Source organism: Myodes glareolus, chromosome X (genome assembly GCF_982192425.1).
Source record: "Myodes glareolus chromosome X, mMyoGla1.1, whole genome shotgun sequence".
NCBI classification, from domain to species: Eukaryota; Metazoa; Chordata; class Mammalia; order Rodentia; family Cricetidae; genus Myodes; species Myodes glareolus.
The window spans coordinates 122,291,160-122,363,248 of NC_142053.1; the positions used below are offsets into that span (position 1 = coordinate 122,291,160).

At 38.1% G+C, this 72,089-nt stretch overlaps 1 pseudogene across 1 annotated transcript; it reads left to right on the plus strand.

The window, feature by feature from the left end:
• The first annotated feature begins 16,766 nt into the window (after positions 1–16,766).
• On the plus strand, positions 16,767–39,801 carry LOC125407709 (claudin-34 pseudogene; annotated as a pseudogene). The gene is made up of 3 exons (XR_015000387.2): positions 16,767–16,876; positions 38,295–38,374; positions 38,991–39,801. The product of XR_015000387.2 is annotated as a claudin-34 pseudogene (transcript).
• The last annotated feature ends 32,288 nt before the right edge of the window (positions 39,802–72,089 follow it).

Consider the following 72,089-nt stretch of genomic DNA (forward strand, 5'->3'; position numbering starts at 1 on the left):
ATGAAAGAGTCTGCGAGACATTCTGCAGGACACAGCAGATAGTGACTAAACTGCCTTTGAAATTTCCTGCTTCATGGAAATGTCTCTGGATACTATGGGCCTATAGGCTGAAGATGGATGCCTCAACGGTACAGAGGAACTTTGGGTGACTGTCCAGGCAGCAAGATGTCTCTGTCATTTCTAGAGTTTTGGAAGTTGCTTACTTCTTGTTTATTATAAGGTAATATTATATCCTTCTGGAGTCTTTGATGGAGTTGAAGAATAGTTAGTTATAGTTATAGTTTTCCATTATTATGATAAAGATAAAATAGATAAGAATATTGTAACTGTAATTCTTACTTGATAACTGTTTTGTTGTATGTAATTTTACTATGTTAAAGTGAAAGCCTTTCTTTTTTGTTTAAATAGAAAAAGGGGAAATGATGTAGGGCCTTCTGTTATGTGTTATTTTCATTGGTTAATAAATTGACTGCCTTGTCCCCCTGATAGGACAGAAAATTAGGTAGGCAGAGTAAACAGAACAGAATGCTGGGTATAGGGCAATGAGGCAGATGCCATGGAGCCAGCCACCAGGTCAGACATGCTGAATCTTTCCCGGTAAGCCACCACCTCATGGTGCTACACAGATTATTAGAAATGGGTTAATCAAGATGTGAGAGTTAGCCAGTAACTAACTCTCTAGAGATAATGGGCCAGGCAGTGTTTAAATGATAAAAAAGAGTGTAGTCCCAATGACCCAGACCAACCAACTCAACTACCACCCAGATCATATCCTGGGCCTTGGGTTGGCTCAACCTAACAGATGCTCCATCTTTGACCTCCAGGATTACACAAATGAACTAGTACTATGGAAAGATAACTGCAGAATCTCTATGACTTCGGACAACAACAGGTTATCTGAGAGGAGTTTCAATGAAGGCCCAGCCCAGAGATGATGAAATACCAGAAACCAGAGGCCTTGGACCAGACCAATGACACATTAAAGTGAACATTTTGTGGTGGAGTTTATTGGATAAAAGGTGTATACTACATGATACTCCACAGCTCCCAATGCCATTAGAATGAATGAAGAGGTGTTGGAAAGATGGTGGAGTGATATGAAACAATCTTTTTGCACCACGAATTGCTCCCATTGGTTAATAAAAAGCTAACTATCTTATAGCTACAAAAAGAAGAGATTGAGAGGGAGAGCCAGATTAGGAGGATTCTAGGAAGAAGGGTGGCGTCTCAGAGTGAGATGCAGAGAAACAGATGAGCATGTCATACTGAGATAAGGTACCGAGCCACATGGTAGAATATAGATAAAAATATGGGTTAGTTTATGTTGTAAGAGCTAGATAGGAACAAGCCTAAGTTGTTGGCTCATCATTTATAATTAATAGTAAGTCTCTTTGTGATTATTTGGAAGCTTTGAGCCAGGACAGAAAAAATCCACCTACAGAGGAGCAAGGTGGGTATTTTTTGTCATTTTGTTTTGTTATTAAATAATTGAGGTGTGTACTGAAGGGGTTAGTGGTAGATATGTAGGGACTGGGAAATGAGCAGGACTGGGGTACATGATGTAAAATTTCCAAAGAATCAATAAAGAATTATGTTTAAAAAATTAAACCAAACCCAAACAAAGCAAGCAAACAAATTAACAAACAAAAACAAGAACAAAATAAATCAAAAAACTCTTTGCTTCTTTTTCTTTCGCACCTCTCCAATACTTCTTCATTTATCCTGGTATCATTGGGAGCAGTGTGTCACATAGTACACCCTTTTGTCCCATCAGCTTTACTAGCAAATGTTCATTGCAATGAATCACTGGTCTGGTTCATATCCATTTTAATCTGTAGTAGTTAGATGAGATGCAGAGTGATATTTCTATTTTCTTGTATCTGTTGAGACTTGCTATATGTCTCAGTGTGGTCAGTTTTGAAGAATAATCTATGAGGTGCCCACAGAAGAAAGCATATTATTTTGCATTTATGTGAAATATTCTTGTAAATATCTGCTAGGTCCATTTGGTTAATAATGTATTTTAGCTCCAGCATTTCTTTATTCAATTTTTATCTGGACAACTTGGGTATTGATATCAGTGTGTGAGACTCAATATGCGATTTCAGCTCTAATTGTGTTTCTTTTACAAGCTTGGGTACCCTTGTGTTTGGAGCATAGATGGTAAGACATGAAATGTCATCTTGGTTGATTTTCCCCTTGGTGAGCATGAAGTGTGCTTCCCTATATTTTCTGAATAGTTTTGGTATGAAGTCTATTTTGTTACATATTAAAATGGCTACTCCTGCTTGTTTTTTAGGTCCCTTTACGTGTTATATCTTTTCCGTTCTTTTATCCTGAAGTAACATCTATCCTTGATGTTAAGGTGCATTTCTTGGATGCAGCAGAAGAATGGATTATGTTTTTGCATCTATTCTGATAGTCTAAGTCTTTTAATTGAGGAATTGAGGCCATTAATATTGAGAAATATCAATGACCAATGGTTGTTTGTTCCATTTATTTTGCTATTGTAGTTGTCATTGTTGTTCTTGTTGGTGGTGGTCGTGGTATGTGAGTGTATGTCTGTGTGTGTGTGTGTGTGTCTGAGAAACAGAGAGAGAGAGAGAGAGAGAGAGAGACTATGTTCTCATGAGTTTATTAACATCTTTAGGTACATTTATAGGCATCTCCTTCTTGAGGTTAAAAAATTTTGTTATATTTTTGTTGAGATATTTTATGGAATTTTGATTTGTGTTTCTTCTCTTTAATCTATTTCTATAACTCACTTGTTTTGTATTTTCATAATATTCCAGATTTTCTGAATGTTTTGTGTCAGGAGTTTCTTAGATTTAATATTTTCTTTGATCAATCTGTTTACTTCTTCTTTCATAACTTCAATGCCTAGGATTTCTCTTCCATTTTTTGTATTCTGTCAGTGAAGATTGGCTCTATAGTTCCTGTTCAAGTTCCCAAATATCTCATTTCCAAAAACTCCTCTTTATAATTCCAGAAATCCAGAAATAAAGAACATTTGGGCTTTCATTATTGATTCCAGTTCTTTTTTGTATCTTAAACAGTTTTAATAATTCATTTCAACTGTTTTTAATGGACTTCTTTCAGTGATTTATTCATTTCTTCCAATTGTTTGTGTTTTCCTGGATTTCTATAAGGTATTTACTAATTTACTCTCTAAGAAACTCTGTCATTTTCATTCAGGCTGCTTTAAGGCCTTTTTCTTGTTCTTCTGCTATGTTGGAATATTCAGAACCTGTTATGGTAGGGTTGCTGGGCTCTAGTGGATCCATATTTCACTGGCTGTTATTGATTGTGTTTTTATTCTGGCATCTTGGTTTCAGGGATAAGGATAATTATAGGTCTAGGTGCTGATTTGACACTTAGAAATGTGGATATGCTAAGTGTCTGAAGGGGTTCACAAGAGGGAGAAGAGAAGTGTGTTCAAGTGAGATCTATTTAGTCTCCATTGAATAGGGGTAACCAGTGAGTTTAGGTCCCCTCAGAAGGTGTGCTATAGCAGTGCAGATGAAACTACAGCCTTAGATCTGGAGGAAAAGGAGAGGGAAAGGTATACAGTCAGCCTACCAGCTTCCTTGGTAGAAGTGGCCCTTGGGTTAGTTGGAGGTGTTTGCTGGAGCTGGGGCCTCTCATAAAACAGTGAATGAGCGGGGGAGGTTGAAGGAAAAGGTCTGTGAGATCAATAAGAAATATGTGCTGATGTAGGGGAGGGGCTGCAGCAAGTATTCTCCTGAAGAGATGGGAATGAGACCAATCTGAATAACATTTAAAATGCTTTTAAGGTAAAAATAGAAGCATTACTTCAAGGTTATGGCTCTCAGAGATGGAAAGCAGGCTGAGCTGTTAAAGGTGCAGTTTTCTTCTCTTGAAGAAGACCTGGATTTCCCCCCAGCACCCACATAATGACTCACAGTCATCTGTAATTCCAATTTCGGGAGATCTGATGCTATCTTCTTAACTAATATAAAACAAGGCATGCACGTGGTGAATGTACATACATGAAGGCCATACACTCACACACAACATATTAAGTAAATGGAATTCACAGTGAATTAGTAAATAAAATCATTGTGGCTTTTCATAGCTTTAGTCATGTCGCACTTACTGATTCAAATTTCCTGAGGCATGCCACTTGGCCAAATGAAAACTGGTCAAAACCCCAGAACAAACACCCTTATGTATGACCCCTTTCACTTCCTAGCTGCATGGGTTTTGCAAGTGACTTTTCACTTTTGAGTGCCTATGCCTTCTTTATAATTGGCAGTAAACTATAGTTAAAAGAGTGTATGGGTCTTGGGATCACAGCTTAATAAAGACAGTGAGTCTAATTTGCAGGTACAGTTGTTTCCCTCTTTAAATGCATGCAATCTAGGACACAGTGACTACTGGAAACTGAAAAGTTTCTGCACCCCAATAAGCCTCTCCTATGACGATGAAGCAATTCGAATCAGACCAAATCAAACCAAACTAGAAAAAGCCCAGGTTCAAAGGATAAAAAATGCTTCTGGATGATTTCCAACCCCTCAGAGAGAAGACAGGAAATGAATACCTGAAAACCCCATGTCTGTTTTCTAGAGGGCAGTTTAAGTACCTTATGTAAGTAGTCTTGAGCATCTCTGGGGGCAGGATTTTGGCAGGCTTTCCAAGATGCAGCAGGGATTGGGGAGAGATGGGTTATGGGGCTTAGAATGGAGCTTCCTCCTGAACATTACAGGCTCTTTGGGATCTATAAGGATGCCAGAGGCTGGGATGAAGCTTCCACTAGAACAGAAACATCACATAGTATTGCAAATGTAGGGGGAGATTCATGTATCAGTGTTATTTTTTTCTATTCTTTTTTTTAAAAAAATCTATTTATTTATTTATTAAAAATTTCCACCTCTTCCCATCCTCCCATTTCCCTCCCACTCCCCCTTGCTCTCCAGTCCTAAAAGAAGTCATGTTCCCTGCCCTGTGGAAAGTCCAAGGCCCTCCATCCAGGTCTAGGAAGGTGTGCATGCAAACAGACTAGGCTCCCAAAAAGCAGTAGAATCAAAATCTGATGTCATTATCATTAGTTTCTCGGTCTGGCCTCATTGTCAGCCACATTCAGAGAGTCTGATTTGATCACATGCTCATTCAGTCCCATTCCAGCTGACCATGGGGAGTTCCCATTAGATCAGTCCCACCATCTCCATGAGTGGGCGCACCCCTCACGGTTCTGACTTCCTTGCTCATGTTCTCCCTCCTTCTGCTCTTCATCTGGGCCTTGGGAGCTCAGTTCAGTGCTCCAGTGTGGGTCTCTGTCTTTATCTCCATCCATCGGCAGATGAAGATTTTTTTTATCAATGGCTTCTCAATCAGCCCCCAATTTCAGCCACATTCAGAGAGTCAGATTTGGTTGCATGCTCATTCAGTCCCAGTCCAGCTGGATTTGGTGAGCTCCCATTAGAACAGGCACACTGTCTCAGTGGGTGGACCAACCCCTCACTGTCCAGACTTCCTTGTTCATCTTTTCCCTCCTTCTGCTCTTCAACTGGACCTTGGGAGCTCAGTCTGATGCTCTGATGAGGGACTTTGTCTCTATCCCCCTCCATCACCAGACGAAGATTCTATGGTGATATTCGAGAAAATCATCAATGTGTTAATGGGGCAAGGCTAATTCAGGCACCCTCTCCTCTGGTGCCCAAGGACCTAGCCGGGGACATCCCCGTGGACACCTGGGATCCACTCTAGAGCCAAGTCTCTTGCCAACCCTAAAATGACTCCTTAATGTAGATACCTTCTTCCCTGCTCATATATCCGCCGTTCCTCCATCTCCACCCTCCCACTCCCCCAAGCTCTCTTCATACTTTCCCTTCTCCCTCCTCTCTCCCCCTCTTCCCTTCCCCCACCGCCATGCTCCCAACTTTTGCCCAGCAATCTTGCTTGCTTCCAATTTCCAAGAGGATCTATATTTTTTTCTTTGAGTTCACCTTGTTATTTGGCTTATCTAGGCTTGCAAACTATAGGCTTAATGTCCTTTGTTTAAGGATAGAGTCCAGTAATGAGTGAGTACCTGCCATATTCATCTTTTTGGGTCTGAGTTACCTCACTCAGGGTAGTGTTTATGATTTCCATCCATTTGCAAGCAAAATTCAAAATGTCATTGTTTTTTTTACCGCTGCATAGTACTCTAATAATAATATATATTCCACACTTTCTTTATCCATTCTTCCATTGAGGGGCATCTAGGTTGTTTCCAGGATCTGACGATTACAAATAATGCTGCTATGAACATAGTTGAACAAATGCTTTTGTAGTATGATTGGGCATCTCTGGGGTATATTCTAAAGAATGGTATTGCAGAATCCTGAGGTAGATTGATTTCCAATTTCCTAAGAAATGGCCACACTGATTTCAAAAGCGGTTGCACAAGTTAGCATTCCCACCAACAAAGGGTGAGTGTTCCTGTTACTCCACATCCTCTCCAGCATTGGCTATCATTGGCGTTTTTGATTTTAGCCATTCTGACAGGTGTAAGATAGTACCTCAAAGTTGTTTTGATTTGCATTTCCCTGATGGCTAAGGATGTTGAACATGACCTTAAGTGTCTTTTGGCCATTTGAACTTTGTCTGCTGAGAATTCTCTGTTCAGTTCAGTACCCCATTTTTTAATTGGGTTAATTAGAATTTTCATTCCCAGTTTCTTGAGTTATTTATATATTTTGGAGATCAGACCTTTGTCTGATGCAGGGTTGGTGAAGATCTTCTCCCACTCAGTAGGATGCCTTTTTGTCTTAACGAAAGTGTCCTTTGTTTTACAGAAGCTTCTCAGGTTCAGGAGGTCCCATTTATTCACTGGTGCTCTTGTTGTCTGTGCTACTGGAGTTATACAAAGGCGGTGGTCTCCTGTGCTCAAGTGTTGCTGTCTACTTCTCACTTTCTCTTCTATCAGGTTCAGTGTGGTTGGATTTATATTGAGGTCTTTAATCCATTTAGACTTGAGTTTTGTGCATGGTGATAGATATGGATCTATTTTCATTCTTCTACAGGTTAACATCCAGTTATGCCAACACCACTTGTTGAAGATGCTTTCTTTCTTCCATTGTATACTTTTAGTTCCCTTGTCCAAAATTGGGTGTTCATAATTTTGTGGGTTAATATTCGAGTCTTCGATTTGATTCCATTGGGCAATGTCTCTGTTTTTATGCCAATACCAAGCTGTTTTCAATACTGTTGCTCTGTAATAGAGTTTGAAGTCAGGATGGTAATGCCTCCAGAGGTTCCTTTATTGTATAAGATTGTTTTGACTATCCTGGGTTATTTGTTTTTCCATATGAAGTTGATTATTGTTCTCTCAATGTCTGTGAAGAATTTTGTGGGATTTTGATTGGGATTGCACTGAATCTATAGATTGTTCTTGGTAGAATTGCCATTTTTACTATGTTGATCCTCCCTATCCAGGAGCATGGGAGATCCTTCCATTTTCTGGTGTCCTCTTCAATTTCTTTCTTCAAAGCCTTAAAGTTTTTGCTAAATAGATCTTTCACTTTTTTGGTTAAAGTTATCCCAAGATACTTCATGCTATTTGTGGCTATCGTGAAAGGTGAAGTTTCTCTGATTTCCCTCACTGCTTCTCTATCCTTTGTATATAGAATGGCTACTGATTTTTTTTGAGTTGATCATTTATCCTGTCACATCACTGAAGGTGTTTGTCAGCTGTAGGATGTAAAAGGAGCAGCAAGCAGGCCTGCTTTTTGGTCCACCCGGCTTCTGCATGGCTAGCTTTACACTTGAAATAACAACACACAAATTGGATTCATTTGTACCTGCCAGGCCCGTTAGCTGTAGCCACTTACTGGCTAACTCTCACATCTTGATTAACTCATTTCTATTAATGTGTGTAGCACCATGAGGTGGTGGCTTACGGGGAAGATTCTAACCTATGTCCATCTTGGACCAGAGCTTAATGGAGTCTCTGCCTGCCTTTGCTTTTTTTCTCCCACAATTCTCTTCTGTCTTCCCTGCCTACCTATGTTCTGACCTATGAGGCCAAGCAGTTTTCTTTATTAATTGACAATGAAAGCAACAGATAGATAGAAGACCCTCCTACATCAGTAGAAGTTCTTTGGAAGAGTTTTTGGGGTCACTGATGTGCACAATCATATCATCTGCAAATAATGAAAGTTTGGCTTCTTCCTTTCTGATTTGAATATCCTTGATCTCCTTATGTTGCCTTATTGCTATTGCTATAACTTCAAGCACTATATTGAAGAGGTATGGAGAGAGTGGACAGCCTTGTCATGTTCCTGATTTTGGTTGAATGACTTTGAGTTTCTCTTCATTTAATTTGATATTAGATGCTGGTTTGCTGTATATTGCTTTTATTATATTTAGATTTGATCCTTGTATCCCTACCCTCTAAAAGACCTTTATCATAAAGTGGTGTTGCATTTTGTCAAATGCTTTTTCAGCATCTAATGAAACGATCATATGGTTCTTTTTCTTTCAGTTTATTTATATGATGTATTACATTGATAGATTTTTGCATGTTGAACCAGCCCTGCATCTCTGGGATGAAGCCTACTTGATCATAATGGATTATTTTTTTTGATGTGTTCTTGGATTCTGTTTGTGAGTATTTTTTGAGAATTTTTGCATCGATGTTCATGAGTGAGACTGGTCTGTAATTCTCTATCTTGGCTATGTCTTTGTGTGGTTTTGGAATCAGGGTAACTGTAGCTGCCTAAAAAGAGTTTGGCAATGACTCTTCTGTTTCTATTATGTGAAACACTTCAAGGAGTATAGGTATCAGCTCTTCTTGGAATTTTTGGTAAAATTCTGCATTAAAACCATCTGGTCCTGGGCTTTTTTTGGTTGGGGGGTTTTTTTTGTGACAGCTTCTATTTCCTCACGACTTATAGGTCTATTTAAATTGTTCACCTGGTTTTGGTTTAACTTTGGTAACTTGTATTTATCTAAAAACAAGTCCATTTCTTTTACATTTTTCAACTTTTTGGCATATAAACTTTAGTAGTAAGATCTAATGATTCTCTGAATTTCCTCTGTGTCTGTTGTTATGTTCCCCTTTTTATTTCTGATCTTGTTGATTTGCGCATTCTCTCTCCACCTTTTGATTAGTTTGGATAGGTGCTTGTCAATCTTGTTGATTTTCTCCAAGAACCAGCTCTTCATTTCATTGATTCTTTGGATTGTTTTCTGTGTTTCTATTTTGTTGATTTTAGCCCTCAGTTTGATTATTTCCAGTCTTCTACTCCTCCTGGGTGAGTCTGCTTTTTTTTTCCAGAACTTTCAGCTGTGCTGTTAAGTCTCTAATGTGAGCTTTCTCTGTTTTCTTAATGTGGGCACTTAGTGCTATGAACTTTCCTCTTAGCACTGCTTTCATATTGTCCCATAGGTTTGGGTATGTTGTGTCTTTATTTTTGTTGAATTCAAAGAAGACTTTAATCTCTATTTTATTTCTTCCCTGACCAATGGGTGGTTCAGTAGTTGACTATTCAGTATCCATGAGTTTGTAGGCTTTCTGGGGTAGAATTATTGTTAAATTCTAACTTTATTCCATGGTGATCCGATAAAACATAGGTGGTTACTAAAATTTTTTTGAATCTGTGGAAGTTTGCTTTGTTACCAAGTATGTGATCAATTTTTGAGAAGGTTCCATGAGATGCTGAGAAGAAGGCATATTCTTTCCTATTTGGGTGCAATGTTCTATTGATGTCTATTAGGTCCATTTGGTTCATTACATCTGTTAGTTCCCTTATTTCTCTGTTAGGTTTCTGTCTGGTTGACCTGTCCATTGGTGAGAGAGGAGTGTTGAAATCACCCACTATTAGAGTGTGGGGTTTGATGTATGTTCTGAGTTCTAGTAATGTTTCTTTTACATATGTGGGTGCTTTTATATTAGGTGCATAGATAATCAGGATTGAGACTTCCTCCTGATGAATTGTTCCTGATATGAGTATAAAGTGTCCATCTCCGTCTCTTCTGATTGATTTTAGTTTGAAGTTGATTTTGTTAGATATTAGTATAGCCACACTCGCTTGTTTCTTAGTTCCATTTGATTGAAAAACCTTTTCCCAACCCTTTACTCTGAGTAAATGTCTGTCTTTGTGGTGGAGGTGTGTTTCTTGTAAATAGCAGAATTCTGGGTCCTGCTTTCACATCCATTCTCTTAACCTGTGTCTTTTTATAGGTGAATTGAGACCATTGATATTAAGTGATATTAATGACCAGTGGTTATGAACTCTGCTTATTTTTTTGGTGGTAGAGTCTGTGTGTTTCCCTTCTTTGGGTTGTGCTTGTGGAGGGTTGTTAAATGTCTAAGCTATTGTGGGTGTTGTTGGGTTCTTTGGGTTGAAGTTTTCCTTCTGTTACTTTCTGTAAGGCTGGGTTTGTGGCTACATATTGTTTAAATTTGTTTTTATTCTGTAATACTTTATTTTTCCATTTATGGTGAAAGAAAGCTTGGTTTGGTATAGTAGTCTGGGCTTGCATCCATGGTCTCTTAGTTTCTGCAGTACATCTATCCAACACCATCTTTCTTTCATGGTTTCCATAGAGAAGTCAGGTGTAAGTCTGATAGGTTTACCTTTATATGTTACCTTACCTTTTTCCTTTGCCACTCTTAATATTCTTTCTTTATTCGGTATGTTTTGTGTTTTGATTATTATATGGTGAGGGGATTTTTTTTTTGATCAAGTCTATTCGGTGTTCTGTATACTTCTTGTATCTTCATAGGAATATCCTTCTTTAGGTTGGGAAAGTTTTCTTCTATAATTTTGCTGAATATATTTTCTGAGCTTTGGAGCTGTAATTCTTCTCCTTCTTCTACCCCTATTATTCTTAGGTTTGGTCTTTTCATGGTGCCCCAGATTTCCTGGATGTTTTGTGTTAAGAATTTTTTGGATTTGCTGGTTTTTTCTCTTTCTTTTTCTTTTTTTTTGATCAATGAGTTTATTTCCTCTATAGTATCCTCAGTGTCTGAGATTCTTTCTTCTATCTCTTGTATTCTTTTGGTTATTGTAGAAGGAGCAGTGGGCCTCCCGCCTCCCAGCTAGCTTTACCCCTGAAATAATTATACAGAAACTGTATTCTTTTAAACATTTCTTGGTTCATTATCTGTAGCCTCTTATTAGCTAACTTTTATATATTGATCTAATCCATTTTTAATAATCTGTGTAGCACCACGAGGTGATGGCTTACCAGGAGGATTCTAACCTGCAGCTGTCTCGGAGAGGAGAGTCATGGCGACTGTCTGCCTCTGCCTTCTTCCTCCCAGCATTTTGTTCTGTCTCCTCCACCTGTATAAGCTGTTGTCCTATCAAAAGCCAAGGCAGTTTCTTTATTAACCAATGAAAGTAACACATAGACAGTTAACCCTCCTCCATTAGGTTATACTTGTCTCTGTGGTCCCTGTTCATTTACTCAGCTTTTCCATATCCAACCATCCCTCAGTTTTTGTTTTCTTTATTACCTCTATTTCAGTTTTTAAGTCTTGAACTGTTTCCATTATCTGTTTGATTGCTTTTTCTTGGTTTCCTAGGGTGTCATCGAGAGACTTATTCTTTTCTTCAAACTTTTTGTTATTCTTCTCATCCATTTTTTAAGGGAGCTTTTCACTTCAGCTTTAATGGACTCTATCACTTTCATAATGTTACGTTTAAAGTCTATTTCTTCTACGTCTTCTGAATTAGGGTGTTCAAGTCTTTCTGTTGTATGTTCGCTGGATTCTGGTGTTATGTTGTTTTTGAGATTGTTGGAGGAATTCTTGTATTGGTGTCTGCTTTTCTCTTCCTTCAAATGCCCCCCAGAAGGATGGATCTTCTGGTCCAGGATCTAGGCAAAGGATCTGATCCAGGATCCTTTGCCAGGATCGCAGGCAAAGGGGCATGCTTGCAAAGTTCAGGCTCAGTGGGACAAAGAAACTCCTGCAGCAGTTGCCCTCACCACTTTGTCCCCAGACCCTCAGCCCTGAAGCAGTCTGAGTTGGGAGATCCTATGACCCCACAGATGGGAAAGAGGTTCTTTTGGGGCAAACTGAGCTCCCTTTCCCGGGCTTCCAGCTGGCCACCAGTAGTGCGCACACTCACCGCTCTGGAAGGATAGATCTTCTGGTACAGGATCCTGGCCACTTGCAGGCCAGGGACCTCGCAGACAATTGGACGCCCTTGGTGGTTGCAGACTCAGTGAGACAAAGAATGTCCTGCAGCAGTTGCCTTCACCACTTTGACCCCAGACCCCCAACTCTGAAGCAGGCTGAGTTGGGGATTCCTATGACCCTGCAGATGGAGAGGGATGCTTGGGAGGAGAAGCTGGGATGGGGTAAGAAGAGCAAGGCAGCAGCCCACTGGGAGCCCCCACTGAATGACCAGAAAGTTTAGGGGGATGGGACGTGCCTGAGCTCCTGTTTCCTGGGTGTCAGGCCTGCTGCTGCTCTGGCACTCACTCAACCCTCAGAAAGGACAGATCTTCTGGTACAGGATCCGGGCCACTTGCTGGCCCAAGGACTTCACAGACTAAAGGGCGCCCTTGTTGGTTGCAGGCTCAGTGGGACAAAGAAACTCCTGCAGCGATTGCCTCACCACTTTGTCCCCAGACCCTCAGTCCCGCAGCAGGATGATTTGGGAGATCCTATGACCCTGCAGAAGGAAAGGGGTTCTTGGAGGGCAAGCCGAGCTCCCTTTCCCGGGCTTCCGGCTGGCCGCCATTAGGGCGCACACTTCCCCCTCTGGAAGGACAGAAATTCTTTTCTATTCTTTTTTAAAGTTATTTTAATTTCTTTTAAAATAATCTTTTCTCATTTTGCATAGCAATCCCAGTTCCCACTACCTCTCTTCCTCTTGCTCCCCCAACCATCCACCCATTGCACCTCCATCCATTCCCCAGGGAGGGTAAGACTTTCCATGGGTAGTCAACAAAGTGACAAATCACTCTGGGGTAGGACCAAGGCTCTACCCTCTATATCTTGGCTGAACAAGGTATCCCTCCAAAACCAGTGGACTCCAAAAACCCAGCTCAAGCAGTACAGATAAATCCTGTTCCCACTGTCAGTAGCCACACAGACTGGCTGAGCAACTCTCATATTCAGAGGATCTAGTTTGGGTCTATACAGGCTCCCCTGCTGTCAGTCCTGAGTCAGTGAGCTCTAATTAGCTCAGGTCAGCTGTTTCTGTTTCTGTTTCTCCTTGTTACCCAGCTTCTCTGGTTTTGAGGACTATAGGCTAGTTATTCCTTATTTCAAGACTTTAGGTTTTCTTTTTACTTAGTTTCTCTGGGGTCATGGACTATAATCTGATAATCCTTTGCTTTATGTCTAATATCAACTTATGAGTGAGTACATACCATGTTTGTCTTTTTGGGTCTGGATTAACTCACTCAGGATGTTCTTTTTCTAGTTCCATCCATTTGCATACAAATTTCAAGATGTTATTGTTTTTCCCCACTGAGAAGTACTCCACTGTGTATATGTACCATATTTTCTTTATCCATTCTTCAGTTGAAGAGCACCTAGGTTGTTTCCAGGTACTGGCTATTATAAATAATGCTGCTATGAGCATAGCTGAGCAAATGTCCTTGTGGTAACAAGGAGGATCCTAAGAGAGACACACATACATCCTGCTTGGCAGGAGAAATAGACAAGAACTCCTGAGAAAATTGGGAGCATTGGGGTGGGGGAGAGAACTGAGGGCCAAAGAAAAGGGGAAGAAGAAGAGGAGAGGAGAAGGGAAGTGGGGAGGAGAACATAAGGGAACAGGATGGCATCCTGTGAGTATATCCCCAAGAGTGGTATTGCTAGGTATTGAGGTAGATTGATTTCAGATTTTCTGAAAAACTGTCATACTTATTTCCAAAAAGGCCGTACAAGTTTGCACTCCTACCAGCAATGAAGGGGGTCTTCCCTTTACTCTGCATCTTGTCCCGTATAAGCTATCATTGGTGTGTTTGATCTTAGTCATTCTGTCTAGTGTAACATGGTCTCTCAGAGTCATTTTTATTTGCATTTCCCTGATGGCTAAGGATGTTGAGCAGTTCCTGAATTGTCTTTTGGCAATTTGATATTCCTCTGTTAAGAATTTTGTTGAGATATATATACCCCATTTTTTAAATTGGATTATTTGGTTTTTTGATGTCTAGTTTCTTGAGTTCTTTATGTATTTTGAAGATAATCCTCTGTCTGATGTGGGTTTGGTGAAGATCTTTTCCCATTCTGTAGGTTACCATTTTGTCTTATTGACTGTGTCCTCTGCCTTACAGAAGCTTCTTAGTTTCAAAAAGTACTATTCATTTATTGTTGCTCCAAGTGTCTGTGCTGCTGGTATTAGATTTATGAAGTGATTTCCTGTGCTAGTGCATTCAAGGCTACTTCCCACTTTCTGTTATATGAGGTTCAATATGGCTGGATTTATGTTGAGATGTTTGGTTATGTTATTTGTGGCTATTGTGAAGGGTGATGTTTCTCTGATTTCTTTCTCAGCTTCTTTATCATTTGTAAGTAGGAAGACTACTGACTTTTTTAGTTAATCTTGTTTCCTGCCACATTAATGAGGGCATCAATCAGCTAAAGGAGTTCTTTGGTAGAATTTTTGGGGTCACTTATGTGTGGTATTGTATCTTCTACAATTAACAAAAGTTTGACTTCTCCATTTTCAATTTTTATCCTCTTAATCTTTTTATTTTTCTCTTCTTATTGATATCCAATATTCATCATCAAAATATAGCTTTCTCTTCTTATTGATATCCAATGGTCATAATCAAAATAGAGGTCAATATATCACAGAATATTGAAGAACAAATATAATGATTATTAATCTCAAAATAAAATATTAGAGTTATGCAATTTTTAAAAGGGGAATGTTGATGCATACCTAAAATACCAATGCTTTGTAGTAGAACATGGCAGAACACAATCTCAAGATTACTGGGAAATATATGTTGAGACTGTTTCAAAAATCATGAAAAAAGATAAAGCAAACATTATATTGGTATTTATTCTATAATTTCCTGTCAGCCCTTGCATCATTTTCTATCCCATTCTTTTACCTTATAAACAAGAAGCCACAGAAGACTAAGAACATATTTTAAAGATTAGTTTTTTAAATATATATCTTATATGTATTAATGTGTTGACTGTATGCATGTCTATGCATCACTTGTTCCAGATACCCCTGAGGGCAAGAAGAGGGCAATGGATTCCTTTGAAATGGAAATACAGATATTTGTGAGATGCCACATGAGAGTTGTTGATTGAAACCAGATACCAAGGAAGAGAAGCAAGTGCTACTAACCACTGAGACATTTCTCTAGACTGCAAAAATTTAAACTTATGTGTATGTTTGATGACAGATGTGTATGCCATATCCAAGATCAGAAAAGAGAGTTGTGTATCTAAAAGCAAAAATTATAGGCAGTTTTGAGCCATGTGACATGGGTATTTGAAATTAAAATGGCAGCTTCCAAAAAAGAGTGGCAAATGTTTCTATTTTCTAAGGCATCTTTACAGTCCCACGGGGACACAATTTGAATACTGACTTTTTCCTAAGCAATATGGAAAGATTTCTTCTAGTGTATTTCAATATAGTACAAAGATGCTCCATAATACTCTGTACCAAAAACTGTAATTGTTATCTCATTGTAATTTGTAAATGTGTTCCAGGAGTTTCCCTCTCTCATTGCAGTTATAATCTCATTGGCTGTTGAATTCACCTAGGCCTTTGTACACATTGCTGATGAATTATTCAGATGCTTTCTTTGAGTGTTGATGCCGACAATTCTGTTATTCTACTAACTAGGGACAAAGCATTTCTACATATGAGCCTATGGTGGTCATTCTCATTCACACCACTAAATTCCACTCCCTGGCATCCATAAGTTTTCTAACAATATAATGAAGCAAAATGCATTACATTCAAATTTAAAAGTCCCTGTATTAATTTAAGGTTTCAACATGGTCTCAAAGTTTATAATCTTTTCTGATCTCAAGGCACTATCTTAACTCAATGTAAATTTTAAAAGCAAATTATTGGGGCCTGTGGATCCCCAGACCCTGAATTTCCTGTAAACAACTTGCTTACAGATGCTCTGAGCCAAACAACTTGTTTTCCTGTGTTTGCAGCTGCTCTGAGCACGAGACCCAGGTGGCATGGGAGTGATTTTTGGTGGTTGCAAATGAAAGATCCCGAGAGCTGGGGCATGGCTTGGACTATATAAGCTGCCCCTGAACACAATAAAATTGTCATTTTTGGCATTCTTGTATCAAGGATGACCCATGTCACTGTCTCTCTGTCTATCTCTGTGTGTATATTTTTAAGTCTCCAGATAGTTCCCAGATCACGTACCATTCCATAGTGCAGGCACTAAAGCAAATCACTCACTTCTAATATAAAATTCTTTTCTACATGGAAATGAAATTTTAAAAACATTACCACCTCCAATGACAGAGGATAGAAGCTACTCTTCAAAGAAGGAGAAAGCAGAAAGCAACTGATGTCAGGGTTGAATCAGTCAGGTGTATAATGACCATAAACAGAAAATTCCATTAGTAAATACCAAATAGTGCAAATGTTGAAAACAAAGGACAACACAAAAGAAAGTACAGACAATACCACAGTCTCCCCCGGCCCTATCAACAGTGTCAAGACTCAAACATTAATGACAAAAAACAAGTAGGTGAGATCAACTGAGACTTGGAATTTGATGACACAATAGAATTCTCAGAACTAGAAGCAGCCAATAATAGCTCAAGAGCTCAGAGCTCTCTGTGAAGCCAACAAAGAGCCTCAAAGGACAAGTGAGAGGAGCCAGTTCCTTGTCAGCTCTCCTGACCTACATAACTGGCTTTCCTGTCACTCACCTACCATTCGTTCACTTGACAGCAGCATCTCTGGTTAGTAAAGCTTCTATTCATTTTCATTGTTTGGTCTGTATAATATGACTAAAAACTCATTCATATCAAAATTCGGTATATAGTTCCACGCAGAAAGATCATTCACTGCTGTGTTGTGAAACCGTCGTGACTTTCCATTTTCTCTAACTAGCTCTGTACTTATCAACTGTCACCTCTTATTTCTCACTGCTCTGGGCACTAGCAACTATCACTATGGCTTTTTACTCTGTAGGGTTGAGCTGCCAGGGCCTTCCTTAGTGTAATCACATGGTATTTGAGATAACTCCTATTTTATTTAACATTCTATTTCTATGGAGACATTATGGTCAAGAGAACTCTTATGAATCTAACATTTAATTGGAGAGTTGTTTACAATTTTAGAGGGTTAGTGTAAGAGTCAGCACTTTCCAATGGATACCCACGCCCGACCCAGGCTGCGCGCTTCCTGAACTCGGGCCCACGAGAAGGGACGATTGTCCTGAGGGTTGAAAAAAGAGACACACACACAAAAGAAACCTGGCTCATCTACAAGAGTAAATGGCAACTTTATTAAGCATAAGTCGGGTATATATACTGTGGGGCAGAAAGACACCAGCCCCCCATCAGGAACAAGGAAAGAGAAAAGTCAGGGGGCCGCACCCAAGGTCGGAGAGCAGCTGAACAGAGAAAAGAGGAAGCCAGGTGGGCGTGCTCAGGCTCAGAGAAAAGCTGTCCTGGGAACCTTGCCTGCAGCGAGAACCTTGCTTGCAGGTGGAATTACCATAACAGTAAAGGGAGAGTTCTCTCTAAGCTACACCCTTGGGCCATAGGTGAAATTAACATAACAGGAGAGGGCAGTTCTATGCTACACCCTCAAGCTGATGCAGTGGAACCAGGAAGCAGAATAGCCCTGCAAAGCGCCTCGGGAAAAATGGGGAACCTGTGTACCTACAGGTTAGTCTGTAATATCATGGCAGGAAAAAATGAATCCATAGCTGAGATTCGTGTTAAGGGCTTTAATCCATTTGGACCTGAGTTTTGTGCATGGGGATAGATATGGATCTATTTGCATTCTTCTACACGGTGACATCCATTTATGCTAACACCACCTGTTGAAGATGCTTTCTTTTAGCATTGTATAATTTTATCTTCTTTGTCAAAAATTACATGCTCTTAGGTGTGTGGATCAATATCGCAGTCTTCAGTTCAATTCTGTTGTCCACTTATTGGATTTTCTGTCAATATCAAGCTGTTTTCATTACTGTATATCTATAGTAGAGCTTAATGTCAGGGATAGTGATGCTTCCAGAAGTTCTTTTATTGTACAGGATTGTTTTGGCTCTCCTGTATTTTTTGTTTTCCCAAATGAAAGTTTAATATTGTTCTTTCAAGGTCTGTGAAGAATTGTGCTGGGATTTTGATGGGGATTGTATTGAATATGGTGATTAATTTTGGTAGAAATGCCATTTTATTATGTTGATCTTACCTAACTAAGAGCATGTGAGATCTTTTGATTTTCTGATATCTTCTTCACATTCTTTCTTCAAAGACTTAAAAGTTCTTGTTGCATATAATAATATTTTTATCTATTTTTAATAAATAAAGCTTACCTGAAGATCAAAATGTAAAAATAAACCTATAGAAGCCATGCAGTGATATCACACACCTTTAATCCCAGGATTTGGGAGACAGAGGCAGATCGATCTTTGTGAGTTCAAGGCTCCCTGGCCAAAACGAGATTGACGCAGAAACAGATCCAGGTGGTGGTGGCTCACATCTTCAATCCCAGTACTAGGGAGTCACCCCATTAATCCCAACACTAAAGTGGAACATAAAATGGGAGGAGACAAAGGTTTAGCTCTCTGTCTACAGTTGCCCAGCCTTGGTAGAGGTAAGTCGTTTCTAGTGGCTTAGCTGTTTTGGTTTTCTAATCTTCAGCTTGAATCCCAATATCTGTCTTGGGTTATTATTACTCAGACATACAGGTATTTCACTTTTTTGTTTAGTGTTACCCCCAAGATATTTCATGTTATTTGTGTCTATTGTAAATGGTGATGTTTCTCTACTTTCTTTCTCAGCCCCTTTATCATTTGTATATAGGAGGACTACTGATATTTAGAGTTGATCTTGTATCTGGCCACATTACTGAAGGTGTTATCAGTTCTAGGAGTTTCCTCATAGAATTTTGGGGGCCACTTATATATACTATCATAGCAAAAGTTTGACCTCTCTCCTTCCCATTTGTATCCCCGTAATGTCCTTTTGTTGTCTTATTGGTCTAGATAGAACTTTGAGTACTATGTTGAATAGATATGGAGAGCGTGAACAACCTTGTCTTGTTCTTGATTTTAGTGGAATTTCTTTGAACTTCTGTCCATTTAATTTGATGCTGTCTGTCAGCTTGCTGTATACTGCCTTTATTATGTTTAGATACATTCCCTGTATCCCTGATCTCTCGAAAACCTTTATCATGAAGAAGTGTTGGATTTTGTCAAATGCTTTTTCAGCATCTAATGAGATGATCTTGTTTTTTTCAGTTTATGTATATTGTAGACTACATTGAGAAATCTTCATATGTTGAATCATTCATGAACTTCTGGGATGAAGACAACTTGATCTTGATGGACGATTTTTTATATGTTCTTGGATTCTGTTTGCCAGTATTTTATTGTGTATTTTTGCATCAATATTCATAAAGATGAATGGTCTATAATTCTCTTTCTTACTTGAGTTTTTGTGTGGTTTCAGTATCAGGGTAACTGTAGCCTCATAAAAATAGTTTGGCAATGTCCCTTTTGCTTCTATTTTGTGGAACAATTCGAGAATAGGTATTAGCACGTCTTTAGAGTTCTAGTAGAATTCTGCATTGAATTCTTCATTGGGTCCTGGACTACTTTTGGCTGGGAGACTATTACTGACTGGTTCTATTCCTTACAGGTTCTAAGTCTATTTAAATTGTTCATCTGGTTTTGGTATGTCGTACCTATCCAGAAAATTGTCCATTTCCAATTTTGTGAAGTACAGGTTTTGTAGTATGACCTAATGAGTCTCCAAATTTCCTTAGTATCTGTTGTTATGTCCCTCTTTTCCTTTCTGAATTGTTAATTTGGATGTTTTCTCTCTGCATTATAATTAGTTTGGATAAGGATTTGTCTAGCTTATTGATTTTCTCAAAGAACAAACTCTTTGTTTCATTGATTCTTTGAACTTTTTTGTTTCTATTCTTTTAATTTCTGCTCTCAATTTGATTATTTTCTGTTCTCTACTCCTGAGTGAATCAGCTTCTTTTTGTTCTAGAACTTTCAGGTTTGCTGGTAAATCACTAGTGTAAGATTTCTCTACTTTCTTTATGTCAGTACTTAGTGCTATGAACTTTCCTCTTAGCTCTGCTTTCTTCTTGTCTCATATGTTTGTGTATGTTGTGCCTTAATTTTCATTGAATTTTAGGAAGACTTTAATTTTTTTATTCCTTCTTAATCCAAGGGTGATTCAATTGAGCACTGTTCAATTTCCATGAGTTTGTAGGCTTTATGCAATTAGTGTTATTGAATTTTAACTTTAAGTCATGGATAAGATACAGAAGGTTATTCCATTCTTTTTTGTATCAGTTGAGGTTTGCTTTGTTACTGAATATATGTTCAGTTTTCGAGAAGGTTCCATGAGGTTCTGAGAAGGTATATTCTTTTGTGTTTGGGTGAAATGTTCTAAATATGTCTGTTAAGCCCATTTGAGTCATGACATCTGTTAGTTGTTTTATTTCTCTGTTAAGTTTTTGTCTGGCAGACCTGTCCTTTGGTGAGAGTGAGGTATAGAAGTCTCCTACTGTTAGTGTGTGGGATTTGATGTGTGATTTAAGGTTTAGTAATGTATCTTTTATATATGTGGGTGCCCTTCTATTTGGGGCATACATGTTCAGAATGAGACTTCATCTTGACAAAATTTTCTGTGATGAGTATGAAGTGTTCTTCTCCATCTTTTTTGATTAATTTAATTTGAAGTCTGTTTTCTTAGCTATTAGGATAACTACACCTGATTGCTTCTTAGGTCCATTTGATTGGAAAATATTTCCCAACCCTTTACTCTGAGGTAATGTTTGTCTTTGAGGTTGAGGTGTGTTTCTTGTATGCAGCATAAAAATGGATCCTCTTTTCATATCCTTTCTGTTAGCTTGTGTCGTTTTATAGGTGAATTGAGTCCATTGATATTAAGAGATGTCAATGGCCAGTGACTGTTAATTTTTGATATTTTTTGTGGCACTGTTTGTGTGTTTCCCTTGTTTAGGGTTTGCTAGTGTGAGGTTATCTGTTGTCTGTGTTTTGTGGGTCAGTTAATTACTTTGGGTTTGAGTTTTCTTTCTAGTGGTTTTTGTAGGGCTGGGTTTGTGGATAGGTATTGTTTAAAGCTGGTTTTTTGAGGGAATATCTTCTTTCTCAGGATATAATGATTGAAAGCTTTCCCTTGGATAACAGACTGAGCTTAGTGTCTGCAGCAATCTGTCCAGGAAACCTAACTTTCATGGTTTCCGTTGAGAAATCCATTGTAATTCTGATAGATTTGTCTTTATTTGTTACTTGGCCTTTTCCTTTGCAGCTCTTAATATTCTTTCTTTATTTTACATGTTTATATTGTTATATGGTGAGGAACTTTTTTTGGTTCAGTCTACTTAGTGTTCTATAAAGTTCTTGTACTTTCATAGGCCTGTCCATCTTTAGGTTGGAAAAGTTTATTTTTTTCTACGATTTTATTGAATATATTTTTTGTGCCTTTGATCTGGAGTTCTTCTTCTATCTCTATTATTCTTAGATTTGATTTTCTCATGGTCTCCCAGTTTTCCTGGGATGTTTGTGTTAATAATTTGTTGGATTTAACATTTCTTTGACCTATGAATCCCTTTCTTCTATCATATCTTCAATGCCTGAGATTCTTTCTTTCGTCTCTTGTATTCTGTTGGTTACGCTTGAGTCTATAGTTTCTGTTTGTTTAAACAGATTTTGCATTTCTAAAATTCCCTCAGTTTGTGTTTTCTTTATTGCTTCCTCTTCAGTTTTCAAGTCTTGATCTGTTTGCTTCACCTGTTTGATTGTTTTTTCTTGGTTTTCTTGGCTTTCTTTAAGAGATTTATTGATTTATTTCAATTATATGTTTGTCTTTTCCTCCATTTCTTTAAAGGAATTTTTCATTTTCTCCTTAAGGGTCTCTATCATCTTTATAAAGTTATATTTAAGGTCATTTTCTTCTGCTTCTTCTGGATTACTATGTTCAGGTCTTCCTGTTGTATTACCACAGGATTCTTGTGTTGTCATTTTCTTTTTAGGTTGCTGAATGCATTCTTGCATTGGTGCCTGCCCATCTTTTCCTCCAATTGGTGTGGCAGTGTCTTTACCTTATGTTTCAATCCTTGAAGTTGGTGTCTATGTCTCAGGGGTCCTCTCTTAGACTGATCATTGCAGTTGCTGTCAGTATTTTAGGGGACCACTCTTGGTCCTTTCTGTCTAGTCATTCTGTCTCAGGGAGATGCTGAGGTCCCAGGGATGAGTGTGTTTGAGAGTGGAATGGGTCAATCAGAGTACAGGGACTGATTTGTGTGGGGGAGCGGTTTGGAGCAGTAAGCTTGCCTGTTTACCAGCTTGTGAAGCTAAGGCATGTGGGAGAGTGGCCTGGGGTTTTGTCCTGGGTCCTAGGACTATAGACTGGGCTTTCCACTTGGGGAGCTGGTCACTCACCTCTTGGTCCACTCTGTGTAGTTGCAGTTTGTGCCTCATAAAGCCCTTGAGGGTGAGGTGGAGGAGTGGGTTTAGGGGCAAAGTGGGACCTGTAGATTATAGGGTCCAATTGATATGGGAGTGTTGGAGTCACCTGCCTGCAGTTTGCTTGCCTGCTGGCTGGCTAGTGAAGCTGAGGCAGGTGGCGGAGGTGCCTGGATGTTTTTCCCCAAGAACTAGAGAGTGGGCTCTCTGGTTGGGAGCTGGTCACTCACCTTTTGGTCCACTCTGTGCAGTAAATGTGCCTCAGAGAGCTGCTGAGGTCATGAGAAAAGAATGCAACTTTTAGATTTCAGGGTACAATTGATATGGAGGTGTTTGAATAGTCTGCCTGCATGTGAGTTGCCTGCTGCCTGGCTAGTGAAGCTGGTGCAGGTAGGGGAGGACCTGAGGTTAATCCCAGGGACTTAGGGCCTAGGGACTGGGCTGTCCAGTTGGGGAGTTGGTCACTCATCTCTTTGTTTACTCTGTGCAGTTGCAATCTGTGCCTCTGAGAACTGCTGAGGTTGTGGGAGATGGGTGTATTTGGGGAAAGAATGAGACTTGTAGATTACAAGGTATAATCGATATGGGGGTGTTGGCACAGCCTGCCTGATGGTGACTTGCCTTCTTTCTGTCTAGGCATAAAATGGTTTTTCTCCATCAGAAATTATTTCTGGTGGGTTGATACTGTGAATATTAATTGCAATAGGCTGTAATAAATAATAATGGCTCATCAACTTCTGAAACCTTTTGACCTGATCCTGTATACTCCACAATGCTCTAAGCACTACTATCTCCCAAGCTCCTAATAAAATGTCTCATTAAGACCTGCTTAATACATTCATCCACTTTTCTAATCCAAAGTCCAGACATCTTCCAAATTTCTCTACCAGCAGGGTAAGGCATTTCATAGAAATACCCCAACTCCTGATTTAGTCACTGTTCTAACACTGTGAAGAGCATTAGAACATAGAACATAGAAGACTATGACCAAGGCAGGTCTTATAGAAGAAAAGAACTCTTTAAGTGGTAGCTTAGTTTCAATTTTAGATGGTTACTCAATGATTATCATGACAAGAAGCAGATAGGTATTGTACTGGAGCAGCAGCTGAGAACTCATATCTGATTCAAACACTTCAGGCAGAGGGAGAGTGTGTGTGAAACTGGACTTGTCATGGACTTTTGAAACCTGAAATTCTACCCCATGTAACACACCTGCTTCAAAAATTCCATACTTCCTTCAACAAGGCCATACCTCCTCATGTATCCCAAGCAGTTCCACTAACTTGGGACCAAGCAATTAAGCATATGGGAGTATGGTGACCATTTTTTTATTCAGATCACCATATATGGGTAGGTGTAGTGGCACTTCATTTGTATTTTAATAAATAAATCTTGCCTGAGGATCAGAAAAATAAAATAGCCACACTGGACAGTCTTACAGACTAGGCATTAGTGGCACACACCTTTAATCCCAGTAGCCACACTAGTTTACTATAGAAACCAGGTAGTGGTGCATGCCCTTAATCCCAGAACTAGAGAGGATTATAAAAAGGAGGAGACAGCTCTCAGACATAGTCTCATTCTGAGATTTCTGGAGGCAGCATCACCATTTCCGACTGAAGTCTAAGTAAGCGCAAGTGGCTGACTGTTTTGCTTTTCTGACCTTCAGGTTGAGCCCCAATTGCTGTCTCTGTGTTTTTATTAATTGTGCTTCAGATTGTCTTATTTTAGTTAGCACACTTCTCAAGTATCATCCATGTTATCACCTGAGAATTTTTGTCCTTCTCAGGAATATAATTAGGAATAATCTATAATCAGTACACTTAATCTCCTGTGTGTTATGATATGGAGTGAGCAGATCCCTGGCAGGTGACCCCACATTGCCAGACAGATCTTAAGTGGGAAGTTTTATTGGGGGAAGGGAAGGGAATGGGAAAAGGAAGGGAGAGAGGGAAAGAGAAGAGAAAGAAAGGCAAAGAAAGAAAAAGAGAAGAGACAAGAAAAGTCCTGCCTGGGCCTTCAGAACATCAGTGGGAAAGAGAACAGGAATAGGTGGGACTTGTCTCTTAAAGGGATGGGGTATGGTCTGCCATGCACACAGGTGTGATGCAGGGTGCAGGGCATTATTCACCATGCCAGGTTCCCAAGGAGCAGGGCCAAGGTTGTCTGTATACTGTCATTCCTCTCTTAGATTTTTTTTAATAAATGGGTGAGGAGCTAGGCATGATAGGCTAAGAGAATGAGGATGTTGAGTTCTCTAGACTGCATCCTGCTGATTTGTGGATGTTGAAATCTGGGGGGGGATCTGAAAAAACTGGGATGCTGGCCATGTTCTGGGGTATCTTGTTGTTTTACTACTGTCCAGGCTCTGTGAAACTGTCTGATATCTCTTGTACCTGGTGAGGTGTTGGCAGAGCAGACAATAAGGTTAAGTTTAGGAAAAAGTATTTTTTTAGGTCCTGATGATTGGGTATGAAGGTGATAGGACCATGAAAAGGTGGAGAGGCTTAAGGTCTTAGGGCCTGGTAATTGAGGCAGTGATGCATTTGACCTGTTCAAGGTGAAGCCTTCAAGTTGGCTTCCTGAATTTTACGTGAATTCTTTGAGTTTGTAAAAACATAAGTTTTAGAGACATTAGCATTTTGTTATTTATAATCTGTACTGAAATTTACACTGTATTAACAGAAATATATTTAAGCCAGCAGTGACCGTGATATGTATTTTTATTTTTTTACAATGAAAAGTGTCTTTAAGGTCTACAGTTAAGAAATCACCAAAGGAAATTTAAAATCTTGATCTTAAGAGAGCTAGATTAATAACTTATGAGAATTTTATTGATTATTATTAAGACTATGAAAAATAGCATAATGAGAGAGAAATCTAATAACTTGCATTTGTACACCTTGTACCCTTAAGCATTCTTAGATCCTCATGTCTTAAGCTTTCATGTCTTTACATAAATAAACCTTAAAGCACCTGTATTTTCCCCATCATTATGACATTACCTTAACACTCAGGAGAAATCTGTTTTATTAGACTATCTCTTTTTTAAAGTCTGGTAATGAGGTAAACTTTTTTCTAGATTTAGCCTTGGCTCTTAGAGAGTGAAGCCTCTGACCTTAATTTTACACAGAGAACTGAGAAGGCAGCTGACAAAGCAAACTGTAATACGGAGCTTGAGAAGGATAAATTTCACCTGAGTTATTGAAGAAAAATGTCAGAGACTTACTTGATTGACAGCCCAGACAGCCACCCCAGGGCCCTCCATGGTCATTAAAGTCATAGGCTTCAGAACAACTTCCATTTTATGGCTGGCAGCATGTAGTCTGTCAGGCTTCAGAAGATTCTGTGGATTAGGAGTTTGTAGGAAGGACAGCCTACTTTGCCCTGGGCTATGTGAGGCAGTTGATTTCAGTGTCCCATCATCCACATCTGAAGAGGTTCTTAACAGCAGTTAAGGTGAAGGGCAGGTTTTTGCTCAGTGGCTAGTACTTTCATTTAGAAAGCAAGTTATTGATGGAAGTTCTGTTCCCATTCATCTTCTTTGGAGGAAATGAGGGTGGTGCAAGGAGTCAACCTGTCTCTCTATTACAAAACCCTTTTTAAATTAAATGTTTAAATGCTATACTCCCTAGACCTCTCAGCATTTGAGGCCTGTCTATGGGATATATATGAGTTATGACTATAATGACATTAGTGAAGGATTTTCCTGAAGAGCAGGATCCAAGCTGAGAGGTTGTGGAATAGAGTTTTACCCTGAGTCCTCCAGATTGACTATAATTGGTTTTTACTTAACATGTTTGATTTATGTTTGAGATTGTTAGAGTTTGTTCATCTAAAGTGACATTTATAACCTTACATTTTTATTACTTTGTAGAATATATTGAAGCAGAGTTAAATCACTTATACAGTATAAAGTGACAGATCTAACCATAGTGGGGGAAGGAAAGGGAGTGGGAAAAGGGAAGGGAGAGAGGGGAAGAGAAAAAAGAAAAAAAGAGACAAGACAGGAAAAGTCTTCCCTGTCCCTTCAGACAAGCAATGAGGTAGAGAGTGGGAGTAGGCAGGGTTTGTTGTAGTGGTATATCATTTGTATTTTGATAAATAAATTCTTCCTGAATACTAGAGGCAAAGCTAAAGCCACTAGACATCAGGCAATGGTTACACACACCTTTAAACTCAGGATTTGGGAGACAGAGTCACCTGTATCTCTGTGAGTTAAAGGCTACCCTGGACTGCACAAGATCAATGCAGAAACATATCCAGTTGGTGATGGATATCACACCTTTAAACCCAGCACTAGAGGAAATAGAAGCTGGGAGGAGAGAGAGAGGCTTATTCTGCTTAGTTTACAGTCGCCCAGCCTTGGTAGAGGTAAGACTTCTCTAGTGGCTTGGCTGCTTTCCTTTTCTGGTTTTTAGGTTGAACCCCAATTTCTGTCTCAGTGTTTTTTATTATTTATACTGTATTTGGTGTCAAATATTTGAGGTAGAAATTCATGAAAAATTCATTTGCCTGAAGCTTTTTAGCCACCAACAAAGCCCAGGGTTGTGCATGGGGCTCCAGCCCTATCCAGCAAGGTTCTCTCTCTCTCTCTCTCTCTCTCTCTCTCTCTCTCTCTCTCTCTCTCTCTCTCTCCATCATGGGTTGCAGACACTCCCTGAATTCTCTTCTCAGGCTGCTGCCAAACTAGGTGACTGCCATTAAATCCAGTCAGGCTTTTACTGTTCTGCATAGCAGAAATCAGCCTCACATCTACCTCAACATTGTTGGCAGATTTGGTAAGATAATTGGGAATTATTAAAGGGAGGAATTGGTTAAAAGAGAGAGATTTTTCATACAATAAAAATGGGAAAAACCATTATAAAAAAAGTGATTTTAGTCTCTGTTTAATGATATGCTAGATAGGTTAAAAATGGAATGATTGAGAAGATATCTGATTTAGATCGGATTTATGTAATGTCAATTATAAACATTATCAGCATCTTCACTTTTGTTGTATCACTTAAAAAGTTGATTAATCTGAGTGCTAAGATATAGGCCTTAGAATCATCTAATATAACAGATCACAGAGAAATTCAAACTCAGACAAGAAGAATTTAATGAAGAGCCAATTTCAGCCTTGCATTATAATAATGGAGAGGAAGAGCCTAAGGTTTACAGACAACCAACCATAATATTCCCAGCAACCTTACAAGAATTTCAAAATGACAGATGTTATGTTATAGCTAACTGTATCCCTGTGCCATTATTAGATTTAGAGATTCAAAGAAACAACCGTCTCATATTGCAAGCATTCACCTTTTGTGAAACAAATGTTATACTCATGGTCACTTTATAATAGAATTACCCCTAATGGCTAGAAAGATTTGGTTAATGTAGTTTTAGAGATCAGTATACAATTACAATGGAGTACCTGGTTCAGAGAAGAGGCTAAGATTATTGAACAATGAACTAAAGCTAGAGGTAGAGAAATCACCCAAGATCAAATTCTTGGAGAAAGAGACTATGCTACGATAGAAAGGTAGGTTTTATATGATATTCACAAACAGGATTTATGCCATGTATCAGCTTTGAATGCTTGGAACAAAATTGGAAAATTAGGAAAGAAAATTGAGACATTTAATACAGGGGCCAAAGGAAGCCTTTATGAAATTTTTACAAAGATTGACTTCAGCAGTAAATAAAATGATAAGAAATTCAGATGCTGGACAAGCAATAATTTAATATCTGGCTTTTGAGAATGCCAGTTCTCTACACAAAAGGATAATTAGGCCATTAAAGACAAGGTCAGCACCTTTGGAGGAATGGTTCCAAAAACCAATTAACACAGAAACCCATTGACACGATGATACATGGATAAGAGAGGTAATATCCAGAGGTTTGAAAGAAAATCAAAGTGCCAAATGTTATAACTGTGGTAAACAAGGTCACTGTAAAATGAATTGTATACAGGGTGTTCCTATAAACAATCTTTTTTTTCTTAAAATAATCCTTTCAGAATGTCCCTCCCTTCTGGACTTATGCAGAAGGTGTTACAAAGGCAGGTACTGAATTGATGAATGTAGGGCAATGACAAAAATTCAAGGTAATCCTTTGCCATTGGAAAACTCTTTGAAGGACTTCTCACAGGCCCCTAATCCAAATTTGACCCGTATGCTAAATCTAGTTCAATTGTTTCTTGCCATTATATAGGAAACCTCTTCCCAGAACAACTAAAGTACCTGTTGCCTATTGTAAGAAACCATACTGCTTTGGATAATAGAACGACTATAGAAGAGAGAACAAAGAAATTAAGGAGAAGCCATAAACTGAATATTTTGACAAACTTCTATAAATGAACAAAGATCAAAATTAAAAATTCAAATAAATGACATTGTTGTTGAAAGTCTGGTAGACACAGGTGAGGATAAAATAATAATTTCACCAGAATCTTGGCATCCAAATTAACCTCTCCATGACATAAATGTTCAGTTCTTAGGGATCAGAACTTTATCTCAGATAAAGTAGAGCAGGAGATGTGACAAATGTATAAATCCAGAAGGACAAGGAGGAACATTAAAACCATATGTAGCTAACATGGAAATGAATTTGTTGGGATGTGATTTGTTACAGCAATGGAATACTCAGATTAACATTTCCCAAATCATAGAACCAAAACATAAATTAACATATGTTCTGGGAACAATACTGGTTTTTATAAAGAGAAGTCACTGAACATTCAGGTTGTACAAGAAGAGGACACAAAGGCTGCTGATATTTCAAAGACACCAACAGGCTTACCTTTAAAATGGTTGACAGACAATCCTGTATGGGTTAAGTAATGGCCTTTAACAACAGAGAAATCACAGACTTTAGAATAGCTGATATAGGAGCAACTAGATGCTCACCATATTGAAGAATCAACTAGTCCTTGGAATTCTGTATTTGTTCTTAAAAACAAATCTGGAAAATGGAGAATGGTAACAGATTTCAGAGCTGTTAATAAGATGATTCAACCAATAGTCTCCCTAAAGTCTAACATCTCTTTGCCTTATCTATTGCCTGGAGGATGGCCTCTTATAGTTATTGATATTAAAGTTTTTTTCTTCACTATAACTTTACAAGAATAAGACAGAGAAAAATTTGCCATCACAGTGCCTACTTATAATAATTCTCAGAGTGCTAAGAGATATTAATGGAAGATTCTCCCACAGGGAATGTTAAATAACCCCACCTTGTACTAATGTTTTCTAAGTCAGCCATTTAAATGATACATAAGCAATTTCCTGAATCTATAGTTTACCATCACATGGATGACATTTTGTTATCTGATTCAAATGTAGATACTTTAGAATTTTTGAAGAAGTAAAGAAAATTTTGCCTTGTTGGGAATTACAAATTGCTCCTGAAAACACACAAAGAGGAGATTCTATTAATTAGTTAGGCTATAAAATTAGGTTACAGAAAATTAGACCCCAAAAGGTGCAAATTTGGAGAGATTGTTTACAGATGCTTACATCTAAATATTGCTAGGAGTCATCTCCTCACTAAGGCCCACTATTGGGATAAAACATAATGAAATAATTCATTAAAAAACCTTACATGATAACAAAGATTTAAATATTCTCAGAGAATTATAAACAGGTGAGAGAGAATTGATTTTGATTGAAGATCAATTGAAGAAGATACATGTGAATCTTGTGGATCTGAATCTTAACTGCATTCTGGTCATATTACCTTCCAAATAATCCCCTACAGGACTTTTAATGCAGAGGGAAGATATTTTCTTAGAATAGATCTTTTTACTACATACACTGAGTTAAAAATTAAAGACTTATGTAGAAAGGGTCTCTGGGTCAATTATAAAAAATTTAAGACTTCTTCAATTAGCAGGCATTGAGCCAGCAGAAATTATAGTACCTTTTACTAATGTTGAAATTAACAAATTATGGAAAGAGAGTGAACCATGGCAAAGAGCTTGCAGTAATTTTTTGGGAGAGATTATCAACAGCTATCCTAAAAACAAGAGAATTGTTCAACTTACAAAGAGAGGTAATTAGATCTTTCCTTGCATTGTATGGTACACACCAAAAACCAGAGGCCCTACATTATATAGTGATGCAAGTAAATCAGGAAAGGCATGTTACAAATAAGAAAATTTAAGTAAGTGAAACAAGGCCCTTATGATTCTGTCGAAAAGTCAGAATTATAAGCTATTCTCATGGTACTAAGGGATTTTGAAGGACCTCTCAACGTAGTTACTGATTCACAATATGCAGAGAGAGGTGTTTTGCATACTGAAACTGCTGAATTAATAACAGATGATACAGAATTGGCTTTATTATATATTCATGTACAAGATATAATCAAGAATAAGCATCATCCCATATACATAACACACATCCAATCCCATAAGGGTCTGCCAGGTCATCTAGCATCAGGTAATGCAGAAATTGTTTGATTGTAAATGTGCTTGAAGGCCTCAGAATTTTGTAAAAATCATTATATCAATAGCAGTGGTTTAAAAATGTACTTTACTATTACATGGCCACAAGCAAAGGAGATTTTAAGGAAACATTTTACTTGTTCTTTATACAAGCAAACAGCATTACCTGCAAGAAGTAACCAAAAAGATACTCAAAGAAATCAAATCTGGCAGATGGATATGTTCAATTTTGTAGAATTTGGAAAACTAAAATATGTATACCACACCATTAATAGCTATTCTGGTTTTCAAGGGGCAATGATTGAGTTTGAAAAAGGCTGATTCGGTAATCACACATTTGCTAGAAGTTATGTCCATCATGGGTACACCTATACAAATAAAGATATAATGCTTTGGCATATTTCACTAAGAAAATGAAATTTCTTTTTGCTTATTATGGTATAAAACATATTACATGTCTACCACACAATGTTACAGGCCAGGCAGTTACAGAAAGAGCAAATTAAACTATAAAGGATATGTTACATAAACAGACAGGAATGATAAATACCCCCATAAACAGGTTACGTAATGCTTTATTAACTTTTAATTTTCTAAATACTAATGAGAAAGGAACAATAGCTGTGGAGAGACATTGGATTGTAGAAAAATCTATGGAATTAAATCAGTCAATATACTTTAAAGATGTACTCACCTCATAATGGAAACCAGGACATGTGTTATGTTTGGGAAAGGATTTTGCTTTTCTTTCCACAGAAATTGATAAAGATTTGCTTTAAAAAGACATGCCTCTTAATTAGAAGAGATGATAAGTCATCTGAACTAGCAAATAAAACTAACAAATGCTTTTTATTTTTTATTACATATAACTTGCCAAATGAGAATCTCCCCCACAATTAGGGTTTTTGGTGAAAGTTTTTATTCCTGTCTTTTCAGGAGAATAAAGATATCCAGCTAGGGAATCCGAAGAAAAAGAACAAATCATCCATAAAAATGCCTCAAGAATAAGAATAAATTGGTCTATTGGTATATCACATTTCCAAAAAAGAAAAACTTCCATAAATCTTCCCAAATCTTTGTTTCTGTTGTCCCTACAGACATATAATACAAATGATCTTTTTGTAGTCCCCATCTAATTAAAGATTTAAGATGGCTCTGGAATTGGAGTGTGGCTCTCTCCTTCTCTAAACTCAAGCATGCTTATTAAAATGAAACTCAAATTATCTGTCTTATGTCAGAAGAGATATGCAATGGGACAAAAGAAAAACAGAAATTTAAGAACTATTTTATTGCTACTAGTTTCATAATCCTTTGGATTTTATATTGATACTTTGATAGCTTTTCTTAAGGTAAAATATTTATAATATTAATATGTATTAATATATTAATATATAATATATATTTTAATGTATTTTAAACTTTTGTCATGATATTAATGGTCATACAGAATACTAACTAATTCTAGAAAAAGTTTTACCTTCCTGTAAATGATTTCAAGTTTGAACCCCTTTCACTTTTCTACAGTGAATCATGAGCACACCTAACAATGATGTTAGATGTCTCCATGAGGTTGATGGGGCCCCACAATGATGACTCCTACAAGATTATGATAATACCACTAAGCTGAAAAGTATCGCCTAAGGTCAACTTTGCACTACAAACTTGTCAGAATAATTTTGAGGTGAATAGCTGAGATGATCCAGCCTAACAGACTACTCTAGCAAGGACTTTAGACAAGCTCTGTACTTTCACATTAGGCATACACTGGACAACAAATGCCCCAATTTTTCTTTTCAGGATCCCCTAAAGATACCATCAACCCTAGACAGCAGGAAGTAAATTTAAGAATATGATGTCCACATTCCCAAGAGGTAGGGTTTTTGGTCCTTCAATGGATTGTAAATAACTGTCCTTGTTTAGAGGGGCTAGTGGCAAGTTATTGTGGATAATGGTCAGGAAAAAAGCTAAGCAAAGAAAATTAGATTAAAGCTTCTTGTTTTTTTTTAAAAAGGTGGGATATTGATATGATAGTATAAAAGAGTAGATTATTGAATCTGCTCTCAAGAAAAATAGAGGATATAGCTATGATAAGGTAAAAAAGCAGACTACTGAATCTACTTTTAAAAGTAGCTACTAGTTTTAAATGTTTTATATTGGATTTAACTTTTGTATATTATATACAAATATTATATATTGAGAATGGTTTTGTTAAAACATACTATACATACATTTCTGCTGTTGTTCAAGGTATTGTACCAATATAAATTATTTAACAATGTAATTCAAATTTATAGCCCTCAAAAATTCTTATTACCAACCGAGATAATAAGAAAATGCAGGTTAATAGTTAATCACCTATTATAATCAAATTTGTAGTCACATTGGGTATGTTTTAAAGGTATAACAAAGATATATTTTAGATAGGTCATCTTCAAACACTTCAGAAATCTACAGAATATGTCATTTAAGATGTTTTAATGACCTAGGTTCTTCTTTTGTTTGACAATGAAACATATCTACTCCTGGCAACACCAGTCTACTTCAGAGAAGGGCATTGAAAAAAACTACATATGTAGTTTACTTTTTAAAATTTATTTATTAAGTATACAGTATTCTGTCTATGCGTATGTCTGAGGAGGGCACCAGACTTTATTACAGATGGTTGTGAGCCACCATGTGGTTGTTTTCACCACATGGTGAATTGAATTCAGGACCTTTGGAGGAGCAGGCAATGCTCTTAACCATTGAGCCATCTCTCCAGCCCCTGGAGTTTATTTTCTTTGTTGTGAAAGTAAGTCACTGGGAAAAAAGAGAGGCCCTTGCCTCTACTGTTGATAGTATGCTGTCCTAATTGAAGCATTTAGACACAAAAGAAAGAGACGCCAAAGATAGTTGAGACAAGGAGAGCAAACCCTTAAGGAAATCCTGATTCTCAGAAAAAGTCTATCATATATGTTAGGTCTGTAGGAAAAAAATACCCCAACTTTGCAGAGGAACTTTGGGTGACTGTCTAGACAGCCAGATATTTCTGTCATTACTCACATTTTTTTGAAAGTAGCTTGCTTGCACTTCCTGCTTACCCAGTTAATATTATTTCCTTTTCAGGTCTCTGAGGTAGTTGAAGACTAGAAAATTATAACTATAGTTTCCCTTGTTCACGAGACTCAAAAAAGAAATTCACTAAAGAAATGAAAAGTATATAAGATTGAGAGATATCAAAAAGTAGTGTTGGATGGTAATGTAAATTGTAGTAGAGAGTAAATTAGGTACAAAAATTTGGACTCACCAATATAGGCTGGATATGGACTATTTTCTCTAAATGTCCAATGAAAATGAACTGGGCATTGTTGATGCATTCGTTGCCTGTATATATTGTATATAGTCATTTTACTTATTGAATGTAGTTTTTCTAAATTATTTATAACTATTTTTATTTTAAACAAAAGAGGGTAAATAAAGTGGTATATTATTTGTATTTTGATAAATAAACCTTGCCAAAACCCACTAGAGGTCAGGCAATTGTGACATATACCTTTAATCCAAGGACTTGGGTGACAGAGACAAATAGTTCTCTGTGAGTTTAAGGCCACCCTGGACTACACAAGACCAATGCAGAAATATATCCAGGTGGTGTTGGCTCACACCTTTAATCCCAGTACTAGAGGGAATATAAAATGGGAGGAGAGATCTAGGTTGCTTAGTTTAAGGTCAGCCAGCCTCGCTAGAGGTAAGAGTTCTCTAGTGTGTTGGCTGCTTTGTTTTTCTGGTTTCCAGGCTGAAGCCCAATTTCTATCTCTGAGTTTCTTTTATTAATTATTTGTGCTACAGCTTGTCTCTTAAAGGGACAGGGTACTGTCTGCTATGCACAGAGATGTGACACAGGGCACCAGACATGATGTACTGTTCCAGGTTTCCAAGGAGTAGGACCAAGGTACGCCTGGATACTAACACTCAGTATTGTGTTTAGTAGTGTTGTGCCTTGTTCCTACAAAAATTTCATATATTAAATCCTTGAACTGTCTGTCTTCCCACCTAAGTACTGTCCTATCAAAAGGCCAAGGCAATTTCTATATTTAACCAATGAAAGCAACACAAATACAGAAGTACCTCCTACACCACAAGTCTATTGTAGACAGAGGCTGCTTGTTCATTTTCTGACTGCCCAGATCTGAAATAATTACACAAAACTATATTAATTACAATATTCTTTGACCAATAGCTTAAGCATATTTCTAGCTAGCTCTTACATCTTAAATTAACCCATTTGTATTATTTTGTATTTTACCACGAAGTTCGTGGTTTACCTGGTAAGATTCCTGGGCATCTGTCTTCTTTGATGGCTACATGGTGTCTCCCTAACTCATCCTACTCTCTCTATATATATCTTTTCTAGCCTGGCTATATTCCGTTAAGCCACTGGCTGAAAGAAGCTTCTTTACTAACCAATGGCAATAAAACATATTCATAGCATGCAGAGGGGCATCCCACATCAGTCTATAGATGGAAATATCTTAAAATGTAAAATAAATGAAATGGCATACTCTCATTTAGTTTTCCTCTGAGATATAATGATCATAGCTAGATGATAATCAGTAGAGGAGATCTAAGTTATGGTGTTTCCACAGCAACATGCTGTTAAAACAACAACATCAGCAACGAAACCCAAAAACCAATATTGTATGTAAGAGTTAATGTGCTTAATAGAAACCATACTTGGATTTTTTACTTCGATCTTTACTTGTTCCTCTCTGCCCCCTAGAGCTGTTAGTCTGTTCTACTAGTATGTTACTTGTGAAAGCCATGTTTTTGAACTCCAAATCTCTTGCATAGAACTCATCATTTCCTTTATCATTGTGTTCTGAGCACTTCTGGTTCTTCTCATCTCCTTCATATGCACAGGGCTGTCCCACCTTCTATTTTAGGAAATTCTATAACTCCATTCTGAACTCTCTGAGGGTAACCATGTACAAGAACCTTTTGAATAAGTTAGGGTTATGAGGAGAAGGATGAACCCAGGGAAATTCAGCAGGTTTTTAAAACAATTTTTAGTCAAATCTCTGATTGGAGCATTTTTGCTAAAAAAAAAATCATCTGTATTCCTTTACCTCACCAAACCCTGGAGAGCACAGACAGCTTATGAAGTAATTCAAGAATTAGTATTCATTTTCTTCTAAGTTGTAGTCACATAAGTATATCCTAGTATCCAGGTACAGGAAGAATTTAGAGGATCACAACTTGAAGTACATTCTAGACTCCAGAAAGATCTTGAGGGCATTTAGGCCCATTCAATAAGGCCATTTCTAAGATCAGAAAAAAAACACCTAAGCAAAAAAAATGTATCCATGAACTACTCTTGGAAATAACTCATGCTTGTTCACCTTTCAAAATCATGTCTAATAAAAATAGTTCAGTGGCAGAGTGTTTTTCTAGTATCCATGATGCCCCAGATTTAATATTCAGCAACACAGAAAAATGCTTTTAGGATTATCAGGTCAATAAGAATGTTGGTTGTTAATAAGACCCTTTACAGAAAAGCTCTGGTTATAATTACAAATTCTGGCTTCCAGCTTCAAAAACCCCTTGCCTTATGTCACTGTCCAAAGTATTAATAAGAAAGACTCCTAGACACTCCCCAAATGTTTTCCAAAGATTGATTTGAATGACTTCTCTAGCCTCATTCTCTCCATTCACCTTCAACTACAAACGCCATTTGCCTGCACCCAAGACTAGACAGATAATTTGAGCCTTAATTTCAGAGCAGGTCTCAGGCACAATGTGGCATCCACTCTCCTCATATCTAACACTTTGTGTCCTCCATTTGATTCTTAGGGGAAATGTTCTTTAAGAACTTCTGCCCACATATGGTTCTGTCTCATTATCTTTTGATAAGTTAGATAATGTATTTACATATATACCCACACTCACTCCTAAAGAGACCATCATTAATAAGGAATGCCTAGAAACCATGCTACAAGTGCAATCTATGGTATTAACAAAGGATTAATAAACAGCAAATTCCTGTAGTTTCTAAGTACAGTTTCCTGTTCAATAAAAGATAAGATGCCTTTACTACTTGTTTCTAGTTATTAAGTTCTCCTTATGTAGTAGAGTGTTGACTTCAGGGAGCACAATGAAGGAACTCATATACAGACTTCCTGAAAATGTAGCCTGCGAAAAATGTTCTTCCAGTTATAGGAGTATAAATTCATGGTGGAACATTTCATTAGCTTGCAATAGTCTTGGGAATCTACCTCTAATACACACACACACACACACACACACACACACACATTGTAAGTGTTATCATCATTAAAAAATTCTTACACAAGTTATGAATAGTGATCAAGCACATAACTTTAGCACTCAGAGTCTGAGGAAGGCTTGTTTCATGTCTGAAACCAATGTGGACTACATATAAAGTTAGAAAAAGTTTGGTTTACATTGTAAGAGCCTGTCTACTATAAACAAAAAAATCAAACAAAAAAAATCAATGACAAAATAATGAGACAGACTTTTAGCTTAAAATAAAGGTAGACCAATCTGATTCCAAGGACTCAAGTTTATCATATTTAATGTCTACCTGGCATATTTGAAGACGGAAATAAATGCAAGCATGAATGAATCAATGCAATTACACTGTGTGTCTTAAGTTTTTCCTCTTTCTGGCATTAAATATTGTAAAATAAACTTATTGGAGAAAAGGGTTATTTGGCTCACATTTCTAGGTCAAGACCCATTAATCAGAAGAGGTCAGGGTGGCAAGATCCTGAAGCAGCTAGGCACAAGATAGCCGTCCTTCAGAAGAGGGGGAAATGAAGGAATACATTCCTTTTAGTATTTATATGCATTTCTATATGTACATTCAGCTCACATTACCCTTCCTAGGTAATGGTGCTACCCACACTGGGCAGGTCTTCCTTCTATAATTAACATTATCAAAATAATCCCTCACCGACATGCGTAAAAAACAACCAAATCCAGACTCTGTGAGACTGACTTCTCTGATCATTCTTATATTGTTTCAAGTAGACAATTACAATTAAACATAAAGCTATAAATGTACTTACAGTTTCTTTGTATTTTAAAGTTGCCTAGGGGTTAGGATGATCTGTGTTCACAAATTTTCTTAGAAATTGACATATTTTAAATAATAGAATGAAAAGGGTTGCTTTAAGATAATGTATAATATGTTTCATATTACATATTCCAGAGTAAGTTAATTTTCTATTGCCTTATGAGCTTCCATTCACTTACTCTCTTTCAGCTTTGGTGTGCTGGTGTATTGTATTCAGTCAGTGAGAAGCATGTTATAAAGAAACTGAAAACTTATGGATTTGCTACTAGGTATGTAAAATTCATGCAACTGGTATGAAATAGTTTTATAAATTTCACACTGAAAACTGTATAAACTTCACCCTCTTTCTCCTCAATGTTGAATGCCTTAGTATCAACTCAAGAGAAATGACAACACAATGTATGCACTCAAAATTTCATATTCCATGCTTATTCATATGGTGATGTTCATAACAGGCAAAGCTTTGAGCTAATCCAATGATCCAAGAACATTGAATGATGAGGCAATGTTTGACACATCACTAGGAAAAACTTTTAACACTTGCTAATCATGGGTGTCACTTGAAGATATTATGCAACTGATCAGATGTAGGGTCTCATGCCTCTCATACTAGTCCTTGGATAGGAGAAGCAGTGGGATTTCCACAAGTTTGTGGCAAATGTAGAATTATACAGTGTAGAGGGTGTGTTGATTAGATTATCTACCTGCCTGAACAGATTGACACAGGGGCCTTCTCAGGCTTTTCTCATGCCACATCCAAGTCAGCAGATCTCCATGCAAGGCCCACTCTCTCAAACATAACACTTTTCCCTTAGTACTTTAAATCTGAGTATACTGTCCTTGTCCTGAGTAACTGTCTTCATATTGTCCTGTATATCTTTGCAGTTCTCAAGTATTCACAGTCACCATCATGTTGAAGAAAACATACAATCGCCAAATGGGAGGTTTTGCTTTGACCTCAATGGCCTGTCTACTTTGCTGCATCTCTATGAGGCTTCCTCAGTGGCGAGTGTGGTACTATGAAGACCCTATAATTTTCAAGCCTACAATGGCTTTTGTGGGCATATGGAAAGCCTGTGTTTTCTTCAATGGCAACAACTCCAGCAACATGAAAATATGTCACCAATACAACTACCGTGACTCCTTCATTCCATTGTATATGCAAATAAACCAGCACCTGCTGCTGGTGGCTATCTCTTTCGTGCTTTTTGGGAAAATCACCACCATTATTACTCTTGGTAGTCTGTGCATGGGAAGATTGTGGAGGAATGTCTCAGGCAAACTATTCAGACTTTCAGGAATTCTGAAGATCATTGCTAGCATCTTTATTTTTTTTGCTGTTTTGCTCAATTACATATCCATCATATGTAAATGGGGGGTTGCCTTTCCACCGTCTTTTAATATGCCTTCTGACCCAGACACTCAGAAGATTGGTAGTGCCATGGTTCTTGCAACTATAGCTGCAGTTTCTTTCCTAATAAGTGGCAAAATTTGCATTTCTTCAAATTAAGCCATAGTCAAGACACCCTGTTCTAAAATTTGAAAGTAAATTTTTATCTTACACCACCTTGAAAATTCAGCAAAGATAGAAAACATTTGCTGTTGTGTCTACATAAATTTTGAAAGAGCCCAAAGTGACACCAAATGTGGCCTGTGCCAAAAGTGGTCAAGTTGACCTCCTGTTTTTTGTCTTGTTTTCTGCTTCCATAATTCATTATTTGGATTATGTGTTCTCATTAAATAAAATTTTATTTGAATTTTCAAATCTCATGTAAGATCTGTGTTTTATTTGCTGTCAACAAAAGTGAATAATAAACTTCCATATTGAAATGAGTGTCAAAGTACATTAATCTCCCATATTTCTCTTCAACCAAAGGATATAAACAGAACCCAGACTGTTTCCTCCTGCACTTTCAACCATCCAAATCTACCTACTCTAAGTCCCTTACTAGGGAAATTCATTCCTCCTCCCTGGTCCACTACTTTGTAGCTAACCTCTGGTTCCACAGATTGTAGCCTTCTTAATGAAGGCTCAACAACCAAATAAGCAATGTTTGTCTTTCTGTTTCCTCATGTTGATTATTTTCTAGTTCCATCCTTTTACCTAAAAATTTCATAATTTCATCCTTTAACAGCTGTATCAGTTTTCCACATCTTTTCCCATTCATCTGTTGACAGATATCTAGGTTACTTCCAATCAATGGACAGAGGAACAAGGAACATGATTGAACAATGTTTTCTTTAGTTGTGATTCAGAAGGATGGGACAACTTTTTGTCCTCTTTTGCTATTTTCTTTGGGATGCTGACCCAAGCTTACATGTGCTTTTACCACCCTATTTCTGTGGGCTTCCTTATCCTCTAAAGGTCCTCTCCTCACTGTCAGTGCCTTCTGCCCTTTAACTGAGGTAATCTTACCTCAAACTTTGTATTTTATTTTATTCCCTTCTCTTCCACACTTCCCTCCTCTAGGCAGCTGCAAGATTTATACCTTGCCTTTACCAGTATGATTATACTATTTTGAGCTATAGTTATTTGACTTTGAGCTTCAATTTTATTCTGTCCTTTATGTATTTTATTAATGAGTCTAAAAACCACAGGAGGGAATTTACATGGTGTTGTATGTTAACCCAACTGGATACTCTCTGATTCCACATAATACTTTCTTTCATGTCTTTTATTTCTGCAATGAGATGAGAAAATGACCTCTCCTTGCATGTTGAAACTTTTCCTAGGCTTTCTTGCAGAAGTTGTCCAAAGAGTCACACAAATTGAGATGTAACTTCTTCAATAACTATCCATGTTTTACAAGGAATGTACTGATTTTACAATTCTCAAGTCCAAACATAAAGTTCAAAGAAAAGATATAGAAGAATCCATTAAACAGATGATCTTATGAGATCAAAGAATTCCTATAGACTTTGATTTAAACATCAAAAATAAGTTATGTGTCTTCCATGCCTACAGTTTCTCTTCTAATGATTGTTACTATGATGTCTATCTCACCTCTGCATCTGCATACAGGGTAGTAATATCCTTTCCCTCTTACACATGGTTGTTACACAAATGGAACAGCTGATGTATTTTTGGTCCTTCAATAAGGGCCACAAATTGGTAACCCATGTACCACATCAACTACCCCAGATTCAGCAATTGTCCCAAATCCCTAAGTGACAGTTGTGGTTGCCTCCTCAGAAGGGTTGAATGTTGAGGATATAAGATAGAAATGATACAGATAGCTCAGGGCACTAAAGGCAATATCAGCAGTTCCAGAAATGTTCCCAGTTCTGAACACTGGAATTGCCAAAAGGGAATTCGAGTTTCTTATTACCTCCTAAATAAGCACGGCAATCTCAAGGCTTTACATGAGGGTATGGTCTAGAAAACTAGTCCAGAAATTGATTTCTTCTACTTAACAGCATTAGAACTGCATCACTAGATTTTTCAGGGTGTAATTGACAGATATCTATTCTGTAGCTTTACTCCAAGTCGTAAATAATTTTACAATTATTTCTTCAGATTGTACTGTCTCATAGGAAAGAGAGAACTCTACTTCTAGATCAGTGGTTCTCAACCTTCCTAATGCTGTGACCCTTTGTAAAGTTCCTCATGTTGTGGTGACCCCCAACTATAAAATTACTTTTGCTGTTATTATATAACTGTAATTTTGCTACTGTTATGAATTATGATATAAATAATTGGTATGTGAACCTTGTTAAAGGGTCTTTTGACCTCCAAAGTGCCAGGAACCACAAGTTGAAAAACACTGCACTAGGTGAATGCATGCTTTTCCTCTGTCTTAATCATTACCTCAGGTGGTAAGGTCATTGAAAACAACTTACATGCTCCTCAACAGAGGAATGGATAAAGAAAATATTGTACATGAACACAATGGAATATTACTCATCTTCTAACAAAAATGAAACCATAAAATTTATAAGAAAATAATGAAATTAGAATAAAATCTTCCCAAGTGAGGTAATATAGACCCAGAAAGACAAATACGGTATGTATTCACTTATATATAAATATTAGTTGTTAAACCCATGTTAACAAAGCAACAATCTATAGAACCATAGAGGTTAGGTATAGAGAAAGAACTAGGTTGAAGAGATAGATTTTCCTAAGAAGACAAAATTGAATAGAGAGTTATGAATTGATGAGAAAAAGAAGATTGGAATGGGAATATCAAGTTGAGAGGGGAGGAAGAGTTCCAAGGGAAAGAATATGAGGAAAGACACCTAAAATTAAAGGGCATTTAAGTGGTAGTAAGGAATGTTGGAAGAGGTCACTAGTTCTTCTTGGCTACCCAGCTAACTTAGACCAAAAATATTCACACAAAACTGTATTAATTAAATCACTGCTTGTCACATTAACTCTAGCTTTTTATTGGCTAACTCTTACATATTAATTAAACCCATTTCTATTAATCTGTATATCACCATGTGGCTGTGGCTTCCCAGGTAAAGTTTCGAGCATCTGTCTCTGGTGGCTCCATGGATTTGCTCTGACTCTGCGCTTCTTTCTCTCAGCATTCAACTTAGTTTTTTTTCAGTTTTTTTATTATTATTATTAAAAATTTTCACCTCCTCCCTTCCTCTCATTTCCCTCCCCCTCTCTCCTCTCCCTCTTCCCCTCCCTCTCCAGTCCAAAGAGCAGTCAGGATTTTCTACCCTGTGGGAAGTCCAAGGTCCTTCACCCCCAATTCAGTTCTAGGAAGGTGAGCACCCAAACAGACTATGTTCTCACAAAGACAGTACATGCAGTAGAATCAAAACCAAGTGCCATTGTCCTTGGCTTTTCAGTCAGCCCTCCTTGTCATCCATGTTCAGAGAGTCCGATTTGATCACATGCTCCATCAGTCCCAGTCCAGCTGGCCTTGGTGAGTTCCCATTACATCAGCCCCACCATCATAGTGGGTGGGTGCACCCCTCGTGGTCCTGACTTTCTTGCTCATGTTCTCTCTCCTTTTGCTCCTCCTAAGTTTTCTGCTTAGCTAAGGTCCAAAGGAGTTTCTTTATTCATTAACCAATAAAGGCAACACATACACAGTAGGACCTCCTACACCATTTCCCATTTTCTGTTTAAACAAGAAGGAAGGCTTTAACTTTAACATAGTAAAATTACATATAACAAAACAGTTATCAAGCAAGAATTACAGTTACAATATTTATATCTACTTTATATTTATCATAACAAAAAACTATAACTATAAATTCTTCAGCTCCATCAAAGACTCCAGAAGGATATGATATTATCTAAGTAAGCAGGAAGTACATTGCAAGTAACTTCAAAACTCTAGAATTGACAGAGACATCTCATTACCTGGACAGTCAACCAAAATTCTTCTGTACCATTGGGGCATCCATCTTCAACCTACAGGCCCATAGTATCCAACATTTTCATGAAGCAGGAAATTTCAAAGACAGTTTCACCTATATTGGCAGTTTGCTAGTCACTTTCTTTTGTATCTTGCAGAATGTTTAGTAGAGTCTTTTATGAAACAGGAACTCTGAAGGACTATCTCACATTTAAGCAAGTTCAGCAGTCATCTTTCTGTGGGTCCTGCATGTCTAGTTAAGCAGTCCAGGCAAGAGCAGTTTCTTGACCAAATGGCTAGCAAACTTCATAAGGAACCTCTTCAGTGCCCATCATTCTCTTGAAGTAATTGGTGCTGCCAGGAGCAGATGTGTCTCACGGTCATGAAAAGTTTTAAGTTCTTAAACATTATAAATGCCATATTCTGAAGGTCTCTGAAAGATTTGAAGAATAGCTATCTATCTGAAAAAAAACTCTGTAATCTAAAAAATCTAATTAACATGACCACAATCTTGAATATTATAGAGGATTATCTATTAACGTGTATTTCTTAATTACACATAACATTTTTGAATGATCTGTACAAACAAAATACTGTAATCAAGATCAGAAATACATAAACATGATATAATAAAACTGACCTTAAATTTTTATCAATAAACCAAAATCAATACTAAAGCAAATTATTCATCTCTATAGCATACACTCCTTTAAATGTAAACAACATTTATAGACAAAATTTGGGAATATGGGTGTAGTTATGTCTAAACTTCTTCCTGCTGTTTATTGAGTAAAGTAATTTTTGGAAGGGTGTTCAAGGCAACTTTTCAGGAGGTCTTAATCCACCAAACTATATTAATCTGGAAGTAATCCACAGGTTCTCATTCTCTGTGGAAACAAAAGAACCTCTTTTACGAAACAACTTATTCATAGACTAAAATTTTAAAATCAATATACCCTTACATTGGTTTAGCTTTTCAGCCAGTACAATGAAATGTCTCTCTGTACTTCTTTCCTTCACAGTCAAAAAATTCAAAGAAAATACAATAATATACATACTCCAGACTTTCTATGTATAGTCCATCTTAATATGGCTTATTTTTCTTTACTTCGCTTAACCTATGACTGTCTGTACTGTATCTCTTTAAAGACTCTTTTTTTCAGGTTTTATTATTATTATTATTAAAAATATTCACCTCCTCCCACTTCCCTCTCCCTTCCTCCATTTCCCCTCCCCCTCCCTCTCCAGTCCAAAGAGCAGTCAAGGTTCTCTAACCTGTGGGAAGTCCAAGGTCCTCCCTCCCAATCAACTTCTAGGAAGATGAGCATCAAAACAGACTAGGTTCTTACAAAGACAGTACATGCAGTACAATCAAAACGCAGTGCCATTGTCCTTGGCTTCTCAGTTAACCCTCCTTGTCAGCCATGTTCAGAGAATCCGATTTGATCACATGCACCATCAGTCCCAGTCCAGCTGGCTTGGGTGAGTTCCCATTACATCAGCCCCAACATCACAGTGGGTGGGCACACCCCTTGTGGTCCTGACTTCCTTGCTCATTTTCTCCCTCCTTCTTCTCCTCATAAGGACTTTGGGAGCTCCGTCCAGTGCTCCAATGTTGGTCTCTGTCTCTATCTCCATCCATTGCAAAATGAGGGTTCTATGGTGATACGCAAGATATTGATCAGTGTGGCTATAGGATAGAGCCAGTTCAGGTGTCATCTCCTCAGCTGCTCAAGGAACAAGCTAGGGACATTATCTTGGACACCTGGGAAACCCTCTAGAGTCAAGTCTCTTGAATACCCTAAAATGCCACCCATAATTAAGATCTATACTTCCCTGCTCTCATATCCACTCTTCCTCCATCACAACCATCCCATATCCCCAAGCATTCATCATCCTCCCCTTCTCACTTCTCTCTACCCAACTCCCCTTAACCCCACAACAACCCAACCCCCAAGGCTTTCAATTTTTTTCAAAGTTTTTTAATTTATAAAAGTTTCCATTTCAGAACCTCCTCCCAACAACCTCCCATTCCCCCCACTCCCTCTCCTCCTCCCTCTTCATCCCTAAGAGCAGTCAGGGTTTCCTGCACTGTGGGGAGTTCAAGTTCCTCCCTTCTCCCTCCAGGTCCAGGAAGGTGAACATACAAACAGACTGAATCCCAAAAATCCAGTAAATGCAGAGGAAACAAGTCCCAGTGTCATTGTCAATGGCTTTTCAGAAAGACCCCGTGCCAGCCACATTCAGAGAATCTGACCACATTTAGATAATCTGGTTGGATCACGTGCTCGTTCAGTCCCAGTCCAACTGGCCTTGGTGAACTCTCATTAGATCAGTCCCCTTGTATCAGTGGGTGATCGCACCCCTCGTGGTCCTGATTTTCTTCTTCATGTTCTTCCTCCTTCTGCTCCTCATTTGGAACTTGGGGGGGCTCAGTCCGGTGCTCCAATGTGGGTCTCGATCCATCGTCGGATGAAGATTCCCTCTGGTCTTGCCTTCTTAGCTCACGTTCTCTTTCCTTCTGCATCTCGTTTGGACCTAGGGAGTTAAGTCCAGTGTTCCAATGTGAGTCTCTGTCTCTATCTCCATCCATCACCAGATGAAAGTTCTATAGTGATATGCAAAATATTCATCAATATGATTATGGGCCATGGCCCGTTCAAGCATCTTCTCCTCTGTCCAGAAAACAATCTGGGGATCTCTTCTTGGACCTGGGATCCCCTTTATAATCAAGTCACTTGTAAACCCTAAAATGACTCCCTTAGTTGAGATATATACTTCCCTGATCCCATATCCATCCTTCCTCCCTCCCCCAATCCCAGTCCCCTGAGCTTTCCCCATTCCTCCCCTACTCCCTTCTCTCTAACCCGCTCCCCTTCCAACAACCCCCCCCCATGCACCCGAGTTTACCTGGGACTCTTCTCTATTTCCAATCTCCAGGAGGACAGCTACATGATTTTCATCAGGTTCACCTTCTTATTTAGCTTGTCTTATTTAGCTTATTATTAGGATCACGAGTAATAGGCTCAAAGACCTTTAATTATGGTTAGAATCCACTTATGAGTGAGAACATACCATATTCCTCTTTTGGGGTCTGGCTTACCTCACTCAGTAAAGCGTTTTCTATGTCCATCCATTTGCATGCAATATTCAAGATGTCATTGTTTTTTATCGCTGAGTAAAACTCTAATGTGTATATGTTCCACACCTTTTTTAACCATTCTTCTATTGAGGGGCACCTAGGTTATTTCCATGTTCTGGCTATTACAAATAGTGCTGCTATGAACATAGTATAACAAATGCTTTTGTAGTATGTTAGGGCATCTCTGGGGTATATTCCCAAGAGTGGACTTGCTGGGTCCTGAGGGAGGTTGACTCCCAGTTTCCTCAGAAACCGCCACACTGATTTCCACAGTGGCTGCACAAGTTTGCATTCCCACCAACAATGGATGAGTGTTCCCCTCACTCCACATCCTCTCCAGCATAGGCTATCATTGGTGTTTTTGAGTTTGGTTATTCTGACAGGTGTAATATGATATCTCAAAGTTGTTTTGATTTGCATTTCCCTGATCGCTAAGGAGGTTGAGCATGACTTAAAGTGCCTTTTGGCCATTCGAAGTTCATCTGTTGTGAATTCTCTGTTCAGTTCAGTACCCCATTTTAAATTGGGTTAATTAGAGTTTTAGTGTCTAGTTTCTTGAGTTCTTTGTATATTTTGGAGATCAGACCTTTGTCTGATGAGGGGTTGGTGAAGATCTTCTTCCAGTCAGAAGGTAGCCTTTTTGTCTTACTGACAGTGTCCTTTGCTTTACAGAAGCTTCTCAGTTTCAGGAGGTCCCATTTATTCATTGATTCTCTGATTGTCTGTGCTACTGGGGTTCTACTTAGGAAGTGGTCTCCTGTGCCTGTATCTTGTAGACTACTTCTCACTTTCTCTTCTATCAGGTTCAATGTGGACAGATTAATGTTGATGTCTTTAATCCATTTGGACTTGAGTTTTATGCATGGTGATAGATATGGATCTACTTTCATTCTTCTACAGGTTGACATCCAGTTATGCCAGTACCATTTGTTAAAGATGCTTTCCTTCTTCCATTGTATGCCTTGAGCTCCCTTGTCAAAAATCAAGTGTTCATAGGTTTGCGGGTTAATATCCGGGTCTTCTATTCGATTCCATAAGTCGACTTCTCTGATCTTATGCCAATACCAAGCTGTTTTCAATACTGTAGCTCTGGTATAGAGTTTGATGTCAGGGATGGTAGTGTCTCCAGAAGATCCTTTATTGTATAAGATTGTTTTGACTATCCTGGGTTTTTTGTTTTTCCATATAAACTTTATTATTGTTCTCTCAACGTCTGTGAAGAAGTTTGATGGGATTTTGATGGGACTGCATTGAATCTGTAGATTGCTTTTGGTAGAATTGCCATTTTTACTACGTTGATCCTCCCAATCCAAGAACAAGGAAGATCTTTCCATTTTCTGGCATCCTCCTCAATTTCTTTCTTCAAAGACTTAAAGTTCTTGTCAAATAGGTCTTTCACTTCCTTGATTAGAGTTACCCCAAGATATTTTATGCTATTTGCAGCTATCGTGAAAGGTGATGTTTCTCTGATTTCCCTCTCTGCTTCTTTATGATTTGTGTATAGGAGGGCAACCTTCTCGAAAATTGACCACATACTCGGTAACAAAGAAAACTTCCACAGATACAAAAACATACTAGTAACCACCTGTGTCTTGTCGGATCACCATGGAAAAAAGTTAGAATTCAATAACAATGTTACCCCCAGGAAGCCAACCAACTCATGGAAGCTGAACTGTCAACTACTGAATCTCCCCTGGATCAAGAAGAAATAAAGAAAGAAATTAAAGTCTTCCTTGAATTGAACGAAAATAAAGACACAACATACTCAAACCTATGCGACACAGTGAAAGCAGTGCTAAGAGGAAAGTGCATAGCACTAAGTGCCCAATTAAAGAAAACAGAGAAAGCACAAATTGGAGACTTAACAGCACACCTGAAAGCTCTAGAAAAAAAAGAAGCAGACTCACCCAGGAGGAGTAGAAGACTGGAAATAATCAAACTGAGGACTGAAATCAACAAAATAAAAACACAGAAAACAATCCAAAGAATCAACAAAACAAGAAGTTGGTTCTTGGAGAAAATCAACAAGATTGACAAATCCCTAGCCAAACTAATCAAACGGCAGAGAGAGAACACTCAAATTAATAAGATTAGAAATGAAAAGGGGGACATAACAACAGGCACAGAGGAAATTCAGAGAATCATTAGATCTTATTATGAAAGCTTCTATGCCACAAAGTTGGAAAATGTACAAGAAATGGACTGGTTTTTAGATAAGTACCATATACCAAAGTTAATCAAGACCAGATGAAGAATCTAAATAGACCTGTTAGTCGCGAAGAATTAGAAGCTGTTATCAAAAACCTCCCAACCAAAAAAAGCCAGGAGCTGATGGTTTCAATGAAGAATTCTACCAGAACTTCCAAGAAGTGCTGATACCTATACTCCTTAATGTATTTCACAATATAGAAACAGAAGAATCATTGCCAAATTCTTTTGTGAAGCTACAGTTACCCTGATACCAAAACCACATAGAGACACAACCAAGAAAGAGAATTACAGGCCAATCTTACTCGTGAACATCGACGCAGAATTTCTCAACAAAATCCTGGCAAACCCAAGAACACATTAGAAAAATTATACATTATGATCAAGTAGGCTTCATTCCAGAGATGCAGGGCTGGTTCAACATATGCAAATCTATCAATGTAATCAAGCATATAAATAAACTGAAAGAAAAATACCATATGATCATTTCATTAGATGCTGAAAAAACATTTGACAAAATCCAACATCCTTTTATGATAAAGGTGTTGAAGAGATTGGGGATACAAGGATCATACCTAAATATAATAAAAGCTATTTATAGCAAGCAGACAGCTAACAATAAATTGAATGGAGAGAAACTCAAACCCATTCCATTGAAATCAGGAACACAACAAGGCTGTCCACTCTCCCCATACCTCTTCAATACAGTGCTTGAAGTTCTAGCAATAGCAATGTGACAACATAAGGGGATCAAGGGGATTCAAATTGGGAAGGAAGGAGTTAAACTCTCGTTATTTGCAGATGATATGATAGTGTACATAAGCGATCCCAAAAACTCTACCAAAGAACTCCTACAGCTGATAAACACCTTTAGTAATATGGCAGGGTACAAGATCAACTCCAAAAAATCAGTTGCCCTCCTATACACAAAGGATAAAAAAGCAGGGAGGAAAATCAGAGAATATTCACATTTCACGATAGCCACAAATAACATAATATATCTTGGGGTAACTCTAACCAAGGAAGTGAAAGACCTATTTGACAAGAACTTTGAAGAACTAAATTGAAGAGGATACCAGATAATGGAAAGATCTCCCCTGCTCTTGTATTGGTAGGATCAACATAGTTAAAATGGCAATTCTACCAAAAGCAATCTATAGATTCAATGCAATCCCCATCAAAATCCCATCAAACTTCTTCACAGACCTTGAGAGAACAATAATCAACTTTATATGGAAAAACAAAAAACCCAGGATAGTTAAAACAATCTTATATAATAAAGGAACTTCTGGAGACATTACCATCCCGGACATCAAACTTCTATTACAGAGTTATAGTATTGAAAACAGCTTGGTATTGGCATAAGAACAGAGAAGTAGATGTATGGAATCGAATAGAAGACCCGGATATTAACCCACAAACCGATGGACACTTGATTTTTGAAAAGGAAGCTAAAGGTATGCAGTGGAAGAAGGAAAGCATCTTTAATAAGTGGTGCTGGCATAACTGGATGTCAACCTGTAGAAGAATGACCATGCACAAAAATAAAATCCAAGTGGATTAAAGACATCAAAATTAACTTGACCACTTTGAACCTGATAGAAGAGAAAGTGGGAAGTAGTCTACAAGACATAGGCACAGGAGATCACTTCCTAGGTAGAATCCAAGTAGCACAGACAATAAGAGAATCAATGAATAAATGGTACCTCCTGAAACTGAGAAGCTTCTGTAAAGCAAAGGACACTGTCAGTAAGACAAAAAGGCTACCTTCTGACTGGAAGAAGATCTTCACCAACCCCTCATCAGACAAAGGTCTGATCTCCAAAATATACAAAGAACTCAAGAAACTAGACACTAAAACTCTAATTAACCCAATTAAAGATGGGGTACTGATCTGAACAGAGAATTCACAACAGATGAGCTTCGAATGGCCAATAGACACTTAAGGTCATGCTCAACCTCCTTAGCGATCAGGGAAATGCAAATCAAAACAACTATGAGATACCTTTCTACACCGGTCAGAGTAGCTAAACTCAAAAACACCAATGATAGCCTATGCTGGAGAGGATGTGGAGTGAGGGAAACACTCATCCATTTTTTTGTGGGAATGCAAACTTGTGCAGCCACTGTGGAAATCAGTGTGGCGGTTTCTGAGGAAACTGGGAGTCAACCTCCCTCAGGACCCAGCAAGTCCACTCTTGGGAATATACCCAAAAGATGCCCTATCATACCACAAAAGTATTTGTTCAACTATGTTCATAGTAGCACTATTTGTAATAGCCAGAACCTGGAAACAACCTAGGTGCCCCTCAATAGAAGAATGGTTAAAAAAGGTGTGGAACAAATATACAATAGAGTTTTACTCAGTGGTAAAAAAACAATGACATCTTGAATGTTGCATGAAAATGGATGGAAATAGAAAACGCTTTACTGAGTGAGGTAACCCAGACCCAAAAAGAGGAATATGGTATGTACTCACTCATAAGTGGATTCTAACTATAATTAAAGGTCTTTGCACCTATTATTTGTGATCCTAGATAAGCTAAATAAGAAGGTGAACCTGAAGAAAATCATGTAGTTTTCCTCCTGGAGATTGGAAGTAGACAAGAGAGCCAGGCAACATTGGCTTCAAGGGTGGGAGTGGATGGAAGGGGAGAGGGTTAGTGAGAAGGTTTTTGGGGAGGGTTGGGGAAAGCTTGGGAGATTGGGATGGGGGAGGGAGGAAGGATGGATATGGGATCAGGAAAGTATATATCTCAACTAAGGGAGCCATTTTAGGGTTTACAAGAGACTTGATTCTAGAGGGGTTCCCAGGTCCAAGGAGAGATTCCAAGTTGTTCCCTGGACAGCAGAGGAGAGAGTGCCTGAACTGGCCTTGGCCCATAACCATACTGATGACTATTTTGCATATCACCATAGAATCTTCATCTGGCGACGAATGGAGATAGAGACAGAGACACACAATGGAACACTGGACTTAACTCCCTAGGTCCAAAGAAGAAGCAGAAGGAGGGAGAACATGAGAAAGGAAGGCAGAATCAGAGGGAGCCTTCACCCAAAGATGAATGGAGATTGAGACAAAGACCCACATTGGAGCACTGGACTGAGCCCCCAAGGTCCAAATGAGGAGCAGAAGGAGGGAGAACATGAACAAGAAAGGCAGGACCATGAGGAGTGCGATCACCCACTGATACAAGGGGACTGATCTAATGAGAGTTCACCAAGGCCAGCTGGACTGGGACTGAACGAGCACCTGATCAAACTGAATTCTCTGAATGTGGCCAGATTCTCTGAATGTAGCTGGCACGGGGACTGTCTGAGACTGTCTGAGAAGCCATTGATAATGGCACTGGGACTTGTTTCCTCTGCATGTTCTGGATTTTTGGGATCCTAGTCAGTTTGGAAGCTCATCTGCCTAGACCTGGAGGAAGGGGGAGGAACTTGAACTTCCCACAGGGCAGGAAACACTGACTGCTCTTAGGGCTGGAGAGGGAGGAGGAGGAGTGGGAGGAATGGGAGGGTATTGGGAGGAGGGGCGGAAGTGGAAACTTTTATAAATTAATAAAAAATTTAAAAAATAAAAAAGAAATGGAGATAACAAACAAAAAAGTAGATTAAATGAATAAATCTCTCAAAGATACCCAAGAAAAACAAGAAATCCAAGAAAAAGCAATCAAACAGGTAAGGGAAACAGTTCAAGACTTGAAAAATGAAATGAAGGTAATGAAGAAAACACAAACCAAGGGAAGGCTGCATATGGAATATGTGGGTAAATGAATAGGAACTGCAGAGTCAAGTATTACCAACAGAATACAAGAGATACAAGAAAGAATCTCAGACACTGAAGATACTGTAGAGAAAATAAACTCACTGATGAAAGAATAAAACAAATCCAACAAATTCTTAACACAAAATATCCAGGAAATCTGGGACACCATGAAAAAGCCAAACCTAAGAATAATAGGTGTAGAAGAAGGAGAAGATTTACAGCTTAAAGGCCCAGAAAATATATTCAACAAAATTATTGAAGAAAACTTTCCCAATCTAAAGAAGGAAATTCCTATGAAGGTACAAGAAGCATACAGAGCACCAAATAGACTGGATCAAAAAAATCCCCTTGCCATATAATAATCAAAACACAAAACATACTGAATAAAGAAAGAATATTAAGAGCTGCAAGGGAAAAAGGTCAAGTAACATATAAAGGAAAACCTATCATAATTACACCTGACTTTTCAATGGAAACCATGAAAGCCAGAAGGTCTTGGATAGATGTGCTGCAGAAACTAAGAGACCAAGAATGCAAGCCCAGACTACTATACCTAGCAAAGCTTGCATTTACCATCGATGGAGAAAACAAGACATTCCAGGACAAAAACAGATTTAAACAATACGTAGCCACAAACCCAGTCCTACAGAAAATATTAGAAGGAAAACCACAAACCAAGGAAGCCAACAACACTCATAATAATACAAGAATCTAGCAACCCTCCACCAGCACAACTCAAAGAAGGGAAACACACAAACAATAGCACCAGGGAAAATAAACGGACTCAACAATCACTGGTCATTAATATCGCTTAATATCAATGGACTCAACTCACCTATAAAAAGACACAGGTTAAGAGAATGGGTATGTAATCAGTATCCAACATTCTGCTGCCTACAAGAAACACACCTCAAACACAAAGACAGACACTACCTCAGAGTAAAGGGTTGGGAAAAGGTTTTCCAAACAAATGGACCAAAGAAACAAGCAGGTGTGGCTATACTAATATCTAACAAAATAGATTTCAAACTAAAATTTATCAGAAGAGACAGAGATGGACACTTTATACTCATATCAGGAACAATTCATCAGAAGGAAGTCTCAATCCTGAATATCTATGCACCTAATATAAAAGCACCCACATACGTAAAAGAAACATTACTAGAACTCAGAACATACATCAAACCCCACACTCTAATAGTGTGTGATTTCAACACTCCTCTCTCACCAATGGACAGGTCAACCAGACAGAAACCCAACAGAGAAATAAGAGAACTAACATATGTAATGAACCAAATGGACCTAACAGACATGTGTAGAACATTCCACCCAAACAGAAAAGAATATACATTCTTCTCAGCATCTCATGGAACCTTCTCAAAAATTGATCACCTTCCTGAACCTGTAAGGAGGGGGTAGGAACTTGAACTTCCCACAGGGCAGGAAACCCTGACTGCTCTTAGGGATGGAGAGGGAGGAAAAGAGGGAGTAGGGGGAGTGTGAGGGTGGTGGGAGGAGGGGTGGAAATGGAAACTTTTATAATTTAATAAAATTACTTTCAAAAAAATTGATCACATAATTGGTAACAAAGTAAACATCCATAGATATAAAGAAATTGTAGTAATCACCTGTGTACTATCAGATCACCATGGACTAAAGTTAGAATTCAACAATAATTCTAACCCCAGAAAGCCTACAAACTCATGGAAACTAAACAGTCAACTACTGAACCATCCCTGGGTCACAGAAGAAACAAAGAAAGAAATTAAAGCCTTCCTTGAATTCAACGAAAATAAAGACACAACATACCCAAACCTATGGGACACTATGAAAGCAGTGCTAAGAGGAAAGTTCATAGCACTAAGTGCCCAATTAAAGGAAACGGAGAAAGCACACATTGGAGACTTAACAGCATACCTGAAAGCCCTAGAAATAAAAGAATCAGACTCACCCAGGAGGAGTAGACGACTGGAAATAATCAAACTGAGGGCTGAAATCAACAAAATTGAAACACAGAAAACAATCCAAAGAATCAATGAAACAAAAAACTGGTTCTGGGAAAAAATCAACAAGATTGACAAACCCCTATCCAAACTAATCAAATGGCAGAGAGAGAACACACAAATTAGTAAGATCAGAAATGAAAAGGGGGACATAACCACAGACACAGAGGAAATTCAGAGAATCACTAGATCTTACTACAAAAGACTGTATGCCACAAAATTGGAAAATGTGGAAGAAATGGACACTTTTTTAAGATAAAAACAATTTATCAAAATTAAGTCAAGACCAAGTGAGCAGTCTAAACAAACCTGTAAGTCGTGAGGAAGTTGAAGCTGTCATCAGAAATCTCCCTAACAAAAAAAGCCCTGGCCCAGATGGTTTCAATGCAGAATTCTATCAGATCTTCCAAGTAGAGTTAATACCTATACTCCTTAATGTGTTTCACAAAATAGAAACAGTAGAGTCATTGCCTAACTCCTTTTATGAAGCTACAGTCACCCTGATACCCAAACCACACAATGACTTAACCAAGAAAGAATTATAGACCATTTTCACTCATGAACATTGACCCAAAAATTCTCAATAAAATACTGGCAAACAGAATCCAAGAACACATCCAAAAAATTATCCATTATGATCCAGTAGGCTTCATCCCAGCGAGGCAGGGCTGGTTCATCATACAAGAAAATCTATCAACGTAATCCATCATATAAATAAACAGAAGGAAAAAAATCCATATGATCATTTCATTAGATGCTGAAAAAGCATTTGACAAAATTCAACACCCCTTTATGATAAAGGTCTTGGAGGGATCAGGGATACAAGGTTTATTCCTAAATCTAAACACAGAGAAGTTGAACTGGTGCCTACCTAGAGTCTTTACTCCATAGACTAGTGTTTGTGGTATTGGAATGTACTCTGCATACTAACAAAGGAGAAATATAAACACCGATCAAATTACAAATTATAAATCTTTTGGTGATCTACCTACAAGATGCTCTGGTTTATTAGTGTCACAATGCTTGTGGGGCTAAACAACTAAAATCTGATTTAAGTAAATCTCTGTGAGATAAAATTCTTCTCTGACATTACAAACATAGCCAAGAATCTGAGTCTTGATAGGCCGGGGTCCTAGGGAATAGAAAAAGACTATTGTTCTATTAAAGGAACATAACAATAAAATGACTCCTAATGACATACTCATAGATCAGTGCTTTGTTCAAACAGTTAAAAAACCTTCATGAGGATGGAACTAATACAGAAACCCATAATTGAACAATGTACAGAGAGTGATATACCTCTGAATAATCAGGTTTAAATGGAATGTCTCCATAAAATCCATCTTAGGGTTCAGGGAATTCTGTTCAAGAGGAGGAAGAAAGAGTGTAAGAGTCAGTGAGTCTGAAGAACACCAAGGAAACAAGATCATCTAAATATAACAAGATTGATGCAATATAAACTCATAGAGACTGTGATAGCATATACCTACATGGTTCTGCACCTGATGAAGTGCAATCACTGAGATGAAAAGTGGACACACCCCCATCTTTAAATCTGAATATATTTCCAATTGATAACTGGTTACATATGAAAAATTAATTTTAACCAAGAGAGTCTCACTAGGAAAACAAATCACTCTTTTTTCTTTTGTATTATGTTTACTGAGCCATGTGCTTTTCTCCACTCCCTTCCCTTCCTCCCCCTTCTCATTCTAACCTTCCCCATGATCCCTACACTCCCAATTTCCTCAGCAAATGTTGTAATTTTCTACTTCCAATGTAGATTAGATAAGGCATGTATCTCTTAGGGTAATTTTTGTTGTCTAGGTTCTCTGGGATTGTGAATTTTAGGCTGGTTTTTCTTTGCTTTATGTCTAAAAGCCACTTTTGAGTGAGTACATATGATATTTGTCTTTCTGGATCTGAATTACCTCACTCAATATGATGTTTTCTAGATATATCCATTTGTTGACAAATGTAAAGATATCATTATTTTTTTCTGCTGTGTAGTACACCATTGTATAAATGTATCACATCTTTATCCATTCTTCAGTCAATGTTCATTTCGATTGCTTCTAGGTTCTTGTTAGAACAAGCAATGGTACTATGAATGTAGTTGAGCATTTGTCCTTGTGGTATGATTGAACATCCTTTGGGTATATACCTAAAAGTGGTATTGCTGGGTCTTGAGGTAGATTGTTTCCTAGTTTTCTGAGAAATCGCTATACTGATTTCTTGTGTAGGAGGTTCTTCTGTCTATGTTTTGCTTTCATTGGTTGAATAAAGAAAGTGTCTTTGCCTTTTGATAGGGCAGTATTCAGATAGGTAGAGTAGACCAAACTGAATGCTGGGAAGAAGGGCAGAATAGCAGACACCATGAAGCTCTTGCCTGAGACTGATGCTGGTTAGAATCTTTTCCAGTAAGCCATGACCTCATGCTGTTATACAGATGATTAGAAATGGGTTGAATAAAGATGTGAGAGTTAGCCAATAATAGGCTAGAGATAATGGACCAGGCAGAAATTTAATTAATACAATTTCTGTGTGGTTATTTTGGGTGTAAGCTAGCCAGGCAGGATGAAACAAAAGGACTCCCTCTCCCTACAGCAGATTTTCCAAAGCTGGTACAAAACTGGTACAAAGCAGCTGTACCAGTTTGCACATCCACCAGCATTGGAGGCGTATTCCAATTATGCCACATCCTCTTCAGCATAAGCTGAATATTTTTTATATTGGCCATTCTGGCAGGTACAAGATGAAATCTCAGAGGTTTTTTTATTTGCATTTCTCTAATGGCTAAGGATGTTGAGCATTTCCTTAAGTGACTTTCAGCTATTCTAGATTCATCTGTTGAGATTTCTCTGTTTAGTTTTATACCCCATTTTTTATTGGATTATTTGTTCTTTCAATTTCTTGAGTACTTTGCATATTTTGGAGATCAGCCGTCTGTCCGATGTGGGGTTGGTGAAGATATTTTCCCATTCTTGAGTCTGCCATTTTATCTTGTTGGCCATCTCCTTTGCTTTATACAAGCTTCTCAGTTTCAGGAGGTCCCATTGATTAATGGTTGCTCTCAGTGTCTGTGCTACTGGGGTTATATTTAAGAAGTGGTCTCCTATGCCAATGTGTTCATATATACTTCCCAATTTCTCTTCTATGAAGTTCAATATGGTTAGTTTTATGTTGAGGTCTTTGGTCCATTTGGACTTGAGGTTTGTGCATGGTGATATATTTGGATCTATTTTCATACTTCTACATGCTGATAACCAGTTATGTAAGCACCATTTGTTGAATACACTTAATTGTTTCTATTTTATATTTTTTGCTTCTTTATCAAAAATTAATTGTAAGATGTGTAGATTGATATCCTGGTCTTCAATTTGGTTCCATTGGTCTTCCTGACTGTTGTTATGCCAATACCAGTCTGTTTTCAGCAGTGTAGTTCTGCAGTAGAGTTTGAAGTCAGGTACTGTGAAGTCTCCTGAAGTTTCTTTATTGTACAGGATTGTTTTTGCTATCCTGAGGTTTTTGGTTTTCCATATGAAGTTGAGTATTGTTCTTTTGAGGTTTGCGAAGAATTTTCTATTACTTTATAAATCATACCATTCAAAATTTTCACTTCCTCCCTTCGTTCCATTTACCTCATCCCTCCCCCTCCAATCCTAAGAGAGGTCAGGGTACCCTGCCCTTTGGGAAGTCCAAGCCCCCCCTCATCCAGGCTTAGTAACTTTTGCATCCAAATAGAATATGATTCCAAAAAGCCAGTGCATGCAGTAGAGACAAATCCCAGTGACATTATAATTGGCTTCTCAGTCTGCCTCAATTGTAAGCCGCATTCAGAGAGTTCAATTTGATCCTATGCTCATTCAGTCCCAGTCCAGCTGGATTTGTTGAGCTCCCACTAGCTCAGGCACACTGTCTCAGTGGATGGACAAACCCCTCTCATTCCTGACTTCCTTGCTCATATTCTCCCTCCTTCTGCTCTTCAACTGGACCTTGGGACCATATGTTTGTGGGATTTCTGAAATTAATGTTGCTGTTGAATTTTAATTTTAAACCAGGGTGATCCAATGAGATCCATGAAGTTATACCATTTTTTGTGTCTGTTGAGGTTTGCTTTGTTTCCTAATATGTGGTCAATTTTTGAGAAGGTTCCAAGAGGTGCTGATATGAAAGTATATTCTTTTATGTTTCTATAGTCATCTGTTAAATCCATTTGAGTGATAACCTCTGTAAGTACTCTTATTTCTCTGTTAAGATTCTGTCTAGCAGACTTGCCCAGTGATGAGAATGGGGTATCGATGTTTCCCACTATTACTGTGTGGGATTTAAAGCACGATTAAGCTTTAGTAGTGTTTCTTTTACATATGAAGGTGCTCTTGTATTTGGGCCATATGGATTTTTCCTGTTACAAGTATGAAATGTCCTTTTTTGTCTCTTTTATTGATATTATTTTGAAGTTTATTTTGTTAGAAATTAGGATAGCTAAACCGACTTATTTCTTAGGTTAATTTGATTGGAAATATTATCCCAACCCTTTATTCTGAGGTGATAACTGTCTTTGAGGTTGAGGAGTGTTTCTTGTATGCAGCAGAAGGATGAATTCTGTTTTCATATCCAATCTGTCAGCCTGTGTCTTTTCATTGATGAGTTGAGTCCACTTATATTAAGGGATATTATTAAGCACTGATTGTCAATTTCTGTTATTTTAGTTTTCATTGTTGGTGATGTTATTGTGTGTTGTTTCTCCTTCTTTGGGATGAGTTGCTGTGAAATAATATATTGTCTGTACTTTTGTTAATGGAGCTAACATCCTTGGGTTAGAGTTTTCCTTCTAGTACTTTGTGTAGGGCTGGTTTAGTAGCTAGGTATTGGTTAAATCTGATTTTGCATGGAATATCTTGCTTTGTCCATCTATGGTGACTGAAAGTTTTGATGGGTATAGACATCTGGGCTGGCGTCTGTGGTTTCTTAATGTCTGAAAAATGCTTGACCAAGACCTTCTGGCTTTCATTGTTTCCATTGAGAAGCCAGGTTTAATTCTGATAGGTCTGCCTTTATATATTATTTTTCCTTTGAAGCTCTTGATAGTCTTTCTTTATTCTATATGTTTAGTATTTTGATTATTATGTGGTTAGGGGACTGTTTTGGTCCAGTCTATTTGGTGTTCTATAAGCTTCTTGTATCTTCATATGCATATCATTTTTTTGGTTTGGAAAGTTTCCTTCTACATGTTTTTTGAATATGTTTTTTGTGCTTTCGAGTTGGACTTCTCCTTCTTCTATCCCTATTATTCTTAGGATTGGCCTTTCCATGATATCCCATGTTTCCTGGATATTTTGTGTTAAGTTTTTGTCAGATTTAGTGTTTTCTTTGACCAGTGAGTCTATTTCCTCTATGGTATCATCAATGCTTAAGATTCTCTCTTTCATCTCTTATATTCTGCTGTTTATGCTTACATTTGTAGTTCTTGATCATTTCTCCATATTTTCCATTTCCAGAATTCCCTCAGTTTGTGTTTTCCTTATTGTCTCTATTTTAATTTTTAAGTCTTGAATAATTTCTTTCACCTGTTTGATTGCTTTTTCTTAGTTTTCTTTAAGGGATTTTTTGATTTCTTCCATTTTTTATTTTTTCATCCATTTCTTTGAGAGAATTTTTCATCTACTCTTTAAGGAATGCAAACATTCTCCTAAAGTTTCTGTTTTAGGTCATTTTCTTCTGTTTCATCTATATTGTATTCAATGTTGCTCTTTTAGAGCCTCTAGTTTTTGTTGGTTTCATGTTGCTCTTTATAGTATTAAGTGTGTTCTTACCTTGTCTACCCATCTTTTCCTCTTATTGGTGTAGTTGGGGATGTGTCTCTAGTAATCACTCTTCCAGGTGTCAGTGAATCAAAAACTCAGATGCTTGTTACTCATGGTGGAGTTAGGACCACTGTTCCAATCACCCCAGAGGTCACTCAGTGTTCCCGGTGGTCACTCAGCACTCCCAGAGGTTTCTATGCAATTCTGGAGGCTGTTGGTGTCTGCTCCCATGGATGTCATATGCTTGGGCCTACTCCTGTGGAGATCGCTGGCTTGGGCCTACTCTGGTGGAGGCTGCTTAATCAGGCCTGATCCGGTGGAGATTACTTGCTTGGGCCTGCTGCTATGAAGGTCACTGGCTCAGGCCTGCTTCCACAGAGGTCATTGTCCTGCACCTGGTCTCACAGAGTTTGCTGACTTGGGCCTGCTCTTGTAGGTCAATGGCTTGGACCTGCTCCGGTAAAGGTCGCTAGCTCAGGCTTGCTCTTGTGAAGGTCACTGGCTCAGGCCTAATCCTATAGAGGTTACTGTAACAGATCTGCTCCCATAGAGGTCACTGGCTCAGGCATGATCCCATGGAGGTCACAAATCACTCTTGATGGTAGGCCCCATGCCCAGCAGTAGATGGCCAACACAAAACAAACTCAACAGAACATTTGGAGGTTCTTTGTCTCATAATGTTGAATCAGGGCTTTTGCATTTTGCTTTGTTTTTGCCTTACATGTCCTTTGTGTATTCATTAAAGCTTCTGGTTTTGTGTTTTTATGGGATTCTTATGTGTGTGAGTGTTTGTGTTTCTGTGCCATTATATGTTTCTCATGCTTTTTCTTTGGTCTTTTTTCTTCTATTTATTTTGTCCTATTCTGATTTGTTTATTTTTGTTTTATCTCATTTTATTTTACTATTATTCTTTAAATTACTGTTTCATAAAGAGAGATAGGAAGGGTATACATCTGAATGTGAGGGAAGTTGCAGAGGAATTGGGAGAAATGGGGAAGGGCAAATTTTAATCAGAATATATTCTCTGAGAAAAATCTTTTGTCAATAAAAGAAAAAAGGAATATCCTGATAAAATTGCTTATGGGCAAATTTTCTCACATGAGGATCCCTCTTCCAAAGTGACTCTATCTATTATGAATGTGATGAAATACCATCCAACACATTCCTAATATCTTACTAATGTCGCTATCATTATGATGAAACTTCATGACCAAAAGCAACCTGGGGTGAAAAAAGTGTTTATGATTCTTACATGTATACATCATTCACTGTTTATTATTGAAGGTTGTTAGAACAGAAAGTCAAAGCCGGATGCTGTGGCTCTCCTGTATTAATCATCAATCAAGATGAAGTACCACAACTTTGTCTACATGTCAATTTAGTAGGCTTTTTTCAGTTGAGATTCCCTCTTCCAAAATTACTCTACCTTGTATCAAGTTGATATAAAAGTATTCAGGACATCCATTATACTTTAAATATATTAAATAGTACCAGTCTTCAAAACCAAAGCTATTCTATATTATTTCTAATAGGATAGACTATAAGAGGTAGCAAATGTTCATTTACCATAAATTTATAGGAGTTTGCCTGGAGAAAGAGAAAGACTGAGACAAATAAATCTGCTCCCAAGCTGTAAAATTTATAAAAGAAATTTCCATATTTCTAGGAGCTCTCAGGTATCATATGTCACCACCAGCTTTGGTGAATATCTTCCAGAATGCTCTTAACTGTTGTAGTTGAAATATCTTCTCTGTCTTAATTTCTTTGGTTATATTGAAAAAGAATAAAACTGGTGAAAGAGTTGGTGGTCTAAAAGAAAAACAGAAACACATGGAAATGGAAGAGCCAAGAGTAAATGGATCCACAAACATAGAAATTTTGGAGGGTCGATATGGAGTATTAGAAGTGTATTATGTGTGGGGATGAGAACATAAGCAATCAGGCTTGGGGTGGGAGATGAAGGGGTGAGAGTACTGAAAAAAAACTACTTGAAATGATGTAGTGCATTTCAAGGTTAGGTAAAAACATTGTGCAAGGGAATTTACCATGAATCTGCAAGGGTGATCCCAGCTAAGACTCCTAGCAATAGTGAGTAGGTAGCCTGAACTTGCCATCTCCTGTGACAGGCAAAACTTCAAGTGGAAGAGTGGGGAAACCAACCCAGTCACATAACCTTCAATCTACAGTCTATCCTTCCTGTGGAATGTGCTGAACTAAGGGTTGTTTAGAGATTGAGAGAGTGTATAACCAATGACTGGTCTAGCCTACATTCCATGCCAGGAGAGTAAGCACACTCATGATACTTCCTGGAGCACCAGGACCCACAGGCTGGATGACCCAGAGACCTAGGATAGAACCTAGAACCTACTGTGACTGAAGGAAAGAAAACAAGAAATTTTATGGGAACAATAAAACAGTTCCCATTAAGCGAGGGTCTCAGGGCTAGAAGTCTGCACAGGAGCTGTGAATTAGGAATTTAATGGGTTCCTGGGCCATCCTCATTCTGAATTCTCTCCCCTTCTTCCTAACTGCTCAGCTATATTCCTGGATATTTTACTCTTGCCTTGTGATTCAAAGTTTATAACAGTTCAATTTCCATTCAGTGTCCTCTGGGGAAGGAGAGAAACAACTATGGGATAAAGAAAAAATCCCTCTCAAAGTGTCCCATCCTGTTTTTCTGATTAATCTACGTTTTCCTGACACTATTCAGTATTCAAGCTTTCATGGCTAGGCATACAGTGAACAATCCTTATTTTCAGTCATCCACATACAAAAATAAAATAAACATACCTTTAAAAGTAAGAACTTCTCTTGCAACAAATGGAGGCCACCACAGAAAGACACAACCAACGAAAATGAAGAATCGTGATGCCTAGTTCCAATATACCTATCTACAAACCCTTCCTTCATATAAGGCTCAGAGAACATTGAGGAAACAAGGGCAGAAATATTGCTAAGAGTCAGAGGATCCGGGAGTTTTCTCTGAGATTGTGTTTTCTAGAAATAACAACATATACACTCAAAAGGTCTCCCCAACATAATTACCCAAAACATGATCTGAGTAAAGATGCCACCAATGGACTTGCTCAATTGAACAGGGAAAAGCCAACAAGGCCTTAACACTATACAAAGAACTACAGGCAACAGAGGAAAACTTGAAACAGGAGGGGAGGTTGTGTTGATTCAAATAAGAATGGACCCATAGGCTCACATACTTGAACATATGGTTCTCTGCTGATGGACTGTTTGGAAAGATTAAGAGGCACAACCTTACTGGATAAGGTCTGTCACTGAGGGTTGGGCTTGAAGGTTTTAAAGCCCTCACCATACAACAGAGCTCATGTGAGAGGTTTATTGGAGAAGGTGCAAAGGCAGCCTCTGAGTGAGAGCAGAAGGAGGTGAGGGTGGGTGAGGAGGGCTTGTTTTTACAAGGAAATATAGTGCATAGGGAGATTGCTTTACTTAGTAACTGCAGTAGCTAAAATGTAGTGATATTTTGTTTATGTTTTAACAAATAAAGTTCAGAGTTATGCCACTAGAAGCCAGGGAGTAGTGGCACATACCTTTAATCCAAGAACTCCAGAGACAAAGGCAGAGGGATCTCTGTTAGTTCAAGGTCAGAAGTCTGATTCAAGACTGCTGTCTGAGATGATCAAGCCTCACAGAATACTCCAGTGAGGTCTTGATCATAATTCTAAATTTTCTTTAGATTCCATAAGATTATCAGTGCACCCAGCAGCAGGAAGTAGCCTGGAAAACTATGCCCACATTCCAAAAAAATGGACTATGGATATTTTCCTTTGTTAGAATGTTGGTTACAAGTTGTTATGGAATGGTCAGGAGAAAAACTAAACATAACTCTTGCTTTAAATGAAAAGGGGGGTAATGCTGTGGGACAATGGAATTTTATCTTGTCATTTGTATTATTTTTAATAAAGTGCTGATTGGCCAGTAGCCAGGCAGAAAGTATAGGTGGGGGAATGGCAACCAGGTATGAAGTAGAGATGGGGCAATGATAATTATGGGAAGAGGGAAGTTTCAGTCTGCAGTCATGACCCAGTCATAGTGGAAGCAAGATGTAACTGCCTCGCTAAAAAAGGCACCAAGCCACATGGCTACCATAGATAAGAATTATGGGGTAATATAAGTTATAAGAGTTAATAAGAAGCCTGAGCTAATAGGCCAACCAGTCTATAATTAATGTAGACCTTTATGTGATTGTATGAGACTTAACTACTTCAGGACTGGGCAGCATAGAAACCTCATTCAACACATTTTAAAAAGTAAAAGTAAATTTCCACTTAACACAGCATTCAAAATCCAAAGTTATCTCTAATGATAGCAATATTCTTCATACATCTAAATAAAATTTTAAAGATTTCAAAACCATGTTCAATGTGGCTTGTAACAGTAAATGTCCAAGTTGTTCTCTTATCATCTCTTTATTTTCTTGTTGTTTCATTACTTCATTACTGGATATGGCCATTCAATAAATAAAAACTAATCCATCTTGTTTTGTCTAATCTGTGTTTTGTTTACTTTCAACAAAAGTAAAACAATAAATCTAGAACTTATTGAAATGAGTGTCAGTCAAAATATAATAACCTCTCACATTGCTCTATGTATCCAAGGCTAAAAATAGAATGTGAACTATTTACCATGCCATGATACTTTATGACATTTCTCAAAATGTGTGGATGTTGAGAAATTGCCATAAGAAATTCTTTGCTTTCGCAAAGGTCCCACTACATTCTTGGGAATTAAGTAACCAAAACCTTCCTACTTTCCTTTATTTCCTTCATCCTCTTTTATCACTAGTCAGACTCAAAATACTCTTAGGATAGTCACCAGCCAATGTGGAAAGAAACATACTCACCATCTGTGCTAGGAACCATGTGAGTTTCCTGTCCTATGGTGCTGGCTAGCCTAGCTTGGGGCTTGGTGCAATGATTTTACAAAAAGAATTGCTTTGCTGAGCTATGTTCACTTTGTGGGTTCCTCTGTGTGACACTGAGATTGCTCTGTTTCTCACAATTGCTATATGTTCTTAATACTGTTATCTAAAAATGAAAAATTCTGGTTGTCTTTAAAAGGTATGTAGTTTGGCAAGGTTGACCTATCCTCTTGAGTCTTCCTTTGGAAGGAAGGAATACTTCTTTGTCCTTTTCTTCTGTCAATATTTTTGAATGCTGACCAGAATCAATATATGCTTTTTCAAATCCCTAGTGTTATGGACTTCCTTACTCTTTGTCTCAAGCTCCTCACCAATGTGACTTCTTCCTGCCTCTGTACTGATGCCTCTCATCTCAAACAGTATGCTTTTTCCCTTCTGTTTTTCATTCTCACCTCTGGGAAACTGCTAGTTTTACACTTTGTCCACCTTGAGGGTTTTTTTTCAAACGCTAATAAGTTAACTTTGAGTTTCTATTATACTCTGTCTTTAAATCATTTTTATTAATAAGTCTAAAACCATGAGGGAATTTCGTTGGTATCAAACAGTGATACCACTGGGATACTCCAATACTCCCCATATTTTCCTTGCCTTTTATTTATGTAAAGAAAGGAGAAAGTAACCTGTTCTTGCAACTAGACAGCATCATTTGGAACTCACCCTGAAATTTATTGAAGAAACTCCAGGGTTACCTCAAACTGTGATTCTAACTTTAATAAGTACCAACATTCTTGAAAGTATATCTGGTTTTATTACTCTTGAGTACAAATACAATGCTCAAAGAAAAACTGAGGAAGACTACAGTAGGTGGATGTTCTTGTGAACTCAAGAAGATTCTATTGGACTTTGATTTGAACATTTAAAAATAACCTTTACTCTCACTTTTTCTGGTTCCATGAAAATGTCTTCTAATTATAACTCTTACCTTGACTTCCATCTCTATTTATCATATCTATTTAAATATCTATCATATCTAAATATTTAAATATTTAATATCTATCATATCAAATATCTATCATATCTAAATATTTAAATATTTAAATATGATAAATTTAAATATCTCTATTTAAACACAAAATAAGGATTTCTTTTCCATTCCACACCTGGTTGCTATATAAATAGAACTACTAATGTGACTGATTGGGTAACCCAGGTACCACATAGAAATATGATTTCTAGCTGTAAGATATCAGATTCAGTCACTGCCCCCAAACCCTAAATAGAAGTTGAGGTTGCATCTTTAGAAGAGAGGAATGAGACAGAAATAAGACAGGCAGCTCAGGTAAGGGGAGGCAAAATCTGCACTTCCAGAAATGTTCCTGGATCTGAGTCCTGAGTTGCCAGAAAGGGGACTTTAGTTTCTTATCACCTCCTAAATGAGCACCCATTTTGAAGGTTTTATATAATGGTGGGGAATCTAGAAAATCAGACCAGACATTGATCTCTTCTTCTGTACAACATTGGAGCTGCATTACTAGATTTTTCAGGGTCTAGATGAGGGATATCTATTCCTCAGTTTTACTCTACATCCTAAATAATTTTATGGTTAATTCTTAAGAGGGCAGAATGTTCAACAAAGAATGGACTCTACTCCTAGGTGACAGCATGCCTTTTCTCCTCTCAAAACAGTTTATCCAGGTAGGGAGGCCAAGCACACACTTAAGGGAGGAGCGAGTTCACCAATAGATAAGGTGCTTTTCTTTGCAGAATACCCAGTGCCCAGTGTATTCCCTGTGAGCTTCCATGAGGTTCAATGTATTTAGTAGCTCTCTAAGCCTAAAATCATACTTTTTCTTCTTTTCTGTCTTTTCCTTTTAGATGTTTACCAGAGTCTAAAGATGCTTTGAGCTTCCTAGTACTTTAGGTTTCCTGTGAACATAGGACAGCTAAGAGCTATGCATACTGTAGCAGAAGGTACAACCAATATAGATTTTGAAAAGATAAAGATTTTCCCCTTCTTCATTGACATTGTCACTATTAGAACAATTCATTTCTTCTCTCCATTCCTATTTTCCTTACTCTTGGGTTCATTTGTTGGTGATAAGTTTCAGTATGCCACCAAGTCTGACCTTAAACTTATGATCTACCTGTCTCAGCATCTTCAAATCATGGATTATAGGTATGTATCATTATTACTAGCAATAATCTCTTATTTACTCAAGCAAGCAGTATCCAAATTTATTTGGTTAAGTTATAAATTTCTCTTATTAAAGCCCTTGGAGAAATATAAGTGCTAAGAGCCTCACTCTAGGATGCACTATTTCAACTTACAATACTCAGTAAAATAAAAGAAGTGTATGCATCTTCTGCCTGCATGTATGTACATGGACCACATACATGCTGGGTGCCCAAAGATGCTCATAGATCCCCTGTAACTGAAATGACTGTGAGTTGTCATGTAATTGCTGGGAATCAAACCCAGGCCCTCTGCAAAAGCAACAAGAGCTCAATCATCTTTGTATAACCCAAAATATAAGAAACAATGCACAGAAATCTATTAATTTTGCATTGCACAGTAACTATGTATGTTTTTATACATGTGTATATATACACACACACATATATATATACATGTATGTGTATATATGTATGTATATGACAAGAACTTGGCTTTACCTAGTAATATTATGCAAGTTGATGGAATGGTGAGGATCAACTCCCATAGGTTACTGTCTGCCCTTCACATATGTGCTGTGACATGTCTGTGATCCCCACTTACCCCCAATACACACACACACATGCACGTACACACACACACACATATATATACATATATATCATACATACACATACATATATATATACTAAATACATAAACAAATTATAATATCAAAACAGACCTATACACAGATGTACATTTGAGTATATATTATCATAGGAAAACAGTATAAACTATTTAACTGTTCATTAACCACATATGATGCAACAATATTTATGATAGATTCAATCATTATGGCATTCTCCACTACTAAAATGTCTATAATCAATAGTTGCTTGAATTTACAAATACAAATTTATAATATATCATGAAACAAAATTGCTGCAAGCTTGTATGTTTGTTTCAGTACACACAGATTCTTTTGGTCACAGTTGCACTTGACTCAGTTCTAAGTTAGTGGTAGTTCACAAACTTCAAAGGCCAATCTGAGATAATTGCTCCTAATCCCTTGTCTCACACCAAGAGAAAATAATAGTTAGACTGACTTACAAGAATGTAAAAGGTAAACAAGTCTTATTAATAAATATTACAGGAAAGTGAGAAATTGAGTAGAAGAGAAAAACTAAGTAGAGGTGAAAGAAATTCTTGAAATTGAAAGGGGTTTCAAAGTGAGAAAGAAGTGCTAAACATTTGTTGTATTTGGAACTTTTAGTGCAATGCAAGAAAAAGCAAAATATGAATTATTTATTATTATTAATTTTCTGAGCTAACATGGTCCCAAACATTGGAGTACCACACATTCCATTTATGTCCCTCTGACCCAACCAGGAAGATAATCATATTCTGTCATTCATTTACTATTGCTTGGAACGCTGCTAGGTCCGTGTCAGGCTCCGAGCCTGTCAGTTATTGCTCTTGTATAAGACATAAGTATATATAGTAATAAATATTTATTGAAAAAGTGAGTGAAAACAGAATGTGTATGTTCATATATAGAGTACAGAAAACTGCTTTAGTGAAAGCCTATGTTGCAAGAAAATTTCAAATAATTTTTCTACATGATTTTTGTTCAAATATTTTTTAAAGTGTTGCAAAAGCAGGAGGAGAAAAATACAAGACACTTACAAAGGAAAACCAATCAGAAAAATAGCTTTTTTTTTCCCAAAGGAAATTTTGAAAGTCAGAAGAGCCTACAGAAATGCATTTCAGCCCCGACCCCATAGACTCCCAGGTGAGCCTGCTCTGCTGGCTCCACCTTGCTAGCTTCCCCGCCAGTCATCCCAGCTTCCATCCAGAGGGCCTTCGGAGTGGTGAGTTGAATCGGGCCCGCGACAGGGGCCCGGCGAGGGGAAGCTAGGACTCTCCCCGACCCCATAGACTCCCAGGTGAGCCTGCTCTGCTGGCTCCACCCTGCTAGCTTCCCCGCCAGCCATCCCAGCTTCCATCCAGAGGGCCTTCGGAGTGGTGAGTTGATTCGGGCCCCCGCGGGCCCGGCGAGGGGGAGCTAGGACTCTCCCCGACCCCATAGACTCCCAGGTCAGCCTGCTCTGCTGGCTCCACCCTGCTAGCTTCCCCGCCAGCCATCCCAGCTTCTATCCAGAGGGCCTTCGGAGTGGTGAGTTGATTCGGGTCCCCGCGGGCCCAGCGAGGGGGAGCTAGGACTCTCCCCGACCCCATAGACTCCCAGGTCAGCTTGCTCTGCTGGCTCCACCCTGCTAGCTTCCCCGCCAGCCATCCCAGCTTCCATCCAGAGGGCCTTCGGAGTGGTGAGTTGATTCGGGCCCGCAACAGGGGCCCTGCGAGGGGAAGCTAGGACTCTCCCCGACCCCATAGACTCCCAGGTCAGCCTGCTCTGCTGGCTCCACCCTGCTAGCTTCCCCGCCAGCCATCCCAGCTTCCATCCAGGTACAAATTTCTATATTTCTCCCCTCCCACTGAGCCCAAAAAATTTCCCCAGCTCAGCTGCCTTGCACACTGGGCCTGCTCTATAGGGGCATCCCGGAAAGAGACAGTGCCTGTGGTTCAATACCCTGCTTGGGGAAAGGTAGGCATTCTATCAGTGAACTCCCTGCCCAACAAGGGAACCTGACCCGATACCAGAAGTTCCAATAGAGAGCATTTGATCGAAGAGATGGGCAGACGCCAAGGCAAGACCTCCTCCAACAATCTGAAAAACAACATGAAAATATCAGATCCCAATGACCCTACAACAGAAGGATTTGAACACTCTAACCCAGATGAAGTGGAAAAAAGTGCCATTATGAAAGCAATAGAGTCCCTTAAACAGGATATGAATAACTCCCTTAAGGAACTGGTCGAGAAGTATAACAAAAAGTTTGAAGAAATGAGTATAGAAATGGATGAGAAATATAACAAAAAGTTTGAAGAAATAAGTAAATCCGTGAGTGATACCCTGAGAAACCAAGAAAAAACAATCAAACAAGTAAAGGAAACAGTCCAAGAATTGAAAACTGAAATGGAGGCAATGAAGAAAACACAAAACGAGAACCGGCTGGATATGGAAAACCTAGGTAAACGATCGGAGACTATAGAATCAAGCATAACCAATAGAATACAAGAGATAGAAGAACGAATCTCAGATTCTGAAGATACCATAGAGAAAATAAATGCTCTGGTCAGAGAAAACGGCAAATCCAACAAATTCTCTTCACAAAACATTCAGGAAATCTGGGACACAATAAAAAAACCAAATCTAAGAATAATAGGGATTGAAGAAGGAGAAGAACTGCAGATCAAAGGCCCAGAAAATATATTCAACAAAATTATAGAAGAAAACTTTCCCAACCTAAAGAACGATATTCCTATGAAGGTTCAAGAAGCATACAGAACACCGAATAGATTGGATCAGAAAAAAACATCCCCGCGTCATATAATAATCAAAACACAAAACATAAATATTAAAGAAAAAATTTTAAGAGCTGCAAAGGAAAAAGGTCAAGTAACTTATAAAGGTAAACCTATCAGGCTTACACCGGATTTCTCTATGGAAACCATGAAAGCCAGAAGATCCTGGATAGAGGTACTGCAGAAACTAAGAGACCATGGATGCAAACCCAGACTACTATACCCAGCCAAGCTATTGTTCACTATCAACGGAGAAAACAAAATATTCCAGGATAAAAACAAATTTAAACAATACGTAGCTACTAATCCAGCCTTACAGAGAATATTAGAAGGAAAATCACTACCGAAGGAATCCAACATTCCCAACACGATCTACAATAACTCGAACATCTAGCGACCATTCACAAGCACAAATCAAAGAAGAAAAACACATACACTCTACTACTTAAAAAAAAAAAATGACCGGAGTCAACAACCACTGGTCATTAATATCACTTAATATCAATGGACTCAATTCACCTATAAAGAGGCACAGACTTAGAGATTGGATACGAAAACAGGATCCAACATTCTGCTGTTTACAAGAAACACACCTCAACCACAAAGACAGACACTTACTCAGAGTAAAGGGTTGGGAAAAGGTTTTCCAAGCAAATGGACCTAAGAAACAAGCGGGCTTGGCCATTCTAATATCTAACAAAATCGACTTCAAACTAAAATCAATCAGAAGAAATGGAGATGGACATTTCATACTCATAACCGGAACAATTCATCAGGAGGAAGTCTCAATCCTGAATATCTATGCTCCTAATATAAAGGCACCCACATATGTAAAAGAAACTCTTCTAGAACTCAAGGCGGTCATCAAACCACACACACTAATAGTAGGAGACTTCAACACTCCTCTCTCACCAATGGACAGGTCAATCAGACAGAAACCAAACAGAGAATTGAGAGACCTATTGGAGGTATTGAATCAAATGGACTTAACAGACATCTATAGAACACTCCACCCAAATAAAAAAGAATATACCTTTTTCTCTGCAGCTCATGGAACCTTCTCGAAAATTGACCACATATTCGGTAACAAAGCAAACTTCCACAGATACAAAAAAATATTAGTAACTACCTGTGTCTTGTCAGATCACCATGGACTAAAATTAGAATTCAACAACAATGCTCCCCCCAGGAAGCCAACAAACTCATGGAAACTGAACAGTCAACTACTAAATCACCCCTGGGTCAAGGAAGAAATAAAGAAA